This window comes from Lycium barbarum, chromosome 6, assembly GCF_019175385.1.
Source record: "Lycium barbarum isolate Lr01 chromosome 6, ASM1917538v2, whole genome shotgun sequence".
Taxonomy (NCBI): Eukaryota; Viridiplantae; Streptophyta; class Magnoliopsida; order Solanales; family Solanaceae; genus Lycium; species Lycium barbarum.
In genome coordinates, this window is record NC_083342.1 from 121,905,275 (window position 1) to 121,963,365 (window position 58,091).

General features: G+C 33.5%; 6 protein-coding genes across 8 annotated transcripts; all 6 read right to left on the reverse strand.

Moving 5' to 3' along the window:
- Window positions 1–2,039: 2,039 nt before the first annotated feature.
- LOC132598443 (homeobox protein knotted-1-like 1) lies at window positions 2,040–7,546 on the reverse strand. The gene is made up of 5 exons (XM_060311307.1): window positions 7,014–7,546; window positions 6,730–6,846; window positions 6,443–6,611; window positions 2,927–3,177; window positions 2,040–2,515 (listed from the first exon to the last, which is right to left on the reverse strand). Exons 1-5 carry the CDS (start codon window positions 7,245–7,247, stop codon window positions 2,327–2,329), a joined length of 960 nt encoding a protein of 319 aa, XP_060167290.1. The 5' UTR covers window positions 7,248–7,546; the 3' UTR covers window positions 2,040–2,326.
- A 14,234-nt stretch (window positions 7,547–21,780) lies between these two features.
- LOC132598444 (ATP-dependent Clp protease proteolytic subunit 5, chloroplastic) lies at window positions 21,781–26,661 on the reverse strand. The gene is made up of 9 exons (XM_060311308.1): window positions 26,419–26,661; window positions 26,229–26,336; window positions 25,400–25,514; window positions 25,214–25,306; window positions 24,420–24,465; window positions 24,187–24,259; window positions 23,380–23,414; window positions 23,197–23,285; window positions 21,781–22,311 (listed from the first exon to the last, which is right to left on the reverse strand). Exons 1-9 carry the CDS (start codon window positions 26,544–26,546, stop codon window positions 22,105–22,107), a joined length of 894 nt encoding a protein of 297 aa, XP_060167291.1. The 5' UTR covers window positions 26,547–26,661; the 3' UTR covers window positions 21,781–22,104.
- Window positions 26,662–27,658: 997 nt separating this feature from the next.
- Window positions 27,659–30,929, reverse strand: LOC132600098 (GDSL esterase/lipase EXL3-like). The gene is made up of 5 exons (XM_060313215.1): window positions 30,602–30,929; window positions 28,815–28,945; window positions 28,513–28,725; window positions 28,159–28,414; window positions 27,659–28,031 (listed from the first exon to the last, which is right to left on the reverse strand). Exons 1-5 carry the CDS (start codon window positions 30,858–30,860, stop codon window positions 27,844–27,846), a joined length of 1,047 nt encoding a protein of 348 aa, XP_060169198.1. The 5' UTR covers window positions 30,861–30,929; the 3' UTR covers window positions 27,659–27,843.
- Window positions 30,930–31,930: 1,001 nt separating this feature from the next.
- LOC132600099 (GDSL esterase/lipase EXL3-like) lies at window positions 31,931–34,355 on the reverse strand. Its single transcript, XM_060313216.1, has 5 exons — window positions 34,010–34,355; window positions 33,769–33,899; window positions 33,462–33,674; window positions 33,097–33,352; window positions 31,931–32,447 (listed from the first exon to the last, which is right to left on the reverse strand). The coding sequence occupies exons 1-5, from the start codon at window positions 34,278–34,280 to the stop codon at window positions 32,263–32,265; spliced, it is 1,056 nt and encodes a 351-aa protein (XP_060169199.1). The 5' UTR covers window positions 34,281–34,355; the 3' UTR covers window positions 31,931–32,262.
- Window positions 34,356–34,597: 242 nt separating this feature from the next.
- Window positions 34,598–45,297, reverse strand: LOC132598445 (protein SEMI-ROLLED LEAF 2). Its single transcript, XM_060311309.1, has 20 exons — window positions 44,999–45,297; window positions 44,408–44,546; window positions 44,204–44,278; window positions 43,997–44,112; window positions 43,291–43,405; window positions 42,744–42,872; window positions 42,559–42,606; window positions 41,322–41,506; window positions 40,993–41,189; window positions 40,188–40,471; window positions 39,966–40,115; window positions 39,151–39,528; window positions 38,896–39,045; window positions 38,657–38,735; window positions 38,443–38,567; window positions 37,902–38,093; window positions 37,598–37,738; window positions 36,529–36,672; window positions 35,274–35,480; window positions 34,598–35,151 (listed from the first exon to the last, which is right to left on the reverse strand). Exons 2-20 carry the CDS (start codon window positions 44,540–44,542, stop codon window positions 35,035–35,037), a joined length of 2,967 nt encoding a protein of 988 aa, XP_060167292.1. The 5' UTR covers window positions 44,543–44,546; window positions 44,999–45,297; the 3' UTR covers window positions 34,598–35,034.
- Window positions 45,298–52,291: 6,994 nt separating this feature from the next.
- Window positions 52,292–57,107, reverse strand: LOC132598446 (uncharacterized). 3 transcript variants are annotated; one of them, XM_060311312.1, is made up of 7 exons: window positions 56,788–57,107; window positions 55,224–55,756; window positions 54,036–54,720; window positions 53,855–53,955; window positions 53,664–53,753; window positions 52,825–52,952; window positions 52,292–52,680 (listed from the first exon to the last, which is right to left on the reverse strand). In XM_060311312.1, the coding sequence occupies exons 2-7, from the start codon at window positions 55,719–55,721 to the stop codon at window positions 52,536–52,538; spliced, it is 1,647 nt and encodes a 548-aa protein (XP_060167295.1). In that variant the 5' UTR covers window positions 55,722–55,756; window positions 56,788–57,107; the 3' UTR covers window positions 52,292–52,535. The 3 variants fall into 3 exon arrangements, with proteins under 3 accessions (XP_060167295.1, XP_060167293.1, XP_060167294.1); XM_060311310.1 differs by having other exon boundaries at window positions 56,832–57,106; XM_060311311.1 differs by lacking the exon at window positions 56,788–57,107 and adding an exon at window positions 56,517–56,741.
- Between the last annotated feature and the right edge of the window lie 984 nt (window positions 57,108–58,091).

Below are 58,091 nucleotides of genomic sequence, written 5' to 3' on the forward strand. Positions count from 1 at the left end.
AAGCAAAAGACTACCTTACATGAAATGAGAAAAAAATTCGATTATGTACCGACAGCAAAAATAGTATAAGTAGCCAAAGAAAAGAAACAACAGTAATAGTGATATAATTGAAGAAAGAAGACTGGAGGAGAAAAAAGAGATGTATCGAATTTTAATTTTGATATCTATATAACACTATTGCATGCATTTTTAAAACCGAATAATATATTTGATATAGTTCATAAAAGTAGATCGTCATTTTTCGCTTTTCTAAAACTTACATCAATGACCTGTCTTATTTCGGTCTTTCACTTTGGTCTATCTATTATATATTAGTAGAGTTCAATTTGATCATTATAATATTTATTAACAGTATTAAGGTCACATTACAACTTATAATAAGTGGGAATTCAAAGATTTTGTAGTTACGGATTCTAACGGATGATTACTAACCAAAAGGCTTCTCTTTCAAATTCAACCTTTTAGAGGTCTTTTAATAGCTTTTTTTATATGCCTCATTTTTCTCTTACTATGAGCCCGTTTGGATTGGCTTATAAGTTGCTTATAAGCTGTTTTCAGCTTTTTTGAGTGTTTGGCTGACCAGCTTAAAATCATTTTGTGCTTAAAATAAGCTCAAAAAAATAATTGGGCCCATTTGACTTAGCTTATCTAAAGTAGCTTATAAGCAAAAAAAAATAAGTTAGACTACTCCAACTTATTTTTTTTAGCTTATAAGTTGTTTGCAACTTATAGGCATAAGCCCATCCAAACAGGCTCTATATATTGCTTTATTAGCTTAATATTTTTTTTAAAAAAAATTATCAGTAAATTTTAAATGAACACATAAATTACAACTTATTTCAATTGAGGACCCGAACATATATTTTAAAAATACTTTTGCTTCTATTCTCAAATGTCTATTACATAGATAAGTTAACTACTTAAAATATGTCACCTCCTTTAATATACACATTAGCCTCAATAGCTTGTAAATCCTTAGAATCTTTCCAACTATAATTGATGTGTATAATTAAAGAAAATGACATTTTTTATGCATGTGTATCTAAATATTACATAATTTTTAATTTTCCAAGCAACAGTAATACTCCCTATGTCCCAATTTAAGTGTATTAGTTTGATTGCGCACGAAGTTTAAGAAATAAAGAGAGTTTTTGAATCTTGTGGTCTAAAACTTGCATGAACTTACTAAATATAGAAAGAGACACCGTTTTTGTGACAAATAAAAAAGGAAAGTAAGCCACTTAAATCGGGACGGAGGAAGTATCAAATAATTGTAACAAAAGAGAACAATCATATTTAAGGTTTTTGACTATCGTTTTTTTCTTTTGTGGTGGGGGAGGGGGGGGGGGGTGAAGGGGGGTAAAAAAAGATTAGGCGGTGTGCAGAAGGACACATGATTAAATTAAGCACGAAGGTTGAAGCTTTATTTGTGTTTAAAAAATTATTAGAATGTATAGTTTATAAAATAATGTGCCGCTTATAATAGAAACTAACAAAAGGAAAAGTGCTTTTATGAACTAACATCGAAAAATAGCTTATAATATAAACCAACAAAAGGAAAAATATAAACTAACATTTAGCATGGGCCAAATGTTATTTCTAGAATTAAAAATGTCAAAGTTTGACACATGAGTTATTATGCATTTAGATAAAAGTACTGAATTTAATAATAAATAATTGGTTTATTTGATTTAAAAAGTTGACATTCTTTCAATAAACATGAGTCAAATGTCTTAAAAGCTATTTATAATAAAAATATTACTTCAAACATATATTTTACATGGAAAAATATGAATTGTACAAGAAAATATAAATTTAAACATCTTTTTTTACATGGAAAAAGATGCATATTAGGAGTTTTGTGTTGAGAAGGGTATTCTGAGAACTAAGAAAGATATTAAATATAAAGTAGTAAACAAATTGATCAAACTGCAAGTGCTAATAAGCTAATTAACTTTTGACTTATGAACACTTGACTTCCAGCCTTTTTTTAAAACCCAAAAAAAAAAAAAAAAGACTTCTAGCAATTTCTGAGATTTAGCAAACAAACAGATAAGTTAAACCAGTTAGCTTTAAGCCCCATCTAAATTGTCAGTCTAAAATTCTTGTTCAAATCAAGTTCATCCCAGTAACTATGGAAAGGTTACCAGCGCAGCAGGTATTCATTTTTTTTTTTTGAATTCTATAATGGGAACTTAGGAAGAGAATATATAATTAACAATTGTTCTGAATGTAAGTGAATATATAAACTTCAAAATACAAACGTTTCTGTCATACTATGCACTACGTGTTAGCTAGTTATAGCAAATCTTATTTCTTCTCATTTTCAAGGGTCAATACTTCCAGTGCCTCCAGATCCATCGAAATACATGGATCCAGTGCTGACACTTTCCATTAGAGCAAATTTCATGTCTTCCGATGGCCTCCAGTGTCGCTTCCTTTGGTTTATGAACCAATTGTTTATCTGCTTCTGGTCTAGCCCTGTCCTTTCCGATAGCCTATTTTTTTCCTCTTCCTGCATTAATGTCATCTATACATTGTTACATGAATAGAAAAAAACTGATGATCAGCACTATAAACTCGTTAGTCCTGAATTCTGCACGTTCCAATCACATGAATCTATCAATCAATTAGAATGACAAATAAAAAGTATTTAAGTCTGAATCCTATCATATTAACCTTGACATTTGAATAGAAGTTCCAAGTCATGGAATTGACCATTAAATCGAGGCGTAAAAGGAACTAGCAACGTTATTCAGGACAAATGCTATATATAATGTTTGAACTTTGAAGACCCGTTAAAATATGAACTAGTTTAGCCAGATCTCTTTAGAAAAGTTTTTGAATGTTTCGACCAGCAATTCTAGCTAAAGCATAGTTGCGAGACATCCTTAAACAAGTGGCACGGGGAAGTACTAGAAATTACCGTGGGATAAGGCCATCTATAGTGGGTATTCCACCAGTCCAGCAACGCAATTCTTGCATCTTTAGGTAACTTGCCTTTCTTCCTCTTCTTCAAAAATTCCTTTCTCAAGCTGCTAAGATAGCCGCTATATTTCCTCATCAGCATTTCTTTTAGCTCACTATCGCCTTCACGGTTAGCAGGAGACTCTTGACTATCCGCTGCTTCCATCTCCTCACAGCCTAGATCCTCATCTGAGGTACCACCTGCTTCATCTGTTATGGACATCCAACATATATCAAAAGGACTGGTATGCTTACATCACCTAGCGCGGCACATCTTTTGCATTCATAATCAAAGATCCATCATGGTATGTTTCTGTTTTACAAAAAAAAAAAAAAAGATATCCGACCAAGCAACACTATTTACGTGGAATACTTTATAGCCCCGAGCAATAGTATGAGACATAAAATGTTTTGACCATTTAATTAAATGAGAATTAACACATTAACAATTGATTTAACGGTTCACTAGATGACCAAGCTTCCAGTTGAACAGATCCAAATTGAGCGGTTTTAGCATCATATCTCGAGTAATTATGGAGCCTTGTACAGCTGCATAACACTAATTAAGATATCATACAAGGATCCAGCTAATGGAAATGACATACACACAGTTTTCAGTACATGGTAACATGCAGATGTTACCCATCAGGACAGCAGAAACCCTTAAGGAGCAATGGAATCTAATTCTTGCACAGTTAAAGATGCTTGATTTAGTTATGCATCATCACATTTCAGAAGGGATTCAGTCAAAACTATCCAATTTCAAATGGGTCTGCATTTTCAAACAGCACACAGCTCTAACATAACTAAATTCCCCGGCTTTATATGAGGCAAAAAAAAGTGAATGTATTTCTTATATACTCGGTCTCTCCTAATGCAAAATTGGTCTTTCCAACACGAAGATTTACAACTTACAGTGAGGTACGTAAATTTTGAGGTGGTAAACAAAGTGACATGTGGCCCCAAGCTGTGATTATAAAGACGTCCTATCCTAGTATACATTAGGTAGTAAATTTGGATGCTTGAATCATGTAGTATCATAGCTTGTACTAAGTACGATTTCTAAAGATTACAAACAGAAAATAAGTTGCATAAAACTTGGGAGTATATCTCATCAAACTACATATGTATGATCTTTTTTAAGTATTAAACCTTGGTCCCTCTTATTATTCCAATGTTTCTTGGTGTCATCCTTAATTAATTCAGAGTCTAGCAGCACAAGCAAAAATGAATACAGGAGAGGAAGGACTTCAGCAACACTGGAATGCATAGAGAGCAAAGACATGGATACAGGAGAAAGGAAAGCAATAAATACCCGGAAGACTTCAGCACCACCGGAATGCATAGAGAGGAAAGAAATGGATACAGGAGAAAGCAATAATCACAAACAGTAAGATGACTATATATGATACCTCTTTATTTTGAAGTATAAAGAAAAAAATTCCACCTCAACAGTAGCGGAGAGGTCAGCCAATTATATTAGCTAGCAAATCAAATTAAAAAATATTAAGGTCTTGTAAAGGGATCCTTGCTTGTATAATCCATGCATAGCAGCTATTGTTTCCTAGTTGAAAGTAATAATGATTCTCAGAAGTAGAGAAAAGATATCCTCCCCTTAGAACAGATTGCGTTGGCACATATATATATTGCGCCAAAACCATTTATGTGCAAGTAAAATGTTCAGCAGAATAAAACTACTGAGGACTAAATTTTCTCACAAATATGCTACCTGTCCGCTAAGAGTTCTGTTTAAATGGATTTGCATACAAAACAAAGCAAGCTACATGTCCTGATGTACTCATAACCTTGAGAACTCCATGTGAAAGGTACCACTTGCCACAATAATTATTAGAAATCCAGACTTTAAGCACTATTACATGACTAGGAAAAAGAGTAAGGACGAAATCATGACACAAAAAAAGCACAGTAAAGGTCTGACAAATGACATGACTATACATTTTACAAGGGGCATATTTGGAAACTATTTAGCAATTTCAATGCATAAACATATTTCACCTGAAGCTCTTTCTTCATTACCAACGGTACATCGTTCACACGAAATAAATCAACACATTAAAGCTAGTTTTAATTAAAAAAAAAAAAGTGATAAAGAACTTTATACAACGGTAACGGGAAGTGAAATGAACAAAAAGAAGAAAAGAAAACAGGAAAAAACTTGGGGTGGCACTGTTGCAGCTATTGCATAACTAAGGGGTCGTTTGGCAGATAGTCAAAATTATCCCGGGACTAATTTATCCCATCTATTTGGATTATTTTATACCATCTTTTAGATGGTATAAAATAATCTCAGTATAAGTGGGATAAAAAGGTATAAGCTGGGATATCCCAGCACTAATTTTTATACCATGTTTGGTACAAGATATAAATTTATCCTGAACACCCCTAAGAGTTTGAAAAAGAAAAAAAAAAGCTTTCGGAAAAACTGAAACAAACACCACTGAGTAATCTCCTTGTATGCCTAAACCATGTCTAAGCCTTGGCTCTTCATCTGTCTACCAAACAAATGGATATTAGAGACAGAAACCTAATTTACTACACATCCCTTATTTCAGCATATCCATCATGTGTCAAAGCTAAGCAAATCACATGTTCATGTGCAGGTGGGTTTCTTCGGCACCATAACATAGAAACAAAGTGTTAGTGCACCATAGGTCTTGAAACTAGTGCACCATCTACCAAATTGGACCTGCATAGTGTCTATACATTTTAGGCCTGATTGTATTGGTTGTATATTCAATATCATCAGTAACAACCAAATCATTCAAGGGAGGTTTTATCATATGTAAACCATCTAAGCGAGTTTTCATTAAAACCTAAATTACTTTCTTCGAAATTTTAATGAAAAAATCGAGCCAAACAAACAGCTAGTAGTTTTTCTGCATCACCGTGTAATACCATTTCAGAAAGGAAAAGAACACCCAATTATAAAGAAAAAATTCATTTGTTTCTCTAATTAATTTCACATTTGATCATCTTTTTTAAAAAATTCACTCATGACTCAAATGTCTGGAGAGTTGACATAAATTGGGACGGAGGGAGTAGTTATTATAGATAGATCTTCTTCAAGCATTGGAAATTAAAAGAAACATTACTAATCCGAGTGGGAAAGATAAAGAAACAAAGTCTGACAGAAATACTAGTTCCATGGTTGCAGCCTCTGAAAAGTATCAATTTCCAAGGCTACACCAACATGCTTACTGGAGAACATCGGTCTTGTAACCCTATATACAATATACAGAAGGGCCCAGCTTAAAGTATAAGGGGGTCCGAATCTATCTTTCTCAAAAGTTGAACGGAATAGTATTTCTGACCAAACCCCCAAAAGAAAAGCCATAAACACACGCATGTACAACACTAGTATCAAGACGACGATGAGTCAAGAATCATAGTATATCAATAGTGTTTCACTATATGTTAAAAGAATCAAGAAAAGGACAAAAAGAAAGTGAGGTACCAGATAGATAGTTGTTGGAGTTGAAAGAGGCGGTGCTTGTTGAAGTCATTAAGTTATCCTTGCAAAGGGAACTGAGCTGTGACTCTATGTTATTCAAGAACGTTGTGGCTTCATCAAAAGGCTTTGATAGCTCCTCCTTATATTTCAGCAAAACCTCACAAAATGATACCTTCAACACAAAGGAAAAAACAAGAAGAAAACCCTCATTTAGCAAATAAAAATATAGTGATAAGTTCTAGCTAGCTAGACACTAGAATATATGGACGTTTTCCTATGTGGGTTTTCACCATAAACTCATCAAGTTCAGGATCAGTTCCAATTTCAGTAGTGTGGCAGCTGGATATTAGGTTGTTCTCTTTGCTGATTTCTTCAAGAATTGATGCCAATTCATGGGGTGCTCCAACCTTAAAGTACCCACAAAAAAAAAAAACATAAATGAATACTCTTGCTCTTCTTTAATCTTGTTAAGTGCAAAGCTAATAAAGGGCATATATAAATAGCCAAATAACAACTGTGTACACAATGAATACAGTGATCATCAACAGACCGTATATAATATACAATGATTTACCTTTCGGCATTGAAGGTAAGCAGAAAGTAAGTTAGGATAAAGAGGATGATTAGCAATCTGTGCTTTGATAAGATCTGACATAGTCTCCAAGCTGGCTTTATTATGATCAACAGCTTCTAACTGATGATGATGAACAGCAGCTACAAGATTATTATCATCACTAACACTGTTATTAATCGGCCCCTCAACCGAACATGCAGTAACAGAATGAAGTTTGCTCAATTCATCCATCATCAAATAGTCACAGTTGTGTGTTACAAACAAAACAAACCCTTTCTCACATACACAGTATACAGTGTATAAACAACTTATAAAATCTGTCAAGTTTTTGACCCTTGTAAGAGAAACTGGGAGAGGAAAGGTCAAGGAAGAGATAGGGATAGACACCTGGAAAAAGACCCAAGCTAGCTACTTTAATTTTTTTATTTTTTATTTTTGAGTTAAATAAAAAGGGTGATAAAGACCAGATTTTCTGTTCCAAACACTAGTTAATAAGTAGTGGGTGAAAGTAAAGAGACGCGAAGCCCCGGGCTATTTTTAAGGGTTCAAAGAGGGGTGGCGGATTGGATTTATATGCTATCATTGAGTGCTTCTGACATAGTATATATTACTCTATAAGAAAACTATATTGTAAATTTTGTATTCAAATCTCACTTACAATATATTTATGGAAAAAGTTTAAAAAACCATCTACTACCTAAATGTTGTGCCTTTTAGTAAGTTAATTTTAATCTGATATTACTCCTGCCATTGCAAAAATAGTACCTTTGATTTTTAACGGGGCTTCTATTCCATGATAATTTTAAATTATTACTATTATATTTCAGGTGCAAAATTTAAACGTATGCTAATAATAAGAGTATGAATTGACTAAAATGTAACATGGAAAGGATTAAACAATTTTGGATAATATAAAGGTAAATTTAAACCTTATTTTTTTCTCTAATTTTAATAATCATGTTTACCGACTATAGCAATATATTTTCTTTTAAGGATCAAAAATCCGTACGAGACAATTTTTAGGACCAACTACAACTTTTGTAACTTAGGGATAATAGGTCTATGAATTTACTAATCTCTATTTAAATATCAATCTTAAATTGCATGGCACAGAGTTCAAACCTCTTTACCCCTTGAACTAAGCCTAGAAAACGTAACTATAACAATTTATTTTATGAAAAAATTAATTACAAATTTTATTAAGTTGACCTACCATTTCTTCTCGGTGCAAAACAAAGGGGTCTATCCCTCGAATTCTTTATCGTGAATTAGGTTCAGTCAAATAAATAGATAAAATTGTTAAACTTTTATTGATATAATAATATGAAATACCTATTATTTTTTGGTATATTTTACTAATAATAAAAAAGGAATACTATAAAAATTTATATATAATTATATTATGGTAAATGATCTAATCATGTAGGAGAGGTGAGGAAGGTTGGGGAAGAAGAGGGTGGTTTTAGGAAAGGAGAAGAGAAAGGAATGGATGGACATGGCAGTATATAATAAAGTAGAGTAATATGAAGTAAGGGGGGTTTTTGATTTACAGCGCACATTCTCCCACGCTATCCAACAGTAGCACTTGTACGTTATACTCATTTCTAGTGAGGCATCTTCACTCTTCTAGCTCAATATACAACTCCACTATATGATAAAAGTTTAATCATCCACTAGCTATTTAGTAGGCGTTTGCCTATGCAGCTTAAATTTGAAGTTTTGATTTGTAATAAGTATTAATATTTTTTTATGAAATTTAAACAAAATTTCGCTTTCAATTGTGATTTCACTTCTTTTAAAATTTAAAACTTGATCCACAAATTTATATTTTACAAAAATAGAATCATAAGTTAAAATTTGCAAAAAAAACTCATGCTCAAAAAAAAAATTATGTACCATGTGGGGATTATATTAAGCAGTGGCGGAGCTAGTCCTTCGGGAGTGAATTCGGCCTAACTCAATAGCTTTTGTCCGAATCATATATTTGTATTAAATTTTTTGTCAAATATGTACAAGTTATTAATTAAGAACACAATAAGTTCAAAGAATTAGAACTCCGAATCAACAAGTTTTGAATCCTGACCCCGCCTCTGATATTAAGGAATAACTAATTACTACTATTGTTAATTTTTATTGAACCAGCGAATCTTTGTAAAATTCTATGTATTTAAAAGTTTGTAATAGCATATAATCGCAAACATTTATTTATAAATGTAACTTTTCAGATATGCGACTTATTAATCCGGCGCCTTAGAATTTTAAAACTTTATTCATCAACTATGATTTGCTCATTTAGTAAAATTATAAGAATTGAAAAAGATTTGATTGTTTTCGCAAATTATTGGTTAGAACGACTTTTGAGATTTGAATTATATATCCGTGCAAATGTCAGTTTCGAATCTGGCTGATTCAAATCAATATCTAAGATCTTTGTTTCGAAATCATGGTCAAACGGGCCCATTCTCGCTCCTTATATTTCTTTGTCAAATATTAGATGACTTCTACCTTCATTTTTTTTTGCGCCGATTGCCCTTCATTTGTGGTGGAATTTAAATTTTACCCTTCACTTAATACTCTAAAGTTATGGGTCCGAATCCCAATTTAGTAAAAAAAAAATTGCAACTCAGATGTTTGGGAATGCAAGGCAAATTCTGCCTTAAGGTCAAAACTCTGTCTTGCGAATTCAAACTCTATCTTGTTAATTTTTTTAAAACTTTTGATTGAGCGGTGATTCGAACCCTAAACTAAAACATTTTTAGAGACGGGCAAAATTTAAAGACCACCAATTTGAGGAACAAAAATTAAAGACCACCCCCTGCAAAGGGTAATCCTGCAAATTGCCCTTCTGCCTTTAATTAAGCCCCTGTTTGGTCATAAGAATTATTCACTTTATTCCAGAATTTTTTTTCACTTTTTTCCAGAATCAGCGTTTGGCCATGAGAATTCCGAATACTACTTGAAGTCGTATTCCGGAATACCAAAAACTCAAAAAACTTGTTTTTTAAAAAAAAAAATCACTTTTTTATAACTATATTTCACCAAAAACTATAATTATTATTATTGACTACAAACACAATTTGATAAAATATGTAAGAGACAATTTAAGTCCCGTTTGTCCATAAAGACCAAAAAAAACAATTCACTTTTTTTTGGAATTAAGTTATCTGTAATAACATTTATTATTATTGACTACAAACACAATTTGATAAAATATGTAAGAGACAATTTATCAAGTTATATGACTTTATTTCGATATATCATATGTTCAATGACTTGGAAAAAACATCAAAAATTATTTTCAATTTATAAAAAAGTGAAAACAAAATTATATGAAATACTTTCACCATTTTTAGAACTTGCGTATTAGGCTGTATGAAAAGTGAGAATTACGGAAGAACTGAGTGGTCAAATAGTGAATGATGTTTTGGTAAAAAAAAAAAAAGAAGGGTGAGTCATGCAATGACGGGACAATACGATATGTTTCGACTGGTGATTGGGCGTTAAAATTAATAACTGTCACTCACTTTTTTCCACTGTTTGATGGATCGTTGATGAGTGATCACACAAGGCACAAGCATTCTTGTGTTGAGTCATTCAAAGGCAGAGTAAAAGAGAGAGCACATTCAAAGGCAGAGTAAAAGAGAGAGCACAAGTAGTAGTAGTCCCTCAATGAACCGAAACCTCAGTTTAGTTGCTTATAAGCTGTTTTTAGCTTTTTTGAGTGTTTGGCTGACCAGGTTAAAGTCATTTTATGCTTAAAATAAGTTTTAAAAAATAATTGAGCCTATTTAACTTAACTTATCTAAAATAATTTATAAGTCAAAAAAATAAATTAAACTATCCAACTTATTTATTTTAGTTTATAAACTATAAACAACTTATAGGCATAAGCCTAGCAGGCTCTTACTCTCTTCTCAGTTCTCTTCTGTATTTTGTCAAGAATTGTTGTTGCTCACTTATTATTGTTTCTCTCTCTCTCTTCTTTCTTACTGTATGTATATGTACTTCTTTCCAAAGGATGCATACGGTGTCCCCACGAATTTATTTAAGTGGATTGTTTGCTCGTGTGCTGTCCCCACTATTTTTTTTTTCCACGTCATATTAAATGAGGGGTCGTTTGGTAGCTAGTTAGAATTATGCGAGTATTATTAATTAAGATATTAATAATGCACGTATTAATTATGCAGGTTTTAGTAATATATGTATTAGTTATATAGGGTTTAGTTATGCATAAATTATTTCTTTGGATGTTGATTTCTTATATTAAAAGTTAATAATTATATACTTTTAATATTTGTTTAGAAATGAAAGTATTTAAGTGGGGAATGATAAGGGTAATATTGTCATTTCAACTTTTTATTCATGTATTAATTTTTCCATCTTCTACCCGGCATAAAATAATACATAGATCTCTCATAACTTATACATGTATTAGTTATGCGGGTTTCTAAATTGCAAATCAAACATCGTACTAATTTTATACATGAATAACTTACTTCCTAACTAGCTACCAACCGCGGTATAAGTATGCAAAAAACAATACTACATGAATAAGGTGCCTCTTTACTAGCTACCAAACTTGATATAAGTTAATGCAGAAATTAACACATATCTAATTTGCTATTTTTTATTAGTACATATATTAGACAACGTATACCCACAAAAGTTTAGGCAAATCAGAAAAATCAGCTAGTATGATATTTGAGCCTAAGAACTCATGATTCCTTGTTCATTTTATTGATTACTAGGTCATATTCTTGAGTGCCCGGTACCTATATAATATTATATTTTGATGAAAAAAAATTACACAACTTTTTTTTCTCTACATAATTTGCCAACCCGAACATTGTATTATAGGATATAGGTAAAAGATAATCTGAATATAATAGTGTTATAGGTGATCAATTCTCTAGTAGTGAAATGAAATGCAAAATGCAGTATGTAGGGCTGTTTACGGTTTTGGTTAAAATTAAAATCAAATCGAAAATTTAACCAAACCGAATAAAAAAAACAACATTTGATTTGGTTTGGTTTGATTTAGTTTTAAATTTTAAAAACCGATAATATTTGGTTTGGTTATGGTTCTATTAAAAAATAACTGAATAAATAACCGAACCAAACCGATAAATTATAAACATAAATTTTATAATTATTTATATGTATAATATTAGTTTTTCATAAATAATTATAAATATTTTATACCTTTTAATCATTAATTTGATTTTTGGTCTACTTATTTCACATGATTGTTTAAGGCCTACTCATTTCACATGATTATTTAAAGCCCAAGTTTTTAAGAATATGTCAAAGCCCATGTCTTTAAGTCTTTTAACTCTTTAAGTGTTAAGTGTAAACCTACTAATAGAAGCTCATGTTAGAGTCTAATGTCTTTAACTTAAATTTTTAGCCTTTCTTTGTCAGCCATTTGATTTTAGGTTGTTTCTTCTTCTTTTTTCCGAATTTATACCTTTATTTTTTCTTGTCTGAATGAGTCCTAAACTTCTAATATTTTTCATATGAAAATGACAGAGGTTGTAGATTTGAAGGTTCCTATAGAAGATACTTCAGTAACATCAGCATTTGCTGCAACTCAAGCACATAGTAATGCCCTAATACTTCTTTCGTGGGTAATCCTCCTAAAAAGCAGAAAAGAACAAATCAAAAGTTTTACTGATGTTTTACTGATAAGTCTCATGGCTGCTAGTCATAAATCGAAAAATCAAATCAACCCGACAATAACTAAATCGGTGGTTATTATTTTATTTGGTTTGGTTATGGTTTTAGACATTTAAAAACCGACTAAATTGATTTGGTTATGGTTTTAATTAATAACCGACTCAAATCGAACCATGAACACCCCTAACAGAATGTATATGTCAAATATAACTGAAAATAATGCTGATGGAAGAGCAGATGTGCTAATTAAAACCAAGCAGCACTAATGAAGTATGGTATCTACAAAGTTCGACCATATCATTGAAGCAAATCTTTGACTTTGAAGAAAGGCAGAATCCTTAGCTAGTCATCATTCTCCTCCCTTTTTGTCCGAAAACATGATTTGATAACTTTGCCCACAAATGATTTCTTTAGTCTAAAAATGATTGGGCTCTTAGCCAGCACATGTTCGTTTCACTAATTAAACAATTTGCTTTCCATATTAATTTCCAGAATTAAAAATAAATAGAACCTTAGGATCCCGCACATTGGTTCATCATCGTATAATCTAGCTAGCTAGCTTCCAATATGATAATAGGCCCCAACACCTTTTATATTGAAAAAAATTGTATTGGTTTAGCTTTAGGCAAAGTACTGTCTCAACATCGGACGAATCTGATTTACTCTCTTCATTTAGTAGGCGTTTGGCCATGAAACCAAATGTTTTTCACTTTATTTGGTATTTTAGAGTTTGGAGTTGAAGTTGGAGTTGTGATTGGTTATAGTGTTTGCAAAGAATATTTGGTTGTTTGAATGTATTGAAAAAAAAAGTGAAAATAAGTTTTTTGGTGTTTTCTAAATTCCAAATACAACTTCAAGTTGTATTTGAAATTTTCATGACCAAACGTTGATTTTCAAATAAAGTGAAAACGTTTCCTGGAAAAAATTGAAAAATTTTCATGGCCAAACAGGCCCTAAAGTATTAAGTATACCTTCTTTGTGTTTTCCTAGTTAAAGTGAGTGTACTAGATAAATCAAATTTAATGTACCAAAAGAAACAGATAAATCAATTTTTTATAAATAAGTGAAGATTTAGGGTGTGTTTGGTATGGAGGAGAACATTTTCTTTCTAATATTTTCATGTTTAGAAAATAATTTTTCTAGAAAAACAAGTTTCTTAAAAATAAAAAAATTGACTACCGAAAGTACCGATTTTTTTTTCTCTAAGTGATAGTTTTTTCTCCCCCATCCTTCAGCACACCTGCCCACCCCCATAAACCCCACCTCCACCACCCCAATCCTTAACCACCTCCATAATGTTTGTGTCTAGACTAGAGTCCGCGACTTTTGTAGGACAAAAAAAAAGTTGAACCAAACTAACAAAAAAAAAAAAAAAAATATAAGTAGGTTTCACGCACTAATTTAGTGCGTGAAAGGATCAAAATGCAAAAATAAGAATTTGGCCTTTCATGCACGAAATTTGTGCGTGAATGAGCCCACAGTCAATTCTTGAAAGGAGTCACTGCATAAGGTTCCATCAGGCCTATCACCAAATTGTAATGTTTGTCTTTGTTGATAGGCCATGATATACTTATTCAGAGTCCGGAGCCTAAAGGGTATAAAAATACACGGTATAAACCAAAAGGGGATAGCCAAAAATTTACAGATCAAAACGGGTATAACGTAGACTGGTCCACGTTATACCCCAAATTTTTTTTCCACTGTCAGAGAATCACAAAAAAAAAAAAAAGTATAACGTGGACTGATCCACGTTATACAAAATTATTTGTATAACGTGGATCAATCCACGTTATACCATTAATATATATTTTTCTCCCCAACGTTTTACAAAATAGTTTGTAAGACGTTACCTCTATTTAAATCATATTCGGCTGTGTTTTTAATAAAAAAAATTATTGATTTTTTTAATTTTAAAGATATCAGGTTCTATATAAAATATTGACATTAACTATATGCTTTAAAAATTAAAAAAATCAATAATTTTTTTTTTATTAAAAACACAGCCGAATAAGATTTAAATAGAGGAAACGTCTTACAAACTATTTTGTAAAACGTTGGGGAGAAAAATATAAATTAATGGTATAACGTGGACTGATCCACGTTATACAAATAATTTTGTATAATGTGGATCAGTCCACGTTATACTTTTAATTTTTTAATTTTTTCTGTGATTCTCTGACAGTGGAAAAAAAATTTGGGGTATAACGTGGACGTTTTGGTCTGTAAATTTTTGGCTATCCCCTTTTGGTTTATACCGTGTATTTTTATACCCTTTAGGCTCCGGACTCTGAATGAGTATATCATGGCCTATCAACAAAGACAAACATTACAATCTGGAATTTGGTGATAGGCATGATGGAACCTTATGCAGTGACTCCTTTCAAGAATTGACTGTGGGCTCACGCACAAATTTCGTGCGTGAAAGGCCAAACTTTTATTTTTGCAGTTTGGTCCTTTCACGCAAACCTACTTATGTTTTTTTTTTTTTTGTTAGTTTGGTTCAACTTTTTTTTTGTCCTACAAAAGTCGCGAATTCGTCTAGACTATGTATAAATATTATTTGGGACAATATTTTATGTTTGTTACCAAATATCATAAAATAAGTAAGAAAATAACTTATTTAATTTTTCAGGAAAATATTTTTGTGGAAAACATTCTTCTTCATACCAAACACACCATTAATTTTTGTACTAGATTATCTCCCTTATTTTCAGATAACTAGTTCGATTTTTTTATATATTACTTGTAATTATATTATAATAAATAATAATCGAGTAATGTAAATATTATTTTACTGCCAATATGCAGAAGTGAAAACTCACGTTTGGGGCAATATGTAAAACCTCCACAGCCAAGCCAATAACATAGGTGGATGACATGAAAACGTAGAGACAAGAGAGAAAAGGCAAAATATAAGGTAGACTAGGTATGTTTGATGTTTGGACAAAAGGAGAAATGAAGGACCAACGCATGCCAAGCTAATAGTGTAAATATATAGAAATATAAGCATATGAAATGGAATTGGCTTTGTTCATAAAAAGGGACAATTGCTTGAAAGGGTACAGACACAGGGGTTTGGTTTTAGACCCTTGAGACAATACGTCCAAATGGACCATATTCCATTCCGCATTTTATGGATCTCTGTTATTCTCATTTCCCCTCACATGTGCATTTGATGGAACTTCATTCTTAAATTTCTGTCCTACTTCCATAAAAATGTTTCAAATTTATCAAGGATTACATAACACATCTAAACTAATTGATATTGCATAAATTGTAAAACGAGAACTTACAGGTTACTCCGTGTAGCAGAAGAAACTATATGTCCATGGTGATAGTCACGGTATGTCGAAGAATATCTGAGAGTTCTATCTTCTCGTATATTTCTTAATTGCACACAATAGGTACACTTATATAGGAAAATATTAGAATTACTATATTTATTAAAATTACTGTATTCGTAATGGGCTTTTACAACATCCCTTAATAACTTGGAATGGAATCAGGTTTGTGAATGTTAGATATTTATCGTAGAAACTATACAATCTTGGCTTGTTCCATTCATTCACCAAGAGAGAATATATATAGGATACAATTTTGAACCCTAGTGAAACAAGGAAACTAAGATCCTAGTGAAACAAGGAAACTAACCAATATATGGTAATTATCTCCCTACAAATATGCTACCAAATAATATCAAATAATATAAAGATATTATACCGCAATACCCCCCTCAAGTTGGAGCATGAGAATCAAAAATGCCCAACTTGGAAAGCAAGATGTCAAACTGAGTTTTGCCGAGAGCTTTGGTAAAAATATCTGCCAATTGTGAAGATATTGAAACGTGTGACGGAGCAACAAGTACAAGAAATCAGGGGCTCATGATGATCCAATTCTTGCCATAGAGCATGTAATTTTCTGTAATATACGGACACTGACATGGTTTTGGTCTGTTCACATTTAGCCAGGAAGATCGAAGCTGTTGAACTCGTGGTCCATTAGTCTGCGCGAACCTCCTTTTAAGGTGATCCCAAAGGGTTTGACCTCTCTAAATTTTGACAAGGAAGATTTGACATCAGCATCAATGGTATTTGTGATCCAAGAGATTAGCATTGCGTTAATTGCAGTCCAATCGGACTTTGTACAAGGAGGCTGCGGTTCAGTGATAGTGCCGTCCAAGAACTCAAATTTACGTCGTGCCTCTAACGCCGTTTGTATATCGGCTGCCCATTCATCAAAATTGTCGCCCTTGAAACGAATAGGCGTGATATAGTCCCCGGGTCGGTCTTGAGGACCGAGAAAATAGGGAGAATTAGACTCAATTTTGGGTGGTGGTGGAGGAGGTACGGCGTCACCGGCCATGGAAATTTACGATGAAGAGAAGAAAAAACCGTGTGGCTCTGATACCATGTAGAAACTATACAATTTTGGCTTGTTCCATTCATTCACCAAGAGAGAATATATATAGGATACAATCTTGAACCCTAGTGAAACAAGAAAACTAAGATTCTAGTGAAACAAGGAAACTAACCAATATATGGTAATTAGTGAAACAAAGAAACTAACCAATACATGGTAATTAGTGAAACAAGGAAACTAACCAATATATGGTAAATTGGTAATTAGTGAAACAAGGAAACTAACCAATACATGGTAATTAGTGAAACAAGGAAACTAACCAATATATGGTAATTAGTGAAACAAGGAAACTAACTAATATATGGTAATTATCTCCCTACAAATATGCTACCAAATAATATCAAATAATATAAAGATATTATACCGCAATATTTATCCTTAATCACTACTTACACTAAATTAAATAATTTAATATTACCATTTGATAAATAAAGTAAGAATATAATAAATGTGCGTATAAAAGACGTGTCTTACATTTATTAATTCCGGAGATTAAATTTACTGCTTGTGAATAAGGACTTGGGAAAGAAGAGGATGGAAGGGTTTTTGGTTGTACTGAACTCTATAAACAATATACATATAATAGCTGGTTTGGAAAGTCACCTCGTAATTGAATTTAGGTGTAATTATATTGGATTGTTTGTCTAGTAAATAATTACTTGATCAGCATAAAATCAAATGTAATTGATGCGGGTGACAATTGCACTCTTTAATTCTTAAGGAGATATGAGAATAACTATATTTTTTAATAGAAAAATTATAGTACTTCGCCGTATTAACACAAAAGTCGCATTTACCAAAAATATCAACCTTTTCGATCAGTGATAATTTTTTATTCTACATTATAACTTTTTTCTAATCTAATATACCACCATTAGCCGTTTTGGTAACATTATAATTTGAAAGTCAAAAGAAGTTTGTAAACACTGAAATTGTATTTGGATAGTTGTATGTTATTTGAAAAGTTTGTGTAAATTGAGAATTTGAACGAAGTTTTTGCCTAATTGCCCTTCAAACGCACCGGTCTTAAATTTTAGTCCCTCATATGTGATCTTTAATTTTTGTCTCTGCTGCTCATTTAATGGAAATATCCAGATCTGCTTCGCTCGGCAAAAGTTATGTAACATTTATCTTCGGAAACTGAACTTTTGTTTCGCTCGGCATAAGATATGTAGGAATTAAGTTATGCAGCATAAGTTGTTTAATATTTTCAGAATTTGTTGTAGTGTCCAGAAACTGGAGTTATGCTTTTTGACAAATATGTTCTTTTCCTTTTTGAGTTGAAACGTGCCTCTTTTTGCGGAGTTTGAAGTGTTTTTGGCCATTTTTATGTTGAGTTTTGAAAGTTTTGCCGTATCTGACCTAACTTGTGGGATTATGATACGACAATATAAACTTATGACTGCAGAAATATAAACTTATACCGCGCAAATAATGGTGAAGGACAAAAGTTAAAGACCACCGATTTGAGAGGGAAAAATTAAGTGAAACTTACACAAATAGCTATCTTTTAATAGCTTCTAACTAGTTATAGCTACAAGTTGAAGATTTACAATTCGTAGCTGCTTTTGGCTGTATTTCAGTTAAATCTCGCGTTTTTGAAATACAGTGAAATACAACGAAATACAAAAATCGTTGTTGAGTAAAAAACGGTTGTATTTAAGGAAATACAACGAAATACAAAATCGTTGTTGAGTAAAAAATGGTTGTATTTAAGGAAATAAATATGTTCTTTCAAATTAAATAGTAATTAGTATTAATGCTTCCATGTATCACGCAAAGCGTATGAGGTTCCATAACATCACTGAAATATACTGAAACTAGATAAAACACAGTGAAATACACATAATTAATGGCAAAAAAATTAAATATAAACAGAAATACACCGTCAATGGCAAAAAAAAATACACTGAAATATATTGTTTGCTAATACACAGAAATACACTGAAATATACTGAAACATTTTATCAAACACTTGGTGGGCATGAAGCTCCACAACTCTCATCAATGGTGTTTCTACTCCATCCAGTCAAAAACAAAAATAAAAAGACACTGAAAATTCGTCGTCCCTGGCCTTCCTCCGTCATCTTCTCCAAAATTTCCTCCAGTCCCGCTGTAACGATTTGCTATCTTGTTCCATGGATTTATTCCTAAAAAAATTCAATCTTTTCTTCTCTTCCTGCGGTTCCTAACCAATGACCAGAGCCCCTTTCCCATCAATTTCTAATTTTCCCTCTCCTCTCAGGTTTAATCTATTTGTTTTCTTGTAGTTTATACATAAATGAATCGTAGAGTAGGTGAGAAAGAGAGGGGTGATATCTCAGATCTAGGGTGAGCAGATAAAGAGGAGGTGAGGATCGTGTATTTAGGGATAGAGTAGCTAATGGACCGTATATTTAGGAGATGAGGAAATACAGTAACTGAAATATAGTTGGGTAGCTATGAAATGTAATTTTAGAATAATATAGCTGCGAAAATTAAATATTAAATAAGATAGTTATTTTTCATAATTAAGTCTTAGGGGTTACACAAATAGCTGCCTTTTAATAGCTTCTAACTCGTTATAACTACAAGTTGAAGATTTACAATTCGTAGCTGCTTTTAGCTGTATTTCAATTGTATCTCGCTTTTTTGAAATACGGTGAAATACAGCGAAATACAAAACACGTTAGAGTAAATTTAGGCTCTATTTTTGGAACATATATTTTTTTTTAACTTCTGAGAGAAAAAATAAGCTATATTTTTGGAACATAATATTCTTTTCTTTTTTAAATAGTAAGTCAAATTAAATCAACCATATTTCAGACAAATCACTAGAGAGTAAAATCAGGCCATATTTATGGAACAATTTTTTTTAAAAAAAATAATTATGAGATTCAATTTAAAACTTCCCATAAATCACGCATAACGGTTGTTCTTCCATAAAAGCTTACGAATCTCTCTCAACTTTTATTACAATCAAAATTTTTTGAATTCAAAAACCACTAAAGATCTAAAAACTTCCAAATACAGAAAAATAGACACTGAAATATAATGAAATATAATTGATTGTTTAAGAAATATAAAGTTGTAGTATGCGTATATACAATGGAATATATCAGAAATTGTTTCATAAATTAGAAATACAAAATGCAGAAATACATTGAAATACAGCAAAATACAAAAGTCGTGAAAACAAAATGTAGTAAAAATAGGCTCTATATTTGGAACATTCGCTATATTTACACCAAAAAAAGATATATACATTGAAATACAGCGAAATAATATACTGAAATATATTGAAAATTAGATATACTATTTGTTAATACACTGAAAATATACTAAATTATATTGAAACATTTTATCAAACACTTGGTGAGCATGAAACTCCATAACTCTCATTAATGGTGTTCTCACGGGAAAAAAGCGAGTCGTCTCAGATTGCTACAAAAAGGACATTATTCAGAGATTGCCTTACATTTGAGGCTGGAGCTACTATAAGGAGTGGTGGCATATCATAGCAGTCAGATTGAAAAATCTAGAAAGTCCTTGACATCTGCTCAAGCCAAGTTTTTGCAGCTTCAAATTCCAGATGAAGCTTTGTCCTTACTTTTAGGTATGGGCTACAAAGAACGAGATGCCAACAGAGCGCTGCGCATGAACAATCAAGTCGTAGAAAATGTTGATGATTTTCAGAGATAATGAACAAAGACTTTCAATTGGAGGATTCTTCTGATTTGTAAGAGAAAATGAGATTTTCGACCATGGTGCTGCTACTACTGTAGGATTTTCGACCATGGCTGCTGCTATTATTGTAGGATTCTTCTGGTTTGTAAGAGAAAATGAGATCTAGGGTAGGTGATGGAATAAAGAGAGAAAGAGGGGTGAGGGAGAAAGTTAATTTAGTAGGTGAGAGAAAATCAATTTAAAAGATTAGGAGATGGAATGGAGAGAGAAAGAGGAGTGAAGAAGAAAATAGATTTGATAGGTGAGAAAAATATTTGAAAAAAAAAAAAATTGTGGATAAGTGGGAGAGAGGTACCTTATTTTTAGGGAAATACACTGCAGTTACAAAAATAAGTTATAGATGGTAATTTGATAAATAATTAAACTACCAAAAATAATTTTTTTTAAAAAAGTAGTTATTACTAACAAATAAGTCTTAGAGGTAGTTATAGGCAGCAAATTTTTCAAAAATTAAAGATCACCCCGAAATAGGGCCATTTGTGCGACCCTATTTGAACTCAACATAAAGCCCAAACTTTCGCTGGAAAAGTCGCAATTATTAGGAAATCGACTTGGCTTTACACAAGGCTTGAATACCTACAGATGGAAAGTGACCAAAATGCTAAAAATGGAAAAGTGCACCCCATCATTTTGTTTTGGTTGAAGAATAATAACTGCAATTTAGATCCCAAAAAATACTATTTAGTTCCTGAATTCTTGACATACTTGATTATAGTCCTTGTCATATACAGTTAAAACCTTCAATTAATTGTGAATCTGCTTACCTAGTCCCTCCACTTGGTGAATTCAATGAATTATTAAACGTTAAGCTATGTAACCCTCCTCTTTCTTGAAATTCATGAACTGTATTCAGTCATTTCAATGGCCAGGAAACAACTTCTCAACAGGTACTGGCATTGCACTTGAAACAATGTCATGTGCTCTTTCAAGAAACAAAGCATGAACAAAAAAGGAAAAAAGAATCTCTGACATGCATGCCATGAATTTGATTGTTATTACAGGAAAGGTGGAAGTAGTGAATTACTTTTTAAGACAATATCAAGACCTATGCAAAAACGTCTATGAGATTTGAACAGGTACATTACACTCTTCCCCAACTGTTAACTCTGATGAACTTGTAAAAATTCGCATACAAATTGCTCCTGGCCGCAGGAATACTAGTTCTACCCAAAACCCAGCAATCTATTACAATCTCTAGTCATGACCGTATCAATAATCCAGGAGGGAAGAGCAAAATGAGGAGAGAATATTGACCTCCCTTGCAATTCAACTATGATTGTTCAGCAGCTGCTGCAAGTGGTTGAAAGGCTTTCATTGGATTCAAGATGACACCATCGATTAGCCCGTAATCTTTAGCTTCCTTTGCGCTCATGAAAAAATCACGATCAGTGTCCTGGTTAATCTTCTCAAGGCTTTGACCAGTGTGGTAGGCAAGGTACCCATTCAAATTTGCTTTGTGATGCAACATCTCATTAGCCTGGATATCATTGTCAGCATTGATTTTAGCTCTTTAAGTATGCCATCCTTACCAATCTACACATACTAGTGTTATAATACAACAGCATGCAGTTATGTCTGCCTCAACTTCTTAGCATCAAAAATAGAAACGATTTCTTATCAGATAGAAGTTTCACAATTTGAGTTTTGCACAGGAGAAACAGAAGTCTAATAAGCTCTGAGTAGCTTGGGTACATAAGCTGGAACATTGGTAAATTAACTTGCGTCACTGCTAAATTGTCTAAACTACATACAACTACTTTGCCTCAATCCCAAGCAAGTTGGGGAATATTGTCTAACCTAGATGCATTCTGTAAATGAACAGTTTTAAAAGATCAGCTTTTTGATGGGAATAACCCCATCATGAATGCATTATATTTCACCACCAACAACATTGCCACATTGTCCCACTTGTTACGCTTCTCTAATAAATAAACAAATAACTAGAAATTTCCTTCAATGTTTGGTACTTTCTTTGTAAGCACTTTGTGCAGACTGATTTTTGCTTTTCCAAGGTTCAGAGGTTCTGGCCTGGGGAGTTTGGCATTGGATCCTTTACCTTATAAACCACCACTTGGTATTGCATTCTCTAAATAAACACAGAATTGGAAATTATCCATCTATCTTATGTTTTTAGTGCATTGTTCAAATGTACTTTTATCTGTCAGCATATTGAGCAAATTGTAATTTTTCCAGTGTCAGGAATCGGGATTCTAGCATCTCTTTTTTATGATGGATATTGGATAGCGAGCATGGAACGTTTAAATCAGATGTTGTACTCTATAAACCATTATTCGCCATATTGACTTCCTAAATGCAAAATTTTTAAATAGGAACTGTGGCATACAATAGAATGAGCGATTACCTGAATATCTATATCCGTTTGACCACCTTGAGCACCACCAAGAGGCTGATGAATCATTATCCTTGAATTTGGCAAGCTATATCTCTTTCCTTCAAGGTGATAACAGCATTAAAAGTTAAGAGCAAAAACTAGAAGTATAACATAAACAAAGTTACTTTATTTTGATTCAGCTATTCAATTTACCTTTAGTGCCAGCACTGAGAAGAAAAGCCCCCATACTGCAACGCCGCAAAACATAAATTAGCTAAGCAAGGCTATCTATTTATTCCATGAAACAAAAAATGCTGAAGTAATCACCTTAAGGAACTAATAGTAAAATAGACTCCACAAAATCCATTAACTGAATACAAAGTCTCAACTGATGAAAAAACTATTTTGGAATAAACTTGTAAAATGTTCCACCACTCACCCATCTAAAAGATACAAACGTCAAGGAAATAACCGTGTGAAAGGTAGGTGGATCGTAAAACAATGTTACATCAACGTGGAAATAGTATCAAATAACACATCTATTCAAACAAACATCACAAAAGTTCTCAGGAATTTGGGATCAAGTGAACTGGCACAGTATAGGAAGAGGGCTTAAAAGGGGATAAGAGTGAGGAAAAGGAGGAAATGAAGAATAAACGGGAGAGGAAGAGGAGAAGGAAAAGCAAATCCAATCCCAAAAATTTAATAGTTCCCCTAAATTCTGAAGAAAACAAATTATTGGCGAAACTTTGGCACCAAAATAGAGGACGTTACGAATAATAAAATAGAGGCACGTGAAGTACCAAATGAAAGGAGAGGGTGTCAAAAATGCCAATAATATGAAAGAATTGGAGAATTACTTAAACAAAATGAAAAAAGAACCTACACTGGAGAGCTATGTTGTCCTATCATAGGTTGTGTAAAGGTGATTTTCACATATATACGGATCACAAGCAACAACAAACAGTAAAATCGTCTTCTAAAAGAAACGCAAAGGTACATAAGTAATCAAATCAGTACCTTGCTGCAAGTCCAACACAGACAGTAGAGACATCAGGTCGAATATGCCGCATGGTATCGAATATGGCCATTCCTGAGATAATAATAGGTGCATAGCATTTGATACACCATGCATTAAAGTAGATAACCAAATCTGATTATGACAGTTCAATACTATGCAATAAAAGCTGAAATAACTATGGCAAATTGGCAACAGAAACAAAATGAATTTGACTAGATAAACTCGGTTGTACCTGCTGTTACTGACCCTCCCGGAGAGTTGACGTACATGACAATGTCCTGTGTAGTACATTAAAGAGGTGCTCAGTTGAATTAAAAGAAAGCTGTGTAAAAAGTAAATTAAAAAGGATGTAGAAAACAGTTTTAGATTTAAAAGCTTCACTGAAAAGGACAAACATATGTCAAAAGAAAACCATAGCAGCATCTGTGTATTCTTTCTTGTTTCATAAAAAGCATGGTTTTATTCATTTAATATGAAGTTGATCAAGGGCAAGCCTCATATAGTCGTGGTATAAGGGCTGTGATTTAGGCCAAGCGAAAGAGAGGGAAAGGTGGAATTTTCACACATTTCGCTTAGGCCTTAACTTTCTTCGCTTGTTCGGTTCATGCATAACTGGGCCACTGTGGCCTCAATAAGCTAGTGCAAAGCAAAGAAGTTATGCTGGCATGTCATGCTGAAAATTCCAGAATGAAAAGAGGCAAGAAATTCATGAGTTGCTCAAGCAATTAAGCAGTAGACAGATCATATTTAGACAAACAAATGCGATGAATTAAAATTACAAATACAAAAGATGATATATACTACTGAAGGAATGCCTAATGCAGAATCTCCTTTAAATTAAAACATCTAGTTTAACCAAAACTTAAAGGCAGGTTCTACAGGGTGGTGGTTAGACCGACGATGTTGTATACTTGTATGGGGCGGAGTGTTGGCCAGTCAAGAACACCCATATTGTGGGATTTCACAGGGTATGTTGTTGTTGTAATAGTTTGACCAAGTCTATCCCAAATCAGTCAAGAAATATACCTTTGTGGGATCAACAGCATCAAGATAAAGAAGCTGTGCAACTATGATATTAGCCATATCATCATCAACTGCTCCACCACATCGTATGATCCTCTACAAGAAGAGAATAATAATAATAATAATAATACAGGAGTTAAAATTTTAGCAAGTACATTGAGACTCTTAACATACGAACACAATTCTTACATATTGAAAGAGCTGGCTGATCACACTCTGAAATCGTTCTGCTACCATCGGCGGTGGTCCTTGACCTTGGGCATATGTAGGAAAATAAGGTGATGATGGAATTTGCACATCATCTCTGCAAAATTCAATAACAGGGGGTTAATCATATGACATAACGGATTTCTATGACACATAAGATGACAAAGCAACTAAGTCATTAACAATGAATTCTTAAGATTTATGCATTTCACAAGTCCACAAAACTGGATTTTCCCTTATAAAATCCCATAAAAAATGACCTAAGAAAACACTCTTCTATCTATATTATTAGAAAACTTACGAGATTCCTTTTCAGAAGGAAAAGGAAAATAAAGATAAAAGTAGTACTTCCTCTGTCTCAATTTATATGAACTCTTTCCATTTTGGGGTGTCGCAAAATGTTTGACACCATACCACTAACAATCTTGTTATATGCTTTTTTAACAATCAACGTTCAAAACTTTCAAGCATTCAATTTTTGTGCTTTCATGTGATGTTTTTAATATCAAACTAACTTTCCAAAGCTCGCTTTAATATTCTCTTCTACTATTACTAATATTGTACTCCTAGAATACTCAAATAGGCAGACAAACCCATATTTCTTAGCAATGTCTAAACTTGGTTTAACCAAAATTGAGTATAAACGCAAAACTTCCAATTTCCTACTGGCCCTTATCCACTCATCAACCATAAGATACCCTAACAACAAGAACCAAAAGTATCCTAAATTAGACAATTTTCTGCTAACAAAAAAAAAGAAAAGAAAAAAGATTTATCAAGAAATTAAAAGATTGGGTTATCTTTTTGAAACCTGATAGACCAAAATCCTGTACGTGAAGGCTTTGCAGATTCCCATTCAGTTCCAGAATACACAGCCTTCACAGTGCTATTCTTCACTTTCCCAACACTCTTTAATTTCCTGAAAGATCAAAACTTTAAGGAAAATACTCAAAATTAACTAGACATACGACGAGTAAAAAGAGACAAACCCATATGAGTACCTGAAGGGAAGAGGTTTAAATGGAAGGGATATGGGGTTGGCTTGAGAAAGAGTGGAAGAATCAGAGGGGCAAATTTGGTAGTTGAATTTAGAGATGGATGAAGTTGTAGCTATGCAAGAATGTGCCATTCTTTTCTAGGATTTTTAGAGAGAGAAGGAAGGGGTGTGGATATTTGCTGGGTTTCGACAAAAAGATAGGTTTTTGGGGCAAAAAATAGTTAAGAGTGTTGGAGTAAGCAAATAACGAGCTTGGATGTTGTGGAACGGCGCTCTCACCGTAACTTATAGCATGTTTATTTTTTTTAAAATTACTTTTTAAAAAAAATATTTTTGGTGAAAAATAATTTGTGGTTGGTTAATTAATTTAAAAAATATTTTTGAGCATCAATTAGTGTTTGGCCAAGCTTTTAAAAAGTATTTCTAAGTATATTTTTCTCAAAAGTGTTTTTGGGCAAAAACTATTTTTTTTTGCTTCTAAAAAACTGTTTTTGCTACTCTCCAAAAGCAATTATTTTCTCCCAAAAGCTAGGTTAAACACCTCACTTTTTTTAAAATAAGCACTTATTGAAAAAATAAGTACTTTTAGAGAAAAAATAAGCTTAGCCAAAAAGGCTATTATTAACCATTCCATAAACCTACGTCGTATTAAAGAGTAACATTTTTCTTCTTTTAATTCTGGTATAATAATACCTTGAAATCCCTAAATTTAACACAGTTTAGTCAATTTGATTCAATTTTTTGGGGGTCATTCGCACAAATACTCCTATTTCGGGGTGATCTTTAATTTTTGCCTCTCAAATTTGTGATCTTTAATTTTTGTCCTTCAATATTTTCGTATGACATAAGTTTATATTTTCGTATCATAATATCTCACAAGTTATGTCAGATACAACAATTAAAAAGTATAGGTACTTAATATACAAAAGTACTTTATACACTCATATTTATCGTATTTTTATTCAAAAAAAGTACAATGACTCATAATTTCATATTAAACTTAAATTCATTATTGAAATTCTTATTAGTCAAGCAAATTTTTTCTCTTGTAAGATAGCGATTATTCTTTAAGATATTAGTTAGCAGTTTATAATTATTTATCTCAATAGACAAATGATATAAAAAATAAATAGGTTTAAACTATTCTTTTTGGAACCATACAAGCTTGCTAGATGAAATGTCCAAAATCAAAAGCAACCCACTCTTCGGAGAAATAAATGAATTGTAAAGATTTTTGACAAATTTAGATTATATACTTTTACAAGGAAATACAATTTTTTTTTCCCGAGATGGATTAATAAGACAACAATCAATAGAAAAAAACAGTGAGGGGAACCTCAAAAAAAGTAACAAAATAGAGGAAATTAAAGTACAAACAATGCTTGTGTATATGAAGGAAGGAAGGAGAGAATGATTATGGTGAATTTGGTCATGAGATGAAGGTTTGAAGATGTTGCTGGAGAGCTTGATTGATTAATAGTCTATAGCCTTTTTCTGTAAGGTGGAAGCCGTCCCAAAAGATGTAGTCATCATCTTTTGAACATGCGATTGGGCAAGAAGCTAGCAATTCTATTTTTCCAACAAGAGCACAACATCCATTTTTTGTAATCTTGAATCCTGCCACAACAAATTAAGTCAAATTAATGAAATTAAATTTGTATTTTTTTTAAGCTATGTGTTCAGTCAAAATGTACCACATAAATTGAAATGGATGGAGTATCTCATAACTAAGGACAACACTTACCATATTTTGTAGGGTTGTTGATTAGGTCAAACATAAACTTGTAAATGTCAATATAGACCATTCTAGCGTCAGGAAATTTATTAATAAGAGAATTTATCTCAGTAGAGAGCTTGTTGTTAAATGAGTATGCTTTCTTATTAAGAGAATCTACACAATTTCTTTGAATTCCTCTTCGAGTATTTCTGTGAAATGGCATGCATCCTAATGGTAATACACCAAAAACACCAATCTTGCGTGCCCCCAACTTGTACAACTCCTTTCCAACAAGAAAAATTGAAATAACAAAAATTAGACAATTTGGTTCAACTATAAAATAATTAAAAAAGTAATGTGTGCAAATTTTTAAATTAGTACCTGCAAAAAATTGGAAGCGAAGTTGACCAAGATCTCATTATATGATGGGTTTAGAGAGGAAGCTGGATTTAGGTGAATGTCATTGTGACCTGTGAGTACTATAAAAAGGCTGTTGCCTACAATTTCTAAGGCTCTTGCTTCTCCAACAATAGCTTTAAGTTTGCCAATATATTCTTTGAACAACTCTAATTGTTTTGGAATTGATAGAACTGACTGCATTTTCATAAATTAAAAAAAAAGAAGAAAATCAATAATGAAAAACATATATAAAATTAATTGAAAAAAGGGAAAAGAAAATATACCAATAAAGCATTAGTTTGTGGATCATATCCTGAACCTGCTGAAGCAAAAGTGACTCCTGTTATTAAATCCTTAGCTTGTAGTGTTGGATCAAGATATGGAGGTAGGACCTCTTTTATTCCCAGTTCTTCCACTGTAATAACAAATATAAAGTTGAAACAATTAGTACCTTCCCTCTCCAATTTTGCGTAAAAAAAAAAAAAAATTAAACTCTCGCCTTCCATTCTTAGATAATAGACATTCTCGTTCTCCTATCTCAATTGAATTTCTTAAATATTGTTGTACGAACTTGTACGACACCATTTTCATACCGAAAATCCATCTTCTCTCCTAGTATAAATTTTCAAACCAATATTACAAAGTATTTTTGATTACTAACTTGTGTATTAATTGTATACAAAAATTGATTTGTATCGTTTTGAGATATATATGATCATTGTGTGTTTTGAAAATCTGTATAAATTATATAAGCTGTAGTTTTAAAAAATGTTAAAAACTAAAATATGTATGAAGTGTGTACGGAGTCTGCTATATGCCATTTTTTAGATATATGCGGCACAATGTGTATGAAATGCGAACAAATTCGATATCAATTAGTCTTAAAAATGTAGAAAACTGATATGTGTATGAAATGTGGATGGAATTTGGTTTGTATCAATCAGAAAACTTATTATACATATATACTTTCTCATAATCTATACATACTTTGATTAGATTTTATACAATTTATATGTTCTTTATCATAATCACAATATACATACAACTTTTATACATATTTCATACGTAGAAATTATAACGAATTTATACATATTACATACAAAAATTAATATATATTTATTTTCTGGTGTATGAACTTTGTATGGAATCTGGTTTGTATCAATTACAAGTTTATTATACATATTTTTCTCAAAATTTATACATACTTTGATTAGATTTTATACTATTTATATGTACTTTATAATAATCAAAATACACATACAATTTTTATACATATTTCACATATAAAAATTATAAGAATCTATACAGTTATACATATTGAATATGAAAATTATACATATATGTTTTTTGGTATATGAAATATTTACATAAAAATTACCGATTATAATGGACTTTTTGAGTAAAAATTGAAGAAAATTAGGTAACAATATCTCTTAATTTTGAATGGGGAGAGAAAAACTGAATGAAATAAGGAAGCAAAAGTTGGAGAAAATGGGAACTATATCTCTAAATTTTGAATGGAGAAAGAAAAGTGGATAAAATAACTAAAATGATTTCCTTACCTTATTTAATGTGTTTTATTTGCTTCTTTTTAATTTACATAATTGGTATAGATTTTGTAACAAGTCTATTGATATATTTTGTAAACTAAAAAATATCGTCATGTTCTGTAAATATACCCTCTTACCATGTACTAATAATCTAAGGAAAACACATGAACTTTCATTTTTTATGTCAAAATGCAAACTAAAAAGGAGGAGGGTCGTCCAAGTTGGACGAAATTGGAGTATGACTTGTTATTTAATCCAAGCAAACTTTTTTTCGATCGAAAATGATCCATTTTAACCACACAATTCTTATCCAATCCGCTCATTTACTACCTTTAATTAATTGAACTATTGCTTTAGTCATTTCGTGTGTATAACTTAGATTAGATATAGTAAAACCATGTAATATAAACAAAACAAGGATAATCGGGATAATTGCGGTAAGAGAACTTTTCTTGATAAACCAACATTTATCTATAGATGTAGTATGAGGAAGCAAAATAAGGCCATGATGAGGATCATACCAAGAATGTGAGAGGGAATTTTTCCATCACAAAATCTCCCAGTGGCTTTTCCTCCCATGAAGTTCTTCCCATGTTGTGGCATATTCCCCTTGGCTATTGTCACAATATAGTTGTTGTTGCCTGTATCAACTATGGAGTCCCCAAATACAAATACTGCCGGAATAATACCACTCACATTGTATGGCTGTTGATCCGCTATTGCACCTCTAGCAATAACGAAGGTACTTAACAGCAGGAAAATATAAGAGAACAACTTCATTTTTATTAATTGTCTCAATTTCTTCAAGCTGTTTGTCAACGACAGACTCGCGAAATAAATGGAGCATTTATAAAGACTTTTGTTAATTGACAAAGTCAAACGTTTCTTGATAAATGAGAGTACGCGCATGCATGAAATATATGGCAGCTTATTTTATTCAAGATATATATGAAATTACATGTTTATATATGTAATGTGTGCATATGTACGTACACACTTGAAATTTCATCAATTTGGTGTTTAACATTTAGACAATGATTAATTGGCTCTGTAAATGCATTGTTGGTTAATTGTCTTTCCTTTATGATGAATTATACAAACACTAGTCATGAATGCACTCAATCAGGTGGCGACGGAGCTAAAATTTTGAATTTATAAGTTACTGAATCAGTTAGAATTAAGCAGGCTATTATGCAATTACTATGCTAACCTAAGTTCTAACCATTAATGTTCTTTTGATAGCGAATTGAGGTCCATTAACAGGTCTATCTTCTAGAAGGATGGGATCTGCGTCTGAAAACAATTTGTGAACTAGGCAATTTGCTAGCCTTGATCGCCTAGACGCTGACATGATAAAGAGGATGAATATACTCTCTTTTAGGTGCGTGGGATTGCAAAAATTGCCTCTAAATGAGTTTTTTCTCAAACATTGATTGTTTTTTCTTTTATGAAAAAAATAACTGCCACCCATTAAAACAAACATTGATTGTTACGTAGTCATATACATTAATTTATTTATTTGTCCAAATTTGTATTTGTTCTTGCTTTTTCTTAATATACAATGCATATTTTATCTCAACTTTCTGTTTTGTTTTATTTCTTCTTTAGATAGAATGCTTATTTGTTTCAACTGTGTATTTCTTCTTTTCAGGCCAAATCAAAGAAATAAAAAAACGTGGGTGGAACTCTATTGTCTTTAGCCAAATAAGTTTCTTTTAGAAAATAATGGAGTTGGAACTTTGTATTTTTTTGTATTCTTCTAGATGCAATGATTATTTTCCCAAGATAATATTGCAATTACATTTGAAAAGGTCTCATGAAAAGGTGTTGGTTAAAAAATTAAAAAGAGTCCGCTCGATCAAGCTTAGCTTTGCCCAACATTCAAGAATGTGGCTACATTATAAAACATCCAAATAAAAATAGCCAAGTATAAGTGCACCAGAAAAATCTTCGTGGACTGGCCACTCGATCATATATAATCAGACATCATAAACAAGACTTGATGGCCTATATCTATATGGTCACTCAATTATTGATAATGGTGTAATAGAATTCTTCTTCTTTATTTTGTAACAGAAAAGTCACATAATTATTGAAAATGATGGGAAAAAGTCACTTCGTTTAGTTGATAACACAAAAATCACTTCGCTTAAGTATTGCTATCACGCTGAAAAAGAATTGGTTATGAAATGAAGGTTTGAAGATGTTGTTGAAGAACTTGATGGACTAAGAGTCTATAAGTTCTCTCAGTAAGGTGAAAGAGGTCCCAAAAAATGTAATCATAATCATTTGAACATGCGATCGGACAGGAAGGTAAGTCTATTATCCCAGCGAGAGCACAACATCCATTTTTGACAATCTTATACCCTGCCACAACAAATTAAATAAAATGAAATTAAACTCTTATTCAAATTTTATGATAATGAATGGGTAAGTAGAATTAACAGTTAATAAGAGGGTTAATTTTGAAGGCTATGAATAACGAACTGTTTATATAAGAGTCGGAGCGAGATATTATTACATGTACTTGTTCAAACTTTTAAAAAAATAAAAATAAAATTGAAGTGTATTTGGTATGGACAAAAATGGTTTTCCTTTAAATACTTTACTAAGTTATTCTTCAGTATTCAAGATAACTTTCTTCCGCGAAAATATTTTTCATCAAAAAGGGCATGCATTTTTCTCTATAAAGAACCCAATTCTTGCCGCATATGACTTGCCTAATAAATAATTAGACATATTGTCAACTTTTAATAATCAATATTATCATTAATTAAGCACTAAATCATACCATCCTCTCCATCTTGTGCGGTTACACTATATCATCACTTATTTTTATTTTCTATCAAAAATTGAATAAGAAACCAAAAAAGTAATTTTAAAAGTGATTTTCCTTATGAAACTTTTTTTTTTTCATGATACTAAATGCGCCCTAAAATATGCTACCATCAAGATAATATATAAAATGAAAAAATGATCAATTTAGTAGTATCATCGTTATATTGGTCAGTATTACCATATTTTGTAGGGTTGTTGACTAGATCAAGGAGGAAATTGTAGAAGTCAATGTAGACTATTCTCGCGTCCGGAAATTTGTTATCAAGATAATTTATCTGGATGGATAGCTTGTTGTTGAACGAGTATGCTTTGGTATTCAGAGAATCTACACAATTTCTTTGAATTCCTCCTTGAGTATTCCTGTGTAATGGCGCACATCCTAACGCTGTTACTCCAAAGACACCAATTCTGCGTGCCCCCAACTTGTACAAGTCCTAATTCCAAAATAAAAAAATTCAAACAGCAAACATTAGACAATTACAGTTTAATAGATTCAGCTGTAAAAACAATTGCTAGTATGTGCATGTAAATTAAAATTACTACCTGCAAAAAAAAGGTAGCAAAATTGACCAGGATAGCTTCGTATGATGGGTTTAGAGAGGAAGCTGGATTCAATTGAATGTCATTGTTGCCCGTAAGTACTATAATAAGGCTGTTGCTCACAATTTCTAAAGCTCTTGCTTCTCCGACAATAGCTTTAAGTTTCTCAATATATTCTTTGAACAACTCTAACTGTTTCGGAATTGATAGAGCCGACTGCATTTTCATCAATCAAGAAAAGGAAAGATAAAAAGATAAGTAGGGAAATTCATTGAAGAAAAGGGGAAAGGAACAAGGAAAAAATATATACCAAGAAAGCTAATGTCTGTGGATCATATCCTGAACCTATTGAAGCAAAGTTAACCCCCGTTATGAGATCCTCAGGTTGCAGTGTTGGATCAAGATAAGGAGGCAGCAACTCTTTTATTCCCAATTCTTCCACTATAACAAAAGTAAATCTTTTTAGTACTTATTTTATCTTTTTTGGGTGAATCAATTCCCCTTTCAATTTTGCCTATAAATAGACATAGACATTATGGAGATGTACGTACCAAAAAGATCAGAGGGAACTTTTCCATCACAAACTCTACCAGTTGCCTTTCCTCCCTCAAAGTTCTTACCATATTGTGGGAAATTCCCCTTGGCTAACGTCGCAATCCAGTTGTTGTTGCCTGTATCAACTACTGAATCCCCGAACACAAATACTGCAGGAATTATACCACTAACGTTGTATGGTTGCTGCAGATTCGCTATTGCACCTCTCGCAATAACAACGGGACTAAACAGAAGGAAAATATAAGAGAATAACAACTTCATTTTCATTCTCCTCAAAATTTTATTCAAAATGTTTGCCTCTTAACAGACGAACGAAAATGGAACACTAAGATTGATCCTTAAAGATAAAGACAAAACTAACGTTTACTTGCAAAAGTCAAAACGCTTCTTGATAATGAAGAGCACATACGTAAGAGCATGTGATGATCCAGCTGGCAGCTTTTTTTATTATTATTTTATTCATGATATCGAGATGGTTTATCATTTGCCGTATCAAATTCCACAATCTTGCATGTGATGAATCTTAAGGATAATTAATTGTAACTTCCCTTTATGATGAGTCCCAAGCAATTATGAGTTGGCCCTTTACGAAACTTGATAGTACTTAATAGATAATGAGTAATAATGAAGAGTACATATGAATAAAGAGAGGACTTGAACATGCCCCTATGGTCCAGGCAATACATAATCTAGCACCAGAAGCAGGAAAAAATAACTCTATCCAAATAGTTAGTGGAAAAGAGACGGATTTGAAACGATCGAAGGAGCTGGAGTTACAAAGCCTAGTTACAGAAGATTCACATAAGTTAGAACTAGATACAGCCTGAAATGCTTTAATAATTCTGCCCTTTACAACAATGATTCAACAAACACCTTAGTCATACAAACATTAATGACGAGCACTACGTTCCGGCATGGCAGCACCAGAGTTGGAATTAGAGCACAAGGGTAAGTTAAACCTACTAGGCACTAGCTACCTGTCATTTACATCTAAACAGCAAAATGGTACGGCTGCACGCATCTAACCTCGAGCTGCTCTAAGGAAGTTATCAAAAGGACTTGCTGGAGGTAGCCTAAGTGCTAACCATGGTTCATTTGATAGCGGAGGCCCCCTAATAGGTCCATCTTCTTGAAGTATCTGCAGCCAACACAAGTAGGGGACGTTAAAACATACCATATGGTTATCAAATGCAATTAGGCAAAAAGTCTAGACTTCATAAATTGATGGTTCTAGTTAAAAGACAGTTAACGAATGATCACCTTAGCAACTGCTGATGGCCCATTTGCGGGGAACGGTGGATATGCCGAGCCAGCCGCTTTTGCACAATGATTTTCATGAACTAACCAATTAGAAAGTTTCTTTCTTGAGTCTGTGCCAAGAGATTCACATTGACTAGCCATGGTATCATATGGAAGTGGTGATGTTGAAATAGATGAACCAGCTACTTGACCAGCCACCTCGAGTGCCTGAAAAAAGAATCCAACTTAAGGAACAAGAAGGAGATGCTATTTGATTGACTGGTTTTTTTTCTTTCAAATCCCATTAAAAAAAAATGTTAAGTTTGTGATCTGCCTGCTCCAATACATTGGACTGACTAAAACTAATGAATACTTGTACTTTTTCCATATCATCAATCCAGTTTTATCTGTCTCCAGCTTCAATTCTTAATACAACCCAACTAAATCGCACTCATGCCAAACAGCAGTAGTGGTCATAAATTAAGGATACCAATCAGGGAGAAAAACTCTTTTGGGAGAAAAAGTAGGCAAGAGGACCTAGAATAATATTAGATGATGTAATCCATTTCTTTAACTTGACAAGAGATGCAAATATAAAGCTAATTTTATATACAAACTTGAATGCAGGACCAGCTCGCAAACAAAAGAACTAATGGTACACAACTAATCAGAAATTTAACAATTTTGTTTCAGATTTAACTCACATTTTCTCATTTTACAGGATGTTGCATTAAATGAGGAAGCATGTTTATCATGTTTATATGTTACTCCTACTAATTAGAAATTGCATGTATCTCACACAATTTCAGACATGATACTTGATGCTCACAAAAGCTTTGCTAGTGTTGGATCAAATATGAAGTTAATAGACAACTTTTCAAAATTCTATATATTGAACAACAAATGCAAAAGGCGGAAAACTTTAGATTGCTATGAAAGGTGAAATCAATTTGCAGAAAAGTGATATCATGCAGCATCGCCTAAAGTAGTATCAGACATATTGTTGCAAATCGCGAGTTACCTCTGTAATTGATTACATGAAAGATTTTTCTTTTTCTTTAAATAATTTACACTTCCATTAATAATGTGGAAATAGTCGGAGCAAACAGGCAAATCAACTATTACGCACACCTCCCTGATCTTGTCAATAACTAATGAATTATTTTGGCTTGACTATATTCTCCTTCTACAAGCAGGCTTATCTCTTGGGATAAGCAAGGCAAAATAGACAGATGCATGTGGGTGGACACAGATAAGGGACTGTGGGAAAGCTTACCGATTCAAGAAGCTGCCCAATGCTCACAACATGAGACATCGAAGGAGATGGAGACATAGGAATTCTGGGAATAAATCTGGTGATATCAGCAATTGAGGATTCACTTACTTGTTCATCCTCTACAAATGAATTTGGAGAAAAATCCTGCATCAATAAGCGACAAACGTAAAAAGATGGTTGTGACTCAGGGAGATGAGAGCATATATTAACAATAAGGAAACTGTTAGCAGACACTGCCATTAAACTAGGGAATGATATGGACAGATTTGTTTATTTCTCCCTCCATCCCATTTTACAGGGCCTTGTTTGACTGGGCAATAGTTTAAAAAGGAAAGAAAGACTTTTGATGCAGGATGTTTCTAAATAGGCATTTGGGACATATATTACAAGTAATTTTTGAAATTTGGAATTTGAATGAAGTTTGATTTGAAGGCGAAGTTGTGTGTGGTTATCATTTTCTGCAAAAGTATATTTGGAATAAAGCTCGTGTTTGGATGTGCTTTTTTTTAAAAAAAACAAGAAACATGATTTATACCCCACAATTTCTAAAAACAGCCCAACTTGAGTATCCTACCTGAAATAAACAATCAAACATGCTTATAATTATGTTTTGGGTATTTTTATCGAAGGGAAAGTGGGTAGCTGATGGTTAGTTGGGTAATTATTCTAATCGGTAGATGATATAAAGATGGGGTTTGTTTTATAAAATCCAAAATTATGGGGCGATATTTGAAAACTTGAGAACTCCCCAACAGTAATTTTTTTGGGTGAAATATTGGTTTGCAACACTTATTCAAACTTGAAATCGAACTTCAAGTTGGATTTTGAAAACTGTAACACTATGTTAACCAAACACTGATTTGAAATAATTTTAAAAAAAAAAAAAGTAAAAGAAACTTATGTCTAACCGGCTCCTAAATATAGAAAGGTGCCATCTCTTAGGGACAGGCTAAAAAGAAAAGTGTGCCACATGAATCGGGGCAGGGGGGAGTATCAGGTATAATGATGAACCATAAACCAGCATCCGTCTCATGCCACAAAGAATAATGTGAATGCTTGATGAGCATACCCCGTCAAATGAAGGTGAATCTCGGGAGTGTGATCCTATTTGAACATGATCCATGTCAACCATTGATTTTATACAAAAGATGAAGGTATCATCGGGTGTGAAATCTTCTGACAGCTGCTTGAATATGTCATCCTCGTCAACCTATGGCACACCCCAAAAGAATAAGTAAAGCACGCATAGGCAAGAACAGGCCCAAAAAAGTCTATTTGCAATTATTTTCTTTCGTTTTTCTTGGTTGCTGGGGAGAGCAGGAGTTAGTTAAGAAATAAAGAAGTATGCATCAAATTTTCAAGACAACTAGTACCTCTGCAATGCTAGACAAACTTTTAACTAAGATATCCTTTATTAGCTCATGACACTCTTGAATTTTGTTCCGCAATTCTGATAGTGATGATGCAGCTGCTTCATTATCAGCTGCAGAACCATACTTTCTCACATCTGTGTGAGGCTTCAGGTATACTTGATAACCATCATTGATACCCAGAAAAGGATCAACCTGAACATGTAGGGCATGAACAGCATTTAACACGCACATATGTTAAGATGAAAAAAAATTGTTAAACAAACATGGTATTAGAGATGAAATGTCGCTTTCCGTAACTTGTTCAACAACAGCAAAACATTTACTTCCATAATGTTGTAATCATGACTTGTTGAACAGAAAAATTGTTTTTTCCTATTTCAGGAATGTTGCAAATATCTTACACATTAACAATAGAAAAATAGTTTCTAGTGAAAAGGCAAGATAAGACTCCATGTTTGCATTAATTCTACCCAAGTAACAGAAAATGTAGGTGTGAGTTTGAAAATGAACTTAATTAAAGTTTAACGTAAGGAGTACTCACACCAAAATCCCGCAATGTTTCAAGTAAAATATTCAGGTCAGTTATCTGATAAATCTTCGCCATAAATGCTAGCATTGCAGCTGATAACACAAGAAGTGAACGCTGGTATGCTGGAGGCAGCAACCCTGAAAGAAGAAGCTCACAAGGTAATTGTAATTCACTTTTACCAGACACCAAAGAGTCCATTAGTAGTTGCAAAAATACAGTTATATACCATTATTAGGGTCCAGGGATAACTTCATAAGTGATAGAGGAAGCTGACAAAAGCGGATCAGTAAGTTATTGTTGGTTTTCTGCAACAACAGAAAATTGACAATCATGAGCATAGATTAGATACAAGATGCTTAGAGAAAGAGCTTAAACCTTGAATGGAATTGTGCTCACTCAAACTTTATTTAGTTTCCTTTTTTTTTCTTTTTTTACAATCACAAGGTGAATAACCTGAATGCACACCTTAACGCGTGAAGAAATAAGTGCTAGGCAGAATGACTGAACTATAGCTTCAACATTTGCAGGTAAATTATCTGGCATGTTGGCTTGTAGCCAGAGGGCTGACAGCAACTGGACAATTTGATCCTTGTTTAGCTTCAGAATGTAAGGTTCCTGTGTCAACCAGTAAAAAGCATGGAGCCAGATATTAGTGAAAACCAAAAAAAAAAAAAAAAAAGGAACAAGAAAGTGATATCAGATTATCAGTGATGTTCTTACACCCTCGTTCAAGCTGCCAACTGATACAGCGGTGCAGTCAATCATAGAACTAATTTTTGGAACCTTGGGTGAATTTTTTAGGGCCCAACCCTGCTTGTGTTCCTCATCAACATTATCCCTCCCCTTTGAATTATCTTGAATACCATGCCCGTCCTTCAACTTAATTCCATCTTTTTCCTTTCGAAGCTTCTCAAGTAGAGCTGTTATTGACACAAATGTGGATGTGCCATTGACATTCCATCTGGCTATGTCATGTTTAATATGGTTAGAACTTGGGATTAGAAGAACAGAAAAGATGTGGTGTCCTCCAATCCGTATTTCGACATCTGGATGCAATGTCACTTTCAGTAACTGAACAAACAGCTCCTCAGGGAATACCTAGAAGAATTAAAAGATAATGAAATACAAAATAAATATTGTTGAAACGCAAATGATATAGAAGATAAACACGTACGAATTAAAATATAATGAAATACAAAATAAATCCTGTTGAAACGCAAATGATATAGAAGGTGAACACATACTTCAAATCATCAACGATAATAATTCATTTTTCCCATTGATATCACATATCAGTTTTCGTTAAAAGATAAGAAATCATGCATGGCAGAAAATATTTCCATTTCCATTAGAATACAACCCAAAAAAAAAAAAAAAAAACAATTCACATCCAACATTCTGTGAAAATTTTATTGATTAACCTCACACATGGTTGCTTTAAAAGCTCAAATGGAGGAAACATATTCTCCGATAAACAAGCTAGCCAGCGATGCAAGACGATCCAGCATGTGATGACAAAGCAAGCAATTTGTTACCTGCTGACATCGTGAAACAACAGATGCTAATGAGATCATATGAGCAAGAATGATCAAGGATCCCATTGTAGCCCTGGCAACCACTTTAAGAGATGGCAACTTCTCCAACATCATCGCCATCATATCAAACAGTGGTCGTGCATCAACAATCTAAGAGAAAAATCTGTTAATATATAGAAATACAAAAGCCTATCAAATCATTCATTAACTAACATAAATTACCCCTTTTGCAGTTTCTAGGAAGCATTCTTGGATGGATGTTTGAAGTGCAAGATTGAAGTTTAGCTCTTGCTCTTGAACTAATTCGACAGTTGCTTGAAGGCTTTTACGCAAATGTCTGCACAAGTCACCGACGAATCGTATATCTGAGAGACTAGCTTCCAATCTAATGAGTCGAGCCAAAGCAGTAGCAGTCTGGATGACATAAGACTTCATTTGAGGATCATGTGCCACATTCTTGTGGTCTAAATGACGAATTACACCAGTTAAAATCAATTGCTGATTCCCTGAGAAACCACAAGAATTAAGAGAACATTTAGATGCCATCAAGTCTATTTCAATATTTGTGCCATCAACGTCCAGTAAAATTATGACGACTACAAGGAAACCAGTGTCATACTTTCATGGCAAAGTATTAGATGGTGATATAAAAGATTCCAGTCCTTGACCCACCAGTTTAAACAATATACTTAATATACAGTGCTTTTTGTTATTTAACTTCTTTTCCAGAACACAATGCGGAAAAAGCATGTCGGGGAGCAGATGTAGCAACTTTTGCTATATGCAAAAGAAATATCTATGACGAAGAAATAATACTGAGTAGAAATTCAGTGGGAAAACCATCAAAGAAACACCCGCTTTACAATTGACATCTGGTTATGCAACTGTAGAGTGATGAGCAAAATCTACCAAGAATCTCCACCATGAGGACAAGGACAGAGGTAAAGTTGTCTAATGCAGGCACATCACTATACTACACTAGGAATAATGACACCAAGGTTCAAGAAGCAGTGTATTGGCAGACTACCTGAACTTTCCACAAAGTAGATCATGTCAGAGAGAACCATCACGGCCAATCCATGTGGAGAAACCCAGTGCCTCCCATGGTCAAAATGGACAAACATTGGATCTAACACCCTGCGCATTGTACTGCTCTCTTTGGCCAGCTCAGCCATCCTTTCAAGACAAATTTGAGCCCACACTTTTGGTGTTTCAATGTCTTCTCTGTAAGAACAATTTGAGGCAGAAAGACAAAAATATAGGTAGATAAAGTGATTAAAACAGATATCTACACATTGGCAGCAGTCACGATCATCTGTGAAAAACCAACTTTTTTCTGGATTTAGCGGCACAAACCTTGTTAATAAAGATGGATCTTTCTTATCAGGTCTGGGTCTAATTTGGCAAGGACCATATTCACTACCAACAGCTCTTCCTTCAGATCTAACAACTTCATCCACCCAATTGTGGTGTGCCTGCCCTCGTTCAAAGTCTTCATTATGCATTTCAGGCTCATAGTTATCCAGAGTCACATGAACAATCTGCACGAGATGATATAGAACACTAATGATGGCTAGTAATTTTCATTTGTTAACAAAAGATAAAACATTCCCTGCGCATAGCGGGAGTTTAGTGCACCGGGCTACCGTTTAACAAAAGATAAAAGATTCTGAGAAGAAATTGGTTAATTCCCAGTCAGAAAATCAAGATTAACCAACTAGAATGGAAAACAAGATCATGCATTTTATCCTAGAACTGAAAATGAGCCAACCCAAGCTGATTTCCAGAGGTTTGAAATTGCTTTGACTAATATTACGAGCACAGCCATACTTGGTAAACTTAGCATATGTGATAGGTGACGAGCACAAGCTCAACTTCAGTAAATTCCTTCAAGCTTGAGCTCAAGCCCATTAAAAAAGCTAGTTAGTCATTGAGCTCGTTCAGTCATTTCTGAGTTTTGTTCAAGCTTCGTTTTCTTTAGTTTTTTATGAATAAAAACAACACATGGTAAATAGAAACATTCCGTTTCCTATTGTATCACTTGGACTTGGGGAAGTAAAACCCCGATGCAGAGACAGAGAGAAAATAGATTATGCTCCTGAAAGAATCAGAGACCTTCTATATTCACAAAGGAAAATAGGAAAGCGGTGATACTGAGCTCAGGTCATCTGATATTGTTTTATACAATAAGCACAAGCTCATTTTGTTTAACAAGCACAGATCAAGTTTTTGGGAGTGTGTTCATGAACACTTTAGTTCATTTACTGGTGTAAAGTTTTTACTTGAGAGCTCATGACCATGCATAACTTATGTATCAAATCAGCAATAAATGCAAACAAGCAAAGGATAAGGACACCTTAGGACGTCACCCAAGGTGGGGAAATAGATTTACACTGCTATCCAGAACTTTCACATCAAATATCCCAATAAAGACTCATGAAATATGATCTGGCAAATGAAGAATCCATAACCATTTCAAAATTAGGGAAGCAATAACTAAACTATAAGGAACTAGACCTTCATGCACTATTTATATATATATATATTTATATATATGAGAGGGAGAGAGAGAGAGAGAGAGAACTCTACTAACCTCATCAAAATCAACAAATATATGAGAGAACTCAGCCATGAACCAAACCTACAAAGGTGGATTCGGTTACTCAGATCCAACTAAACATTCAGCAAACTTGTATGAGGAGAATTGTTGCCCAATATAAACGAATCATTGTTAAAACAAGGGTTTTGACTCCAACCATAGAAGTAATTTTACAGTACCATTGCCGAAAGACATTGCAAACTTGATGCACTCAAGCTGCGCTTTTGATGTTCTTCACCAGTCTCCCGTGCCAATGAGCATACTTTGGGAACCAAAGTTTCTATGTTATACGTATATGTTCCATCTACCTGCTTCCAAAATAAGATGGTAAGTAATTTTACACATAAAAGAACCTAAATCCAATCTTCTTTTAAACTGAACTATATTGTCATACATTGCGATGAGTAGATGGTAATAACAGAGGCACTGGCTTTAAACTCTCCTATAATTCTTTAGAATTGCTCAGATATGAATATTGAAAACTGAGTACCTCTTTTCTAGCCAATAGAAGCTTTTTCTTTAATCAACCAGAACAGCACAGTGTAAAGAATACCCAATTAAGTAGACATTCAGGAACTTTACTTTTACATCTCATTGAGGATATTTATGTAATTATGTTACACATTAATTAGATTAATAAACTACTCATTACACATCCAAACTGAACCCCCAATTGAGAAATTGGCATTATACACAGCTGCATTCATCGATATTTTCATTAATCACCTGACTATAAATAAACCTGGTCAGGGTTTGGCAACCAGTAATTCTGATAGCATCTCTCTTTGAGTCATCCAGCAGTACAACAACCATGTCCAATAGGCTAGAAGCAAAATATGCCCTGCAGATACAGAAATTAGTAGTATAATACATCGTTAGAGGATAAAGTGGAGGCGTACACCTGCTTGATTTCATTTAACAAAATATAATGATCTCCGAGTTACCTAGCACAGGTTATGCCAAACAATGAGAATCTAAAGCATTACATAATAGAATCAGTCTACCAGCAAGTGTATCAACTGCAATACAGACTTATAACAAGGCTAGCCTATCAAAGGTCGGTATATTATTGGCCTAGTTAGATGTTAAGTATTACGTGAACCTGTGGTACATAAATTACATGCAATGGCTTGATGGTAAGGAAAACCTCAATTAATGATGACTGATATCAAACTAGAATTTGTGGCATGCCCTACCTGTGCATAATTTAGAGATTTTTTTTTTAATTATCAGTCTTAACGCTTATAATTGAGAAAGTGCTTATAGAAATTAAAGAATAATTGTGGAAATCGCGGCTAAAACATAGCAAGGTTGGATGAAGAAAGAAAGAACTGAGCTTCACTCTATCATATTCAGGAAAGTAATACAATTTTGTGGTTTTAACTCTTATACTTCACCAAGGTAGTTATAAATAAGGACGACAATTACTCACATTTGCTCTTTGCACATGCAAAGCAACTTATTGTACACCTCAGCAATAACATTGATAAACTTGACGTGCTCACTTCGCAGTTCTTTGTAGCATCTCTCTTCGAGATACTTTGCGATCTGATCAAGTAAAGCCACAACATGTTAGAAAAAAAAAAATTAAGCATCATTTTGTTCCACATTCACAGGCAATGCAAAAGAAGGTCACTACCTTGGGGATTCTGAAAGGGTTTTTTGCTGCATATTCACATAACTTGACTATTTTCCTTTCATTAGGTGAGCCATCCTGCAGTCACAAGTTGCAGAGTAATTGACTGTTAGTATCACATGCACCAACAAACAACTTTCCTTCTCCAGCATAACAAAGCAGTTACTATTAGTTATACCTCAAGACAACTAAAATTAATGTACTTACTGGTGACTTAGGGAAGATTTCAGCTAGCAATTTCTTGTAACGCTTCACAGGTTGTCGAGATCGAGACCTCATAGCAGGACAGCAGATGCACATGTTCCCACATGCTGGGAATAACTTCCGTGAAATATAACCCATTTTCCTTCAATTTTCAGAATAAACAAGTAAAATTTCTCAGTGATACCGGAAGAAGAACGGAAACCAACATACACAAAAATCTCAAAACTCAAGCCAAAACCAAAATGGTAAAAAAGATCAATCAACACAAGAAAAGGGCAACAAAAGTATAAACATAAAAAATAAAATAAAAACTTCAGAGAAACAAAGGCCTAAAAGCGTGAAAACCAAGATCATTAGTGACAAGACGGAGAAGCATTAATCAAGATTAAAAAAACAAGAACTGAACAATGACACTAGAGAAGGCAAAGAAATTTAAAACTAACAGGCTAGGCGAATGATCAACAACCCCAAGAATGTTGAGAAATAAAACCAAGAATTAAAAAGAAACAATAACCCAAGAAGAGAAAGAAAAAAAAACACAAAAGAAAGAATAGAAGAACAAATACAGAGCAGAACTTAGTAAAATGAACATACCTTCAACTAGAGAAGGAGATCTGAGGAGTGAAAAAAACTCCCAGTGAAGCGGTTTACAAGAAGTTGAAGCAAAAGGGTAGTGAAGAAAGAAAGAATTTGAAAGCAAGAAAGTAGTTTAGTAGACAACAACAAAGTGAGCGCGTGGATTTTGAGGAAGAATTCTTAAAACGAGGAAAGTAACAGCATGGGCTTGTTGGTTGGGGCGTGGGGTTCAAGAATCAAAGAGTAGCAACAGTAGGAAGAGTAGGCAGAGAAGAGATCACGTGATTGTCAGGTCACTTCTTTGTGTTCAAAAGCCACTTGCTTTTGTCTCGTCTGTCACCTCTTTGAACACAGGTCCCCACTATATACTACTCCCTCCTTGTTAAAAAAAAATCCACTTAACTTTTTTTTTAAGATAAAAAAAAAAATCACTTGCAAAATTAAAAAAAAATTAATCTTATTTTTCTATATTTATCTCTATTAAGTGTAATATGATTAAATTTAAATGTCTATTTAATTATAGGTAATTTAATCAAATTATGTATTTTTATTTAGAAGTTAATATTTTCTTATAAGGTGTGTAAATGACTAAGTGAACTTTTTTTTTATCCGAAGAGAATATTAATTTTTTCCTGTCCTAATTTTCTTTTTCGTTCTCTTTTTATAGTTTCCCACTAAAAGTGCCCGTTTGTTTATGCAATCTAGACTTCAAATTTAAAGTTTTAATTTAAAATATTTGTTTGTTTATAATATTAGAATAAAATTTTAATTTCAAATCTCAAATTCACCTAAAAGGTAGAACTTTTAATTTAAAACTTGATTGATAAGTTTATATTTTCAAAAAAGGCTCATGCTCGAGGCGAAAAGATTGTTTGTACCATGTAGAATTATATTAAAGAATAACTAGTTACTGCGATTTTAGATTTATTGGACTACTGAACAACGACAACAACATACCAGTATAATCCCATGATTTGGGGAGAGTAGACAGACCTTACTCCTAGGGTTGTTCCCGATAGACCCTCAACTTGAAAGAAGAGAAAAATAAATCGAAGCGTGGTATCAAGAAAGGTATGATAGCAAAATAGCATGAGAGAAAACAAATGAAGCGACAAATGGTAATTTACCTGGAAGAGAAAGGAACTACGCGATTACTAACTAGTACCACTAATGAGAAGACATTCAGCTACCTGTTAACCTTATAATGTAATTCTCGATCTCTGCACCTTCCTATCTAGATTCGTGTCCTCAGTAAGCTGAAGATGTGTCATGTCTCGTTTAATCACCTCTCCTAGTTCTTTTGTTCAACATACCTTTATCTCTCCTAACTCACACCTCCTTACTTGCGCATCATTAGTCTCCTCTTCACATGACGAATCATCTTAGTCTCGCTTACCTCATCTTGTCCAGCATTGGGGTCACTTCCACCTTACCTTGTATAACTTCTTTCCTAATCATATCCCTCCTAGTATGCCCATATATCAATCCAATCATCCTTATCTCCGCTACTTTCGTCTTCTGTAATCTATGCATCTTTTGAAAAACTATGTGTATTTGAAAGTTTGTAATAGCATATAATCCCGAACATATTTGTAAAAGAAATACGGTAAAATGTGATTTATCAATGCGGTACCTTAGGATATTCCGATACCTTATTTATGAACTATGATTTGCTCAATTAGTGAGATTTTATAAACGTTGGGAAGATTTGATCGTTTTCACAAATTATGAGGTTTCCATGGTTATAACAAAAAAATACAACTTTTAAAATTTAAATTGCGTGACTCATTTTAACTTCAAATCAACCTCTACTCAAATAAATAATTTCAAATTCATGTCCAAACGCCTGCACGAACCTTTACTTAAAAAAAAAAAAAAAAAACTGTTCTTTCTATCGTCTTATTGAGTTTCTCTAGGTTGGGGAGGGGGGCCGGGGGCAGGGCGGGGTGTGTGGAGGAAGTTTGAAGGAAAGGGTTTCTGATGGAAATGATTCCTCTTTCCCTGGTTGCAAAATTTTGAATTTTGATACGAGTAAGTACTTTTTAACTTTATTAGAGTTTTTGGTGGAAAAAGATGTTTGGTTGAAATATCCAATCGTCTCTCAATGTTACTATGTTTATAATAACTTTGTAGATGAGAACATATGCTTCTCTTTTATGAAAAAAGTACTCATTTAAAGGTGAAATAGTAGTAAAAACCTTTATATCCAAGATGGCCACTTAAACACCTAGGTTTAACTGTGTACTTTTTGCTTTATGTTGAGCTAAAAGTTCACCCATGATTATAGGCAAGAGAAAGGTGTCTAAATAAAAAAATAAAAAATACTCCACTATATATATATGGTCACATTTTAACAGTCGATATTTACATGTTAACTGCAAATTTGATTATACTAATTGCTCCAACTGTAATAATAAAAAAACTCTTCATAATTTTGAAGTTTTTCGTACTATCTCAAGTTTTGGTAGAAGAGAACTGTATACAGTGGCGGAGTCAGGATTTCCGCCCAGAGAGTTCAAAATATAAAAGAGTAAACATACGAAGAAGCCTAAGGGGGTTCAACATTTACTATATATACATAAATAATTTTAATTTTGTAAAAACAGTGTTTTTTTCCGCCGAGGGGGTTCGGATGAACACCCTCGACATAGTGTGGCTCCGCCACTGACTGTATATATTTAACTTTCACTTAGACAGTTTTACTATAATCTAACATTTTTCAACAGAAAAATATGATTCTGGAATATGAGGATAAAACTTCCTAAACAACAGGAGGATAAAACTTTAATTATATTGTTTTAAGGTCAAAGTAAAGATTTTTAAGAATCAAAGAAGGTGATTGTATTTAAAAAATGAAGTTGATTATATTAATTGCACCAACTGTAATCCATGCACTCTAATGTGACTTTGCCACTGTAATCTCAGATTAATGGTTACAGCCAATCATTCAAGAAATGGAGTATACTAGTACAGTAGTACTACTTAATAATGGAGCATTATTATCCAGATTAATATTTAAATTTTAAATAATGATAGAATTGTTGATATAGAACCTGTTTGGATGGGCTTATGCCTATAAGCTGCAAACAGCTTATAAACTAAAAAAAATAAGTTGGGGTAGTCTAACTTATTTTTTTTGGCTTATAAGTTGTTTTCAGCTTATAAGCTGCTTTAGATAATCTAAGTCAAATGGGCCTAATTATTTTTTTGAGCTTATTTTAAGCACAAAATGACTTTAAGCTGGCGAGCCAAACATTCAAAAAAGCTGAAAACAGCTTATAAGCAACTTATATGCAACTTATAAGCCAATCCAAACGGGCTCATACTGAAACCATAGGGAATAGTGAAGTTAAAATTAGTACAATTAGATATCCTCTACGTTACCCTGGGTAGTTGGACAGTAGAAGTCGTGCACTTGGGTCCCACTGATTGACTAAAATATGAACCGTTTGCCTTTGAGCCAGTTTGACTTAGCTTATAAGTTGTTGTTCAGCTTATTTTCAGTTTTTTTGAGTATTTAGCTGATCAATTTATAAGTTATTTTGTGCTTAAAATAAACTCAAAAAAATAAGTTGAGGTAGCTCAATTTATTTTTTTCAGCTTATAAGTTGTTGTTTTTCAGCTAAGCCAAACGGGTCCTTAATCTTGAAATTGAGAGCTTATTAGTACGCGGTTGAACTTTGAACATGCGATTTGAAATTACGATTTGAAACTATGAGATAAAATCAGCGTTTGTACATGCACTTCATCTCATTTGAATCATGATTTGAAATCTCAAATCATCTAAAAAGGCATGATTTGGGGTTTCAAACTATGATTTCAAATTTTTTAAATATAAAACTTGATCCATAAATTTATATTTTGTAAAAAAAAGACTCATAAGTTGGTAGATATTTTTAACAATTACTCCAACCAACCATTTACCAACCTTTATTTATGTCTACCATGTGGGAGGATTATATTAAAGAGTAGTTACATTACTATTCATGTTACATTTTTTTTTTATTGAACTAAAGTTTGATCAATTGATGTTGTATTTTTTAGAAAGGCCTTCTAGTAGCGTATTAATTTTGTTATGAACTATGACTTGCTCATTTGGTAATATTGTATAAGAATTGAGAATATTTTGATAGTTTCACAACTTGTGGGGTTTTTATGTCTATAACAAAAAATACAATTTAAGAAATCTAAATTGCATGTCCAAACATGATTTCAAATCATGGTTTCATCTCATGATTTCATCACAAACCTAATCATGAAAAATAATGTTAAACAAAATATTGTTAAAACAGCTCTTCTTCGTCAGCTCATCAAATGTTGATTTAGCTACCTAATAAAGATTTAGACATGTGGATAGAATTCTGGAGAAATGCAACACAAAAAAAAGATTATAAATCAAAAAAATAATGATTAAAAACTAAATATTAGAACAAAAGATTTGCCAATGCATATGATTAATGAATATATTAACTGTGTCGATCTCAAGTAAACATCAACGTGCATGACAGGTTATGCCACAATAGATTATAGTATTTGTTTTAGTAAAAGACGTCCAAAAACAATCAGCCAAATTGCATTACTTAAATACTGTAACAGCCATCAGCAATAACTATACGCTTAGTCAATGTGCTATGAGGGAGACTTCTTATTTTAATTTAATTAACATAGCATGAATGCGATTGTTCCAAACTTTCAATGCGCCAAAGTTAGCCTAAGATAACCCGAAATATCAAAGTAAAGAAAGAGAAAACAATATCATAATTTTCCATCATTTGTCTTGGTACATTGTAGTAATTTCAGTATTGGTGCCTAAAATGATTCCGGCTGATCAATAGGTAATTAGACCAGAATGAATTTATTACAGTTGTATATAGTGGCAGAATAAGATTTTTACTAAAAGAATTCAAAATATAAACAAGCAAACATATGAAAAAGTCGAGAGAGGAGATAACATTTTGTTATATATATATATTTAACTATGTAATTTCGCGACGCCCCTTTATGCCCCTAGCTAACTGATGTTACGAGAACATGCCTCAACTGCCCATTGCCTACCCCAATAAATTTGAAGTATATATCAAGAGCAAGAATTGAAGGATACCTATACTATATATACTTGAATGTGCACCTCCTCACCAACCCCCTGGACCACAAATCTTGCTCATTCCACCATTATTCACCTATCCCTAATGATTGCCTAATTAAGTTTGACATGCTTAGACTAAGTCCTTAGCTCCCGTTTGATCATAGATTTTGGGATCATATTTTGAAGATTTATTTTTAAATATTTGTTTGGCCATAAAATTTTGATAGATTTTGAAAACAAATCTTTAAATCCCAAATTCAGGCTCAAACCTATTTTTGGCCCAAGATCTATGTTTTGGCCTTTTCAAAACTTTTAAAAACTACCCCAAACTTTTGTATTTTATAAAAAAAAAAACATCTATTTATGACCTAACTAATTCTATCTACCATGCTCCTCCATTAAAGTTGTATCTATCATGTTTCCACAATTAAAACAGTCTCTTCTATAAAGTGAACGAGCTAAGTTGTGCCCAAATAGTAGAAGAATAAAGCCTAGCTAGGGAAAATTGATCTGCCAACTGTAGAAATGTATTGTAATTTGAATTGTAGTAGCTAATAAGTGTGTTATTAACCGTTGTTATTAAAATATCATGTTCTGCATAATTTGGGATTGACAAGTATGCATGTTTTGTATAGTTGGATATTCTTGATAGTTTTTAAAACTTATGGATATAAGTAATGTTTTATATTTTCCAAAACAAAAAGTGAAATATGTTTTGAAAAACTCTGGCTAAACACATCTTCAAAACTTGAAAAACTAACCCAAATCAAGTTTTTCATTTATTTTTTTTGGGATCTATGGCCAAACACTAGCTTAACAACTCGAATGCTTAGTAGGCGTTTGGCCATGAAAACCAAATATTTTTCACTTTATTTGGTATTTTGGAGTTGGAGTTGTGTATAGTTGTAGTTTTTGTAAACAATATTTGATTGTTTGAATGTATTGAAAGTGAAAAAAAAAGTGAAAAACAAATTTTGGTTGTTTTCCAAATTCCAAATGTAACTTCAAGTTGTATTTGGAATTTTTATGACCAAACACCGTAAAGTAAAAAAAGTGAAAAAATATTCCGAAAAAAGTGAATAATTCTCGTGGACAAACGAGCCCTAAAGATAACTTGATATTCTCCATTTGGATTTTGGACCACCTTTGTAGAGGACAGATAACGAAGATCGTGTCTCCAGCACAATAATGTCTGATTTTGCAGGTCATCACAGTAAAGCAACTTTAGGATGGCATTTCAGCTTTCCCTGTCGCAACAGGTATCCTACAGGGAATTTCCCTAAGTGCCATTTTCAGTCTCCTAGTAGTATGTCTAGTGTACATGACTCAGGCTCTACATGTACGGAAAATATGAATGATGATGAAGTGTTGCTTTCTCCATATCAATAGCACCAGAAGATCACCTCCATGCTTTCCATAACCAGATAGTGATTTACATTTAAGGCCAAAGTTAATTAACCAGCTTTCACGGATTTGACATCAATGTTACTGTTCAGGATTAAGGGTTCTTGAGTTCAATTCCTCAGCTGGAAAATCCTGTATTTAATGATTTCTACGCCTTGTGTGAGCGATACTATTAGTCAAAAGTTACTTGTGGTTACAACCATGTGATTAAATCTTATGGTTAAAATGATGGAGAAGTTTGATGCAAATATATGGTATATATACTAGTTGAGGAAGATAAACGTTACTTGGTCTTGCTTACATCTTTCATTAGCAAAGGAAGTCCGCAGACTGAGTGTGCCTTTTACATATTCCAGCAAGTGCAACAATATTGAATATAGGCTCTTAATTGATAATATTCCACATTTCCTTTCTTGACGATATTCACAGCATTAGAGGATTTAGACTGACATCCCACTTCAAAACGTTTAGACAAAAAGTTTCAACTTGCTCCCCACAAGCTCTGCAGCTAAGACTATTCTGGATGCCCTACATAGCCATCCACCATCTCTGCCACAGGCAATGCCACCAAACTCTGAGATCACACTCAGCGCTTCCATCCCCGTTCAGCATGATCTTATTGGTTGCGAAGGAGACCAAGAAAAGTTTCTTCTTTTAGTTTTTGTTCACTCTTCACGACTCTTTTAAGTACGAATACTTGCAGCATTTCCATTCAGAAGGCGTGATGTAGATATCCGATTGTCCCACTTCAAATTTCACGGTAGAAAGACTGATTATCAGATATATGGTGGCTTTTTTAAGCTATTTCGCACACACTGGAATCTTGGTAAATGGAATAATAGACACACTGATGCTAACTGGATCGACAAAGGTGGTACTGTCAACAACTGTACGCTACAATGAACAATAACTCAAGCTGAAGCAACAGATTATATCAGCTGGAGTATGTGATAAGAATCATAAGATGGTATGGGGCACAACCATTTCTTTTACAGTTCCCACATGAATTTTCTACAAAACAGTCCAAGTGCCCATCAGTATTAGGGCTGTAGGAGCTCTGCTCAATCAACAAGCACTCAGAGGTTGAATCTTCTCACGTATTGCCTTGTAGCACTGGAGACTGCAGAGAGGTAGTTTTGATTTCGAGTCTCTGTATTTGTATGTATTCATACAAGATGGACCAGCACACTTCTCGCGAGGAGGTGGATAGCTGAAAACCCAGATAAAACCCAAATCAACAGGTTACATAAATTAGTGATCAGTAGTTAAATAATAGGGGGAAAACGTTTATATCGGGAAAAGGTCCCTGAGCTAACAACTCCAAGAGTAAGCATATTGTTCTACAGATCAGCACCTGCAAGCCTTAGGTTCAAATATGCTTGGGAGTCCCATCTCATCAGGAAATGTCACAACAGTTCCAGAAGGACCCATGACCCATCTGATAGCATTTGATAAAACTGCAGCAGCTGTTGCAGTCCTCTCCTGAATACGTAAATATATGCACAAAAGATAAACTGTGACATATATACTAAAGAGTAAAGAGCAGAAGAGAATTTAACATTGTAACTTTTGACTCCTCAACATGAAAATACTCTCTTTAAAGAGTAACAGCTTCACCCTGACATTCTAGAATTACATGGAAATAGACACACATGATTTGGACGTGCTCATCTAAGAATATAGGCACATGCCATAGGCACTTTAAAGACAATGCAACACTCTTTTAAAGGAGTAAGGATCAGAAGCGGCAGTAGGGAGGAAGTTCTTATTGCCATAGCTAGGGATGGTGAACCAGGGAAAGTGGGACTAAAGAACCGAATGAACAAAAAGGAACTGTTCCTATAGATGGCCAAGAAGGGACAGAGAAGACTGGAAAAAGAAAGAAAGAAAGAAAGAAAGAAAGAAAGAAAGAAAGAAAGAAAGAAAGAAGAAAAATAAAAACATAAAATACGGTGAATTTTCTAGTGAAACGTAGTTTCTAAGCTGCATGCCAACCATAATTCTAATTATTTCCTCAATATAAGTATCATGTTTGTAGAAGTGGGAAAAATAGAAAACAGAAGATAATAGGCATAAATGCTAGATCTCGACCCAAAAAATAAGTATTAGGACAATTGCCAAAAAACTATGAAGTAGGAGGGGCTACATCAAACTTCAAAATTTCAAAATGCTTTACTTGCGTTGTACTCTCACCTGTGCTAACTCCTCTCGTCGCTTCTTAAGTTTATCTTCTCGCTTTTTCCTACTAGAATCTTGACTGAGGATTTTCCTAATTGCTTCAGCCTGCAAAAAGCTATATATGTTAAACCACTTACATAGCTCTATGGAAACTATTTGAACAATGAAAACACATAAGCCCACAAACATGAGTAACATATATAAACCTCAGACTCTCGAGCAGCCTTTTCGGCTTGCGTCCTGCGTCTTTGCGCAGCCTCAGCTTTCTTCAACTGTTGTTCCACTTCAGAGAGTTTCTCCTTTTGTTCTGCAACCAGATTAAACTGAATTCATCAGCTGATCCTCGTAAGAAATATGTGAACCATAGAAGACGGAGGGAATACTCACTTTTAGGTGGTGCAGGTGGAAGTCCATGAGGGAACTCAATTGCACTCAAGCCTGCACTGGAAGAAATATCTTTTCCATTTTGAAGTGCACGCTGGCGAGTAGTCACAGCCAATTTTCTCCTATCATCTACTGAGATATCAGTGAATTCCTTTAGTTGTTTCTTCCTCTTGGGTACTAACTCAGTATCGGAAACCATTTCTTCTTCGTAGTTGGTATCCTGAGATGCTCTTTCGGACTTGGATTTCTTAATCCCTTTAACTGCTTTAAGCGAGTTGTAATCACTCAGATCTGCGCCATAAACACTGCTACTTTGACTTAACACCTTTGATATCTTCCGCTGTTTTCTGCAACCAATTTCATCATCATCATCCTCATAGACACTATAACCAGCAGAGTATTTGGAAGACCTGAGCTTCTCCAGGTAACGGATCTCATCATCATCGTCATCTTCATTGTCTTCATCATATGTTTCACCTGATAAATGTCTTTTAAGCAGAAACTTGCTTTTATGAGCTGCCTCATATTTTCCAAATTGCTTGGAATGGGCAATCTGCCCAGGTAACTGATCCGTCGAGGAATCCACTCTCCTAATGCCAAAACCAGTTTTACCAAAATCCTTCCAAGGGATACCTCGTAAGCCAATTGCCTTGCCAGTATAAGAGGAATGATGTCCACCTGTGTTTTGCTATGAAATACAAAGAGAGAACCACAAATTTAGCCTCTAAAAACATCAATCATCAGTACCTTGAGGAATCTAAAAAAAGGCTTCATGCGAGCTGCGGGAGGAAGTGGTATGATAGGTGACTAGTCAGATTCTTATGGACTTAGTTGGTGTTTTTATGTTTAAACTTTTATCAAGGAAAAATAACACATGAACTTGGCTATTGCAGCCATGAAAAGGTGAAAACTACTTATAGGACCTAAAAAGTTGCTGATGGGACAGGTAACAGAAACTCTAGAAAAGTTTCAATATGACATGCTCATTCAAGACAAGTTAAGTAAAAGTTCATAACTAAGAAAAACCAGTTAGCTCAGTCTTCTAAGCAACATCAGTAATACAGATTGTATGCTGCACCACTTCTTTAGTGTTAGATCACGGTGCATCCCCGGTCAGTGTGATGCACTTCTAAAGTTTCATAAAGCAAATGTGTATAAAGAAGTTATAACACCGGGAAAATAAATAATGACCTTAGGTTGCCCTGTTTGGGGGGAATCTGAAGAGGATGAAGACTTTGTTGAAGAGGACCCAGCAACAGAAGTGTGTATTGTTCTTGTAACACCACCAACTTTGAGTTTCACTTTCTTGACTTTGTTATCATTCCCAATTCCATCTGATGCTACTCCTGACGGTCCAGAATGGTTATTGCATGTCACAGTTCCATTTATTTTGGGATCTTCTATCTGAGATGTTGTAAGGTCTTCTTCGTTAGACCTACTCATATCTATCTGACCATCCTTTTGCTCAGTATCACTGAGGTTACTATATGATGTTCTCGAAATATTACCATAATCAGCATTGTCACAACTTGATGCTTTGCTCAAACTATCAGATGGTGGTGTTGAAGAAATGGATGAATTATCATGAGAATCCAGAAGAGACAGGGACTCCTTTGGAGGCCGTCGATACAGATCAGTCCTCTGTTTCCTAAATGCTTTGCCCAACCCAAAACCACTAAAGTTATCCATAGTAATAGAGAAAGTATGCGCAAAAGCTGCTGCAGCTGCAGTAGGCAAAAGATACAGACGGAAACTTAGCAGGGCCAATCTTCACATACATGGTAAAATAGTAAGGGCTCTAACCAAAACCCTATCCAAGTTGGATTGCATACATACATATTTAGAAATTTCTTTCACTTAACAAAGCTAAAAAGCTTTTGAACAAAAGACCTAATAAATGGCAGCAAAGACAGAATAAACTATTTTTGAGATCACAGATGATTATATATCGACATAAATCAAATATCTGAATCTCAAGTAAAATTATATCAAGATGATTGTGGCGAAGTAACACCAAATTAACGGATCACTAGATAAATTTGTAGGCCAAATGCCAAAATAGACTCTGGATAAATGTAGCCAAAATAACAAAAATGCATATGAGAAAGTGAACTAACCAAGATCAAAAGATATTATACTTCCAAGTCTAACAACAACTCTTTTCCACTCAAAATCAAGAACTTTCACCCTAAAATTAAGTCAAATTGAAAGAGAAGAAACCTATACAAGATACTTGATGTGCTAGCAACCCCCAATTTCAAGAAGCTATGAATACAACATTCTCAACCCACAAAATTGTACTGAAGATTTTAACAAGAACTCAAGTCCTCGAACGCAAAAAACCCTTAACCGACCTAAATTTTCATTGTCCCTTGAAACCCCATCAAGGAAATAAGAAAATAAAGCCAAGATTGAATTTTTACCATATGAGGTTTCACCTAAAACAAATACAGCAAATTACATACCCAAAAACATAAACTTTACCTTCTGGGTATTGTCAAGGCCCTTGAGATAAATAAACACCGTCAACAGTTGCAAGAGAAGAAATCTACACAAGATACTTGACGTACTAGCAAACCCACAATTTTCAAGAAGTTATAAATACAAGATTCTCAAACCACAAAAATGTACTGAAGATTTAAAAGAACTCTAGTCCTCAAACGCAAGAACCCCTTAACCCACCTAAATTACCATTATCCCTTGAAAACCCATAAAAAAAAAAAAAGAGAAAATAAAGCCAAGATTGAAGCTTTACCATATGGGGTTTCACCCAATGCAGTAAAAAAACATAAATTTTACCTTGTTGGTATTGTTAAGGAACTTGAGATAGAACACTCGAGAACCCTAATAAGCTCGGACACGGAGGGGATAGTGTTAAAAGGGCGATGTTGGTGTATAGTTGAGAGCCACGTGGCGACTTCCCAATCATCTTCTTGCTTCCCAGTCCCAGCTAGGGTACACTCTCTAATCATAACCGCGATAATTTTCTTTTTCATTTTTTTTTTCACACGCAATTTAAAAAGAACATGAATTACTCCTCTTCATTTGTTTAGACTCTGGATATAAGCTTAATTCTGATTTTTCTGAGTACTACCAAATATATAACATGCTGGAACTATTCACAATATTGTAGTGTCATTGAATATACTTGATGACTTATGTTCGATTGTATAAGTAAAACGGGTGCTTATGTCATTTTATTTTTTTAGAAAAAAATCAAATCATAATAATAATATTCATTCTGAAATAAGTATTAGGGCTATAGAGGGTTTTAAAGAGAAGTACAGATAGGTCGAAAAAGTATTAGGGGAAGGTAATTAGATAGGATATGGCGAAGGTCCAGTTTGTCAAGTACATGACTTTAGATAGGAGACTATGACAGATACGAATTAGGGTAGAAGAGTAGTAGGTAGTTGTGTTTCGTCCTACGTATTCGTTCATACTAGTTCGTAGTGTTACTCTTATAGTTTTTTGTCGTTCGATTTCTACTACTTTCTCTTATTTCTTGTATGTCTATTATCGTATTGGTTTGTAATAGCTACAACCTTTATTTCATAGTACCTTATCATGTTTTTGTAGTATTTTGCCATGACATTTTATACTGCATTGAGTTACTTGTTCTTGTGCCGAGAGTTTACCGGAAACAGTCTCTCTACCTCCAAGGTAAAGTCTGCTTACACTCTGCCCTCTCCAGATCCACTTTGTGAAATTACACTGGATATGTTATTGTTGTAGTATTCTGAAATAATTTGCTCCCAACTTTAGCAGTGTGACGAATAAATTAATTAAGACAGTGAAAATTAGTTTGCATCATTAAGGAAGGGGAAAAAAATAGAGTAAGAAAGGCGGTGATTAATTTAAGCAGGCCATGTTTATTTGAATCATAAAAATCGGTTGGCCTAAATAATTTAATGCATTTTAGAGTTCTTTGTATTTTGTACCATCAAAGTACTATTTTTCAATTTACATATTACTATCATGTATTTTTTTTTTATTTTTTTTTTACATTTGGCCTCCTAACCACGCAATGTTGTTCATGTTATTCAATGTGTTATACAA

Coding starts and splice junctions, on each gene's coding strand:
- LOC132598446 (XM_060311312.1), bottom strand. CDS start 55,721: ATGGATAACTTTAGTGGTTTTGGGTTGGGCAAAGCATTTAGGAAACAG. Junction 53,956..54,035: donor TCCACCTGCACCACCTAAAA/GTGAGTATTCCC, acceptor ATCTGGTTGCAG/AACAAAAGGAGAAACTCTCT. Junction 53,754..53,854: donor AGGCTGCTCGAGAGTCTGAG/GTTTATATATGT, acceptor AGCTTTTTGCAG/GCTGAAGCAATTAGGAAAAT.
- LOC132598444 (XM_060311308.1), bottom strand. CDS start 26,546: ATGGCACATTCTTGCATAGCTACAACTTCATCCATCTCTAAATTCAAC. Junction 26,337..26,418: donor TTTAAACCTCTTCCCTTCAG/GTACTCATATGG, acceptor TTGATCTTTCAG/GAAATTAAAGAGTGTTGGGA. Junction 24,466..25,213: donor ATGCTGTTGATCCCACAAAG/GTATATTTCTTG, acceptor TGTACTACACAG/GACATTGTCATGTACGTCAA.
- LOC132598445 (XM_060311309.1), bottom strand. CDS start 44,542: ATGGGTTATATTTCACGGAAGTTATTCCCAGCATGTGGGAACATGTGC. Junction 42,607..42,743: donor TGCAATGTCTTTCGGCAATG/GTACTGTAAAAT, acceptor CCACCTTTGTAG/GTTTGGTTCATGGCTGAGTT. Junction 40,472..40,992: donor CTACTTTGTGGAAAGTTCAG/GTAGTCTGCCAA, acceptor GTGGTTTCTCAG/GGAATCAGCAATTGATTTTA.
- LOC132598443 (XM_060311307.1), bottom strand. CDS start 7,247: ATGATGGATGAATTGAGCAAACTTCATTCTGTTACTGCATGTTCGGTT. Junction 3,178..6,442: donor CTCCAACAACTATCTATCTG/GTACCTCACTTT, acceptor TGTCCATAACAG/ATGAAGCAGGTGGTACCTCA. Junction 2,516..2,926: donor ATAGATGGCCTTATCCCACG/GTAATTTCTAGT, acceptor ACATTAATGCAG/GAAGAGGAAAAAAATAGGCT.
- LOC132600099 (XM_060313216.1), bottom strand. CDS start 34,280: ATGAAAATGAAGTTGTTATTCTCTTATATTTTCCTTCTGTTTAGTCCC. Junction 33,353..33,461: donor TTGCTACCTTTTTTTTGCAG/GTAGTAATTTTA, acceptor TTTTGGAATTAG/GACTTGTACAAGTTGGGGGC. Junction 32,448..33,096: donor CAACAACCCTACAAAATATG/GTAATACTGACC, acceptor TTGTTGTGGCAG/GGTATAAGATTGTCAAAAAT.
- LOC132600098 (XM_060313215.1), bottom strand. CDS start 30,860: ATGAAGTTGTTCTCTTATATTTTCCTGCTGTTAAGTACCTTCGTTATT. Junction 28,946..30,601: donor AATTCCCTCTCACATTCTTG/GTATGATCCTCA, acceptor TTGTTATTACAG/TGGAAGAACTGGGAATAAAA. Junction 28,032..28,158: donor CAACAACCCTACAAAATATG/GTAAGTGTTGTC, acceptor TTGTTGTGGCAG/GATTCAAGATTACAAAAAAT.